General features: G+C 39.3%; 1 protein-coding gene and 1 non-coding gene across 2 annotated transcripts; one reads left to right on the forward strand and one right to left on the reverse strand.

Moving 5' to 3' along the window:
• Positions 1-9744: 9744 nt before the first annotated feature.
• Positions 9745-10128, forward strand: LOC148213190 (uncharacterized). Its single transcript, XM_088123539.1, has one exon. The coding sequence runs from the start codon at positions 9745-9747 to the stop codon at positions 10126-10128; it is 384 nt and encodes a 127-aa protein (XP_087979665.1).
• A 27303-nt stretch (positions 10129-37431) lies between these two features.
• Positions 37432-37538, reverse strand: LOC148213191 (small nucleolar RNA R71). The gene has a single exon (XR_015793000.1). It is a non-coding gene; the product is annotated as a small nucleolar RNA R71 (small nucleolar RNA).
• Between the last annotated feature and the right edge of the window lie 34551 nt (positions 37539-72089).

A 72089-nucleotide genomic window follows, 5' to 3' on the forward strand; every position in this document is an offset into this window, starting at 1 on the left:
GGCAGTCCTTTCACTGTCAGCTTGTCGTTTACTACTGCGTCCTGAATTTGAGTTTGATGTTGTAGCATCGTCAAAGCTGTAGCAAAATGCACCAAAATCAGTTCAATTGCAATTGACAATACTAAAATGCAGAAAGCTAGTGTTTATGATTTTTTTAGCACAAACTCAGTGAATAAGGGTGCAAGTGATGCTATCTTTAGCTAATTTATACCATCATTATACCCAAATAACTCTCTATTTGGAGAGTTATCACAAACTCATAACAACACGAATAAAAGACATGTTACAACAGGAGCAAAAATTTCATCAAAGTCAGCACATTTCTTCTGACTGAACCATTTGACGATTAGTCTCACTTTGTAACGTGGTCGTGAGGTGTGTTATTCTTGTTTCACTTGATAAACCCAATTATTTTTCAGTGCGATTTTTCCTTTAGGTAACTTAACCAGGTCAAAAGTGTTGTTTCATGCAATGATTTCATTTCATCTTTCATTGCATCAATCCACTCTCTTTTGTGCTCATCTTCCATGGCCTCCTCATAACTCTCAGGCTCTCCCCCATCAGTCAGTAACACATATTTATCAACTCGATACCGTGTGAAGAATGCTAATTTCTGGTAGATTTCTAAGTGAAACTTCTGTAGGAACCTCTGTAGGAACTTCTGTTTCCGACAACTGTTCACATCATCTTCTACCTCAACTTGTTCTGGACTCTCTACTGTACCATCAAACTGATCATTCTGAACCTCATTCTCAATTTGCATAGAAGGTTGGGTCAAAGGAACTGAATCCAAGTCAACTAAATCATCACTGTGCTGAAACTCTATTTTATCTGTCTTCTTAATCTTCTATGGTCTGGTCGTCAACAAATACAACATCCCGACTTCTTATGAGCTTCTTCTGTATTAGATCATACAGTTTATGATGTGATCATATTTGGCCTCAAGTCCTTGGAATCAAGTCAATCCAAGAAGAGAGCTCGACCGCACACAAAAATGCCCACAACGCGTGCACCTACGCCACCAACGACAGGCTAACCTCACAAGACGCTGCCCCGCGCACGCCCGCAAACGTCCAGCACGCGCACGTCTACGCCCGTGCCCTCACCCGCCGACAACGCCCACGCGCGCCCTAGTCTTGCCAGTGCCCGCACGCTCTAGCCGTGCTAACCTCACAAGAGGCCAGCGGCCTCGCCAGCATGCGCGTCCGCCTGATGCCAGCGGCCAGCGCCCCAACGCGCACGCCAACCACCAGCGAGCCCACCTGCCATCCGCGCGCCCATGCCGCCACCAGCGACCGTGCCCGCGCGCCGCACGCTAAACAGCGCCCCCAGCTGCCGCCCACGCCATACCACCTACCAGCGCCAGCGCCCTACCACGCATTGCCAGCACCGCACATCACCCGCGCCCCTACCGCCCAACATCAGCGCCTGCCTCAACGCCCAACGCCTATGCCGCACGCTTAGCGCGCCCCAGCGCCTAGCCCATGTCCGCACGCCCCAGCGTGCCCGCCAACGCCCAGCACCTCTCCTGTCCGCCCAACCCCGACGCGCGCCAAAATGACTTGCCGCCCAGTCCTCCCAAATAAGGAATATATTTCCTTATATTTTGGTTTATTCTTGGGAGATTTGATTTAGGATTTAATTTTGATTTAATTGTTTTATTTATCATTTTTAAATGCACTTTAGGCAAGTTAGGAAATTTATCAATTTTATTTTTCTTTTTAATTTTGTTATTTTCCTTAAAAGGCCAAGGGTCTTGGCCTATAAATAGGCATGTTCCCATCATTTGTAAGATACACTTGAATCATTGAAGTTGAATAGAATTGGAAGTGTTTCTCACTCCTTGCCTCGTGAAAATCCTTCTCAAATTTCGAATCCCTTTGTGTGGTTGAACTTAGGCCTTCGTGTTTGAACCCCTCGGAGCATGCTTGTTTGATTGGTCATCAAACTCGTGGAGTGTTTCCGGCCTCGAGCATAGGGAGTCATCTGTTTGCTCAAGGTAACGACTGCAAAGGTAATCCCTCTAACCTTGGCCTTTCGGGTTGAACCAACTATACGATTGGATTCAAGTGACTTGTGGCTCGAGTAACTCAATACGCTTGGGTTGTCGCGTATCATTTCAAATCTCCCAAGAATAAACCAAAATATAAGGAAATATATTCCTTATTTGGGAGGAGTCGGCGACAAGTCATGTTCGAGCGCGTGAAGGCTGGGCGGACAGGTGAGGTGATTGGCGTTGGCGGGCACGCTGGGGCGTGCGGACATGGGCTGGGCGCTGGGGCGCGCTAAGCGTGCGGCATAGGCGCTGGGCGATGGGGCAGGCGCTGATGTTGGGCGGCGGGTGCGTGGATGATGTGCGGTGTTGGCAATGCGTGGTAGGGCGCTGGCGCTGGTATGTGGTATGGCGTGGGCGGCAACATGGGGGCGCTGTTGAACGTGAGGCGCGAGAGCACGGTCGCTGGTGGCGACATGGGCGCGCGGATGGCAGGTGGCCTCGTGGGTGGTTGGTTGTGCGCGCTGGGGCGCTGGCCGCTGGCATCAAGCGGACGCGCATGCTGGCGGGGCCGCTGGCCTCTTCTGATGTTAGCACGGCTAGAGCGCGCGGGCGCTGGCAAGATTAGGGCGCACGTTGGTATTGTCGGTAGGTGGGGGCGCGGGCGTAGACGTGCGCGTGCTGAACGATGGCGGGCGCGCGCGGGGCAGCGTCTTGTGAGGTTAGCCCGTCGTTGGTGGCGTAGGCGCGCGCGTTGTGGGCATTTTGTGTGCGGTCGAGCTCTCTTCTTCACTTGACTTTCTAAGGACTTGAGGCCAAATATGATCACATCAGTTTATAACCGAACTCATCTTGGCCATAGCCAAAGAACACACATGGTCTTGTCTTTGCATCAAGCTTCAATCTCTCATCTTTAGGAACATGTACGAAAGCTTTACACCCAAAGACACGCAGGTGATTATTGGATATCTCTTATCTGACCAAACTCTATATGGGACTTCAAAATTCGAAGGAACATATTGCGTGAGATTCAAAACATGCACAACTGTGCTTAATGCTTCACCCCAAAACGATCTTGGCAATTTTGACTGCGAAAGCAAACATATCACCCGCTCAACTAGTGTTTTGTTCATTCTCTCAGCTAGCCCATTCAACTGAGAAGTCTTCGGAGGTGTCTTTTTGTAACGTCATGACGTTTAGAGTTGTGCGACTAGTCAACTTTCAAGGACGAAAGTTTTTTTTAAGGTGGGTAGTCTTTAACGCCCCGCATTCTCTAGCTAGCTTATTTTAAGATTTAAATTGAGTCATTGGATTTTCCCCCTCGTTGGATAATTTAAATGAATTGATTTTTATAATTTTGAAGTTCTAATTTTGGGTAAATTAGAATTTAAGTTTAATTTCGTTGGATTAAGATAAATTAAGTTTTCAAATTTTAGAAAGAGGAAGCACTTCCTCTTCGTTTCGACGACATTCAGGGGTGACCCACACCCAAACGAAGCCTGATACGTGATACCCAACCGTGTGCGATGTCGTTTTGTGGTACCCACTCTATTCAGTATTGGTTCGGCGTTGACCAACCTCTAATCGGACCCAAATCAGCGTTACCCATCACTTTTCTGCATCGGACCAGCAAACCTAGGGGCTTTTGAACTTGATTATGGGAGCCCAAACATCCTCGGCGTCGACCCACTCCTAACCCAAGAGGTTTTAGGGTGAGTTAGTAGGTAACAGACCACCTAAACTTAGTTTCGATGCAAATTAAGTGTTTCTAACATGAACTCTAATGAAGTTTGGTTGCTTTTGGATTTAGGAACCCTTCGACGAGCTTAGTAGTGCTTTGGGACTTTGTTTGTAAGTAGTTTCTTATTTGAGGGGATTTGTTTGTTGTGTGTTGCTATGAACTGATTGTTTGCTTGTGTGCTATGAGTGTTGTTGCATGATTGCATGCAGTTACCACTACTTTATACATATTGCTATTGTTATATTGTAAGTTGGTTGTGTTATGACTATTATGAATATTTGTGTGTTGGAGTGTTGGATGTGTTGGGCGGTTGATAATTAGATTATTGTATTGTTGTGTTCACGAAAACATACTGAGTTTTTGTGAGAATGGCTATATTGTGAAAGCATGATAACATATTGTTTTCGTTGTTAGCATGTTGTTTATGTTGTGGAATCATGTTGGACTATTATGAGCTGAACATTGATTCATATGTTGCATGTTGAATTCGTTGTGAGTTGAATGTTGCATGGGTCATGGCCTAGTAAGCTTGTAGTACGACCCTGGTGAGAGTGTCATGTTGTGAAGTGAATGGGTAAGTATCAGGGCCATAGGGCTTATACGTCACTAGTTGGGTATCGAGGCGCCGGGTGCAAAGGTTGTTGGCTTTTTTGCCCTTAATCTCGGTTAATTAATTTAATTAATTAATGTTTTGATGATAACAAATACACTTAGTATTAATTGTTTTTGGTGTGTATGAATTATTGTTATAAAGCATAAATTTACTGTAAACTTCAATCATATTATATGATTTATTGTGATACATATTTTGTTATTTGACAATTTTAGTGTTTTAAAGTGTCTATAGCACAGAGCTTGATAGGGTGATTCCAATGGATTTTGAATTACCCAAATCAGAGCTCAAACGAAGAAATTATGGTCGAAAGAAGTTGAAAGGAAAAATACATGTGACGATGACGTGTCAGCTAAATCCTATGTAGACCAATAGAAGAGGACATGAGGCGAACTAAAATTTTTAGTTTATGAAAGAAATGAGAAAGAAAGGAAAGAAAAAGAAAGGAGAAAGAAAATGAAAAGAGAAAAGAAAAAGAGAAGAAAAGAAATTTTTTTTTAAAAAAAAATTATTATATATGTATATAAGTTACAACCGTAACTTGAAAAAAAAAAAGTTGTGTCAGGCGGCAGAGATGGCAGTGGCAGTGGAGGGTTTGAAAAAAATATATATTTCACCTAGCCGTTGGATATATATATATAATTTATTATTATTATTATTATTATTATTATTATTTTATTCAATTAAATCTCAACCTTTCATCTTTAACCATTTGAAATCTAATGGTCCAAATTGATTTTGGTTTCAAATCAATTTCAATCATTTTTCCTTCCTATTTAATCAACTCTTCTTCTCTTAGCCAATTGAGGGCTTTTATTTGTGTTTGGGGATGAAAAATCCTATTGCCACGTGGACGACGGAGATTCGCCGCTGGTAGAAGATTCGAAGGAACAAACTTGTGGAGCTTCATCTCGAAACCTTCCGAGATGGAAGACTTGTCATTTCTAATTAAGGATCAACCTATAATTTTTAGGAAAGTGTTCGAGCTCGACCTGCTGGAGCCCGACACGTCCGATCTCAACTCCGACTAAGGTAATCGCCTGTCACAACCCCTGTCGGAACCTAAACCTTAAATAGAGGGCCTCATTTCACCATCAGGTATTGATTTTCTCCTCGAACTTAATATTGAGTCCGAATTGCTTACTGACTTGAGCGTCGGAGATTTTGCTCTCTTGTGCAGGACTTCCCTTGGCGATTCAGGTCGGAGCAAGGACCGAGTTCGAGCTAGATTGACGTTGTGCAAATTCTTGCATAAACATTTGGTGCCGTCTGTGGGGAGGACATTGCAAGTCGTCCTATCAACTAAAACAATCCGATCCGAGATGGTTCATCCAGAAGATTCCGCAAACACTGCAGAACGGAGGGCTCTTAATGTGAACAATGGCGCACAACGTGAGGTTGACGCCAAACTGGTGGAGGATCAAGCTCGAGTTGGGCAAGAGGTAGACCCACCTCGGAGGTCTTCCCAGCACGCAAACACGATCTTGCCTCCTGCTCATCCGAGGTTCGCTAAGACCAACCGCGGTCGAGGTGGGATCTCGAAAAAGACATCTCGGAGGCCAGTGCCAGCAACGGACCCCAAAGTTCTCGCTACCCTTCAGCGGGAGTTGGATGATATGTGCAATCGAGTGTGCACCATGGAGTAGACTTACAATGAAATGACGTGAACGAACCGAACTGGGTCCCAGTCTAAGGCCCCAAGCAGAGCAGACGACCTGCCAGATGAGAGAGATGATCAGGATCCACCCTTCCACCTGGACGACTATGAACCCGTTGCTGACAATGGGGGAGTTGACTATAACTTGCGAGACCATGATCTCATAAAGCACCTTGTCGATAAAAAGAGGAATGCGTCACGGGGCCCAGGGATCTCTCCAACCTATTCTCACACCTATTCTCACAAATACTCAAACTCCAACCTCAAGGCCTAGTCGAAGTACAAGCCATTGATGCCAGAGGTCGTGATTACGAGGAAAGAGTTCGACCTGATGAAGCATAGATTTAACGAACAGGTTGATGCACTTAAGGCGAAGGGCGAGAAGAAGGAAAGTCCGTTCGATGATGGCGAGATGGGTGAATCACCATTCACCTCGAACATCCTGGGGCGCCGATCCCTCAGAAGTTCAAAACACCCGCCATGAAGTCCTATGACGGGTCTAAAGACCCAAAGGACTACGTTGAGGTCTTCGAAGGCCTCATGGACTTCCAGGCGGCGACTGACGCCATCAAATGTCGGGCATTTCAGATCAGCTTCACAGGAAGCTATAGAAGGCTGCCGGCCAGGTCGATCTTGACCTACAGTCAGCTGAGGAAATAGTTCATCAGCCACCCATCTCGCCACCATCCGAAATAGGATGGCGAAACTTTGAGAGAGTACATGACCCGCTTCCAAGAGAAGCAGCTTAAGGTCATGCATTGCTTCGATGACTCGGCCATGTGCTACTTTCTCACTGGCTTGGCCGACGAGACATTGACGGTTAAGTTGGACGAAGAAGCACCATCAACCTTCACAGAGGTTTTACTGAAGGGCAAGAATTGCTCAGAACGAAGTTAGGTCGGACAGATACGAGAGCCGACCAGAAGAAGTCAGACGGCCAAGACAAATGGAAGACTGATTCCAAGTCTAAGGACAAGGGGTCATCTTCTTAGCCCTCTCAGATTCGATCTGACTATAGGATGTCCAACTCGGACTCCAGTCGAAGAGGGCCTTATGAAAGGTTGCCACAACTACTATCCCAGAGAGACGCAACAAGGACAGGTACTGCTGGTTCCACCGCGACCACGGCCATGATACCTCGAGTTGCTGGGAGTTGAAGCGCCAGATTGAAGATTTGATTCAAGACGGCTACTTCAAAAAATATGTTGGCAAGCCAAGCTCGACCTTGGCAGAGAAGAAGGAAGAGAGGAAGCGTTCAAGGACGCCACCTCGGAGGGATGACCGACCTACGGTCATCAACACTATTTTAGGTGGCCCAAGTGGGGGCCAATCCGGAAACAAAAAGAAGAAGCTGGCTAGAGAAGCTCGGCGCGAGGTCTGCACCGTTCAAGAACAGAAACTGACCTGCCCTATTACCTTTTCAAACTCTGACCTGGAGGGGGTACACCTACTTCATAATGATGCCTTGGTGATTTTGCCGCTGATAGATCACGTTCAGGTAAGGAGGGTGTTGGTGGATGTAGGTGCTTCGGCCAACATCCTATCACTCACCATTTACTCAACGTTCGGATGGACCAAGGCACAACTAAAGAGAAGTCTGATGCCCTTAGTTGGATTTGTGGGAGAATCTGTTACTCCTGAAGCTGCATTGACCTTCCTATTACCATCAGCCAGGGTGACACCCAAGTCACACAAATGGTCGAGTTTGGGTGATTGATGGTCGATCAGCTTACAATGCCATCTTCGACCGACCCCATCATTCATTCACTTCGGGCCATCCCATCAACCATGCATCAAATGATGAAATATTCAACTATTAATGGGGTCGGCATTATCTGGGAGAACAGAAGACATCCCCAGAGTGCTATACCTCTGCACTCAAAGGGTCAGCAGTCTGTGCTGTGGAAGAACGGCCAAATATTCTAACCCAGCCACTCAAACTTCCGAGGACGAACTGACCCGAGTTAGTAAGCGAGAGATAGCAGCGCCCACAGAGGAGCTGAAGCTTGTCCCTTTGCTCAGCCCAGAGAAGCAAGTGAGCATTGACACCGAGCTAGGGGCCGCAGATAGGTAAGAGCTCATCTCCTTCATTAGATCGAACTCAGACATGTTCGCATGGTCTCACGAAGACATGCCACGCATTGATCCGAAGATAATGGCCTATCGCCTCAACGTCGACCCATCATTCCGACCTGTTAAACAGAAGAGAAGACCTGTAAATAAAAAGATGAGTGATGTAATTGTTGAGGAACTAAACAAATTATTAAAAGTTGAATACATAAAAGAGATTTTGTATCCCGAGTGGTTTTCTAACGTTGTCCTAGTTAAAAAATCCAACGGAAAGTGGAGAATGTGTGCAGATTTCACCAATCTTAATAAGGCCTTCCCAAAAGACTGTTTCCCACTACTGAGGATTGACCAGCTCGTAGACGCCACGGCCAGGCACGAGCTGCTCACCTTTATGGACGCCTACTCCGGATACAATCAAATAAAGATGCATGAGCCAGACCAAGTCCACACCTATTTCATAACCGATCAAGGCCTATACTGCTATAAGGTCATGCCCTTCGGTCTAAAGAACGCTGGGGCAACTTATTAAAGGATGGTGAATAAGATATGTTTGCCAACCAGATCGGACGCAATAAGGAAGTCTATGTGGACGACATGCTTGTCACGAGCAAGCAGTCCAGGTCGCAACTGGCCGACCTGACCGAAACTTTCGGAGTCCTCTGAAAGTACCAGATGAAGTTAAATCCTGCTAAATGCGCCTTTGGAGTCTCATCTGGCAAATACCTGGGGTTCATGGTGAATAATCGTGGCATAGAGGCTAACTCAGAGAAGATAAGGGCCGTGCTCGAGATGCAAGCCCCAATGATCCTTAAGCAGCTACAGTGCCTTAATAGGAGAATCGCTGCCCTCAACAGGTTTGTCTCCAGGTCCACGGATAAATCCATCTCATTCTTCGAAACCCTAAGAAAGAAGAGACCTTTTGAGTGGACAGCCGAATGTGAAACAGCCTTTGAAGAACTCAAAAGCTACCTCTGCTCGGCACCATTGCTCGCAAAGCCTATGCTGGGAGACAAACTACATTTATATTTGGCCGTGTCCGACAACGCAGTCAGTTCGGTCCTAATGAAACAAGACGGAGTCAGGCCAAGTCCTCTTTACTACACAAGTAAGGCCCTGACAGAGGCTGAGACCAGGTATCCCTAAATGGAGAAACTGTCCCTTTCCTTGGTCATCTCGGCACGAAGACTGAGGTCATACTTCCAAGCCCACACTGTGACTGTGCTCACAAACTTGCCTTTGAAGCAAGTCTTTCATAAGCCATAAACGTCTAGCCGATTGATGAAATGGGTCGTGAAGCTGAGCGAGTATGATATTCAATTCGAACCCCGAACGGCTGTGAAGGGGCAGGTCGTCGCAGACTTCATAGTCGAACTCACTCCCCCACCGGCTCAAACCTCCGCGTCCGACCAGTCGTGGGCGATGTACTTGGACGGGTCTTCGAATGAAAAAGGATGTGGCGCAGGTGTGCTTCTCCTCGCCCCGGATGGCATGCGTTTTGAGTACACCCTTCGCTTCAACTTCCGTACCTCAAACAAGGAGGCCGAGTATGAAGCCTTGTTGGCCAGACTATGAATGGCAAGAGGACTTGGAGCCAGCCACCTTCAAATTTTCAGTGATTTACAGCGATAGTGAATCAGATCAAAGAAAAGTATCAGACCAAAGACCCTAGGATGGAGAAATACCTAGGAAAGGCCAGGTCGCACCTCGCCCATTTTCAAGCTTATGAAATCAGCCAGATTTCGAGGTCACAAAACTCCAATGCCGATGCCTTGGCCAAATTAGCATCTACCTACGAGACCGACCTGGCGAGATCGGTCCCGATGGAAATCTTGGACAACCTTTCCATTTTGGAGCCGGATATGATGAAAGTTGACTCCCAGTCTCCATCATGGATGGATCCAATCAGGAATTTCCTAGAAGGCAATATCCCAATAGACTCGAAGGAAGCCAAAAAGATGACAAGGACAGCAGCTCGGTACTTGCTCCGAGATGGAACAATGTACCGGCACGGGTTCTCCTTACCCCTCCTTAACTGCATTTCCAAAAAAAGATAGGAATTATGTTCTCACGGAAGTACATGAAGGGGTCTGTGGCAATCACTCGAGGGCCAGGTCTTTATCGGCCAAGGTCATTCGTCAGGGTTACTACTGGCCTACGATTGATCAAGATACAAAAGAATTCATGAAAGCGTGTGACAACTGCCAGCGCTTTGCGAACTTGATCCATCAACCTCCCGAGCTGCTGACTCCGATCTCAGCACCATGGCCCTTTGCACAATGGGGAGTTTGCATAATTAAACAGAGTAATTATGGACAATTGTTTTGTTTCAATACAAATTTTGGTTCTGGATCTTAACTCTCTGTTTAACTCCCTTTTCGTATGGTTTTTTAGAATAATAATAAAATTTCATACAATTAATTGGCTATGGATAAACAGCTAAAAAAGTACTAAAAACTGGAAACAAAAAAAAGGTCCCAGTTACTCTAGCAGCTTGTAGCTGCACAGAAAACTCTAAATCACAAAAAATAAATTTGAATATATCTCAAAAAAATAAAAAAAATCCCTAAATTCTAAACTCTATAATAGTGGATAAAGAAGCAGAGGAGAAGATAACTCTAATGTATTTTTGCTCTTTGAATTTTTCTCTTTATAAATTCCAACGTTTATTAATCCTAATATATTTAATTAAGGTAAGAAAAAAATAATGTGTATATTGATCGTAGCTTAATGTGGAAATTTTGGTGGCTGGAAAATGAAGTTTAGATTACAAAATAAAAAGAAAGTGAGAAGAAAGGAAGAAGATGAGAGACAGCTCATTTTATTTTATTTTGGGAAACAGAAGAAAATGAATAACAATCCGTCAATTTGAAGAGGCCTACCATTGGTGGGTCTGTTTTGAGTATGGTGTCACTTCTCGTGGTAATTTTTGCATGGTTTCGAAAATATTTATCAATTACTGCTGAATTAAGCTCGTTTTGATCTATTTTATTATTTATAATTATTTACTCATGATGTGTTTATTTAATTCCGATATCTCTCATTTCTTTCCTTTCTCCCACTTGTATTATTTTCTTTAATTTGTCTTCTTTCTAACCCTCTAATCATCCCACTCTTTATCTATTCTCATTTTTGCTTGTGTCTTATTTTTCTTCTCCTTCTCCATTTTGTATTGTCTTCTCAGCAATAGATGTTCAACTTCCGATATCTATCTAAAACAAACCAAACTCATGAACGATCAATCTCGATTTATTCCGAGCGAAGAAAAAAAGTAGACTCCAAAAACCGAATGGTTGGTGTTGGATGTTGGTTTTAACCGACCGATGAACACCCCAAGTGCTTCGATTTAAAGTTATAAGTAGTGTTAATTTTAGAGTAGAGAAAAAAATATATAATATGTGCTTCAAATAACATAATAATTCAATAAGAAACAAACCTACTAACTTATTTATTCTAATAAAATATAATTAGTCCTAAATTTTCATTCAAATAGGAAATAAATAGAACCTAATAACTTATTTATTCTAATAAAATATAATTAATCATACATCATAATTCAAGTAGGAAATAAATATAAGTCAAATAATATAATATAAACTCTATATAAAATTCAAATAACATTATTATCTAATAGATCTTATATATGCTTTGCTAAAGTGAACATAACTCGTTGGTAATTAACATAAATTTAAAATAACATCTTATATATGCGTTGTTTTAGAAATGGTTTAAATTCCTAAAATTTCAAAATGTCTATTTTAGTCTCTAAACTCAAAAAACCAATAAACATTTTTGGTGGTTATATTTATTTTGTTTTATTTGACTAAGATTGATATTAGGTAAATAGATGTTAAGAGAAATATAATAAGAAAGTGTAAAATAACTATATTTTAAAACGTAAAGAGAATAAAATAGATATTTAAAAAATGTTTAAACAAAAATAGTTTTTTTTTTTTGAAAGGGACAAAAATAGTTGTTATTTAAAACTTTATGACTAAAAATGTAAAAATGTAATAGTGATAGTGAACGCACCAAGATGAAATTTAAACAATAAAAAATATATAAATTTACATATATAGTTACTCAGAATTTCAAGATATTAAATCTTCCTACCATTTAGTTAACTCTAAAAAATACTAAAAAAATGTATATATTTAATAAGTTCGGAACATGCATAGATCTTATAGATCTTAGAATTGGAATCACTTTATATTATAATTTTGTTTTTTTATTTGATCTAAATTATAATTTTAATTCTCATTATATCAAATTTATTTTTGTTTCAACTTTCAACTTTCCAAATATCTATTTCTTCTTTTAATTTTTTAGTTTATTTTACTTAAAAAAGTAATACGTTTGGTCTTTAACATTTTCTTTTTCTTTAGATAACATGATTTCAAATATGTATATTGGCCAACATAATTATGCATCGAAATTACATGAATTTGTTAGAATTGGTGGAGCTAAATCGACGAAAGAATGAGCTCGGGACAGTCGGGATGAGTAGGGATCGTGTTGGGACACTGAAGGAATGAAAAAAGAGTTGAAATGGGGCGTTGCAGGATTTTTGCCGCAGGCACCTAGCGCCGCAGTGTTGCAACGCAAAATCATAAAAAAAAGGCGCGGGTGCGCGTGTATGACAATGTTCGTGTCGTAGCGTTGAGATGATATAGTTGTTTGCTCGTGTGCTTATGTGTGATATTTGCATGATTGCTTGTTGTTGTTATCATTTAGTAAACGTCATTATTGATAAAACTGTTGATATATCTTAGGAAAATTATGTGGTTGTGTGAATAAATTGTAACCAAGTAATCTTGGATGGCTATATTTGAATTGTTGTTACAGAGGGATTTTTGTTTTGCGTTTTAGGTTGAGCCGTGGGTTTAAATCCAAATCAAAGGGGCAGTTGTAGGTATTCTTCAGCAGCGGAATTGGAAGATTTTTGTTGCATATAAGAGGTGACGACTCAGGTATTGGTAGCACATAAAGGGGCAAATCAAGATCGACGTTTTGGGTAATTGTATCTTGATTATTCTGTGAGGTTTTCATTCATGTACGTAAGTATTAGGGTTAAAATACTTAGAAGTTAGGTGATTATTGTTGGGACCTCTAGTGTGGGGAGATATATTTGAGACTGCTTGTATCCAATCTCATATTACAGTGGAATCCACATCTGAGCGGAAGACTGGACGTAACCCGTAAACTGTTGGGGTGAACCAGTATAAATTATTTTGTCGTTTTCTGCTTTTACCTTAATCTCATATTTGTATATTGTATGATTGGCTTATTTTGCTGGATAACTATGGAACGATAAATTATTTGGAGCGCCTAATTTCCCAATAAGTGGTATCAGAGCGAAGATTGCAGTATCATGAGATCCAATCACAAGTAACATCACTACTTCGATGGACTATTGAGATTTGATGGGGAGAATTTTGAGTTTTTGAAGATGCAATTGACAAATCTTTTTACATACAAGAAGATTCATAAAACCCTAAAAGAACGACCGGCCACTGGGTATTAGATAAAGAGTGGATAGAGATGGATGAATAAGCAATAGGAATCATCAGGCTGTGTTTATCGATGAACATGGTGAGCCTCAGGGATGAAAAACCTCATGCCAAAAGCAAGGTTTGTATCTCATTACGAGATACTTTAACATTCGCATGGAGGAGGGTACCTTAGTGAACTCCTACATAAATGAGGTCACTGATCTGATGAACAAGCTGGAGTCAATGTATAACGCCCCAGAATTTTCAACATTCAAACAGGGACCGTTACTAAAAGCCACTTAAAAAGTATCACTCGTACTAGAGAATTAAACCACTAGAAATACCAACTTGGACAAATTCTCACAACGCTTCCGCTGCGCTACTCTGATTAATAACACTTACAAAAGCTTGCACTAAACAAAACCAACAATGCTAAAGTTCTAACAAACTCAAATTCTTCTCAGTTAATAATTTAGTAACAATCTAACCTTATAGAAAATTTTCACCGAAATCTTCACTAATCATAAACTATCCACTACACAAAACTAACTTCCTCGATTAGCAGTGAAGCAAAGGCTAACTCAAGTTCAGCTTGAACAAATGTATTATCCTAATAAATATCTTCAATAGATCACATCATCAAAGTTCAAGTAGCTAAACAAAATTAATGTTCTCAAGAGAATAGTGCACTGCCAGCCCTAAAACATCCTTTAAAAAAAGAACTTAACAACCCAATTTAATAATCTGATAACAGACTCAGTTACAAATAAACAACCATAACTATCATATCCAAATTGAAACTTAACAACGCAACGTTAAATGGTGTCTCTAGTCAAGTCTCCTCCTTACCATCACCATCCCAAGAGTTAGCTCGATACCTGCAAAACTAGAGGGGGAAAAAGAGGGATGAGTACAACCACAGTACTCAGTAAGCAGTCCATACTTGAAGGTCACACACAAACAACATGCTTATCACAAAGAGTTTCAACGACATGTTTATCAGTTCATCATACTTTACATAATAAGAAAATAAACATACCTCTAAACATGCAACCTACATGCATATTCATCATCGCATCTCAACTCACTAGTACTCTCTTCTGTTTCTCCATGACTTTCTCCTTTGAGTCGTACCTACCCCTCGCCTCGCATAGCCAAGGCATCGAGATTCTCTAAACTCACTAGTTCTCTTTCCTCCACCTCCAAGATTTACTCCTTCGAGTTGTACCGACCCCTGACCACGCATAGTCAAGGCATCAACACTTCTGTACAGCGCTTAGCGTTCGACCCTTGACCATGCATGGCCAAGTCCTCGAACTGTGCATCGATTCTTGACATTTATCCTAAAGGCTTTGACGTCTACTAGGCATGTTGGTCCTTGACCGCCACCACATCAAGACCCAACACTACTCATCAATAGAATCACCGTGCTGACCCCCGACCTTTGTACCCGGAGCCTCAACACTCATCTCTACCAAAGTTGGGGTATCGATCCCCGACCTTTGTACCTGGAGCCTCGATACCCAACTAGTGGCGTGCCAGCCCTCTGGCCCTGTTACTCATCCACTCACTTCATTATATCTCGAAGCTCTCACAAGAGTCCTACTTGCTACTACGCCATGTCTCATGCATCAATAATCTCATAACAGTCTAACATGTGATACACCAAAGTGATCATACATAAATACAAATCAATTTAAAAATAGTCCAGCGTGATCTAACTGCTCGAGCAGGCATGGGTTATAGAAGAGGCATAACCAACAACTAAACCAAAATTTAATCAATAGATACCTAGCATACATCAAACACACCCGATTTCTCACAAATATTAAATATGCTTTCGAAACAACAGGTTATAGTACGAGTATACAATTTTCATCATGAAAACCAATTAGAACATAACAACGATCCAAATATAGCCATCCAAGATTACTTGGTTACAATTTATTCACACAACCACATAATTTTCGTAACATATATTAACAGTTTTATCAACAATGACGTTTATTAAATGATAACAACGACAAGCAATCATGCAAATATCACACATAGGCACACGAGTAAACAACCATATCATATCAGCACACAACAATCAATCCCTCAAGTAAGAAACTACTTACGACCAAGGTCCTAACGCGCTACTAAGCTCGTGGAACGGTTCCTAAATCCAAAAACAACCAAACTTGGGTTAAAGTTCATCTAAAAACGCTTAATTTGAATCAAAACAAAGTTTAGGTGAGTCGTTACCAACTAACTCATATTAAAACCCATTGATTTAGGAGTGGGTCGACGCTAGGGAGGTTGAGGCTTCAAAATCCAAGTTTGAAAGGCTTTGGACTTGCTGGTCTGATGTCGGGAGGGGGTTGGTAACACAATTTGACCTTCGCTTGAAGTTGGGTAAGTGTCGAGTAGATACCGAAGGGATGGGTCAACGTTGAACGAGGTGGGTATCACAAATCGGGGCGTAGGTCACAGAAAGTGGCCATTCACGTGCTGGCCGTGGATTGTCGGGTTGTCTAGGGGTCGTGGGTTGTTGCAGAACGAAGCCGGAGGAGCTGCAAATTCATGCCGATGCAGATCTGGGCTCGAGGTTGTTTGCTGCCACATTGCTAAAGGAGTGTTGTAGCTGCTAATGGTCGGGAGTTGCCGCTGCTACACGCCTAACACCACTGCGGAAGACGCCGGTCGTGGAGGTTGCCATTGGAAACGTTTGAGTGGTCTACACGAACGAGGTAGGTGAAATGACCGAACGAGGTAGGTGAAATGTCATTTACAAAGAATGGTCCTTTTTCGTGTTTTTGGTCTCTGAAGTCGCACATTTATACGTCTACCCTTTTATTTTTTCTTTACTTGGTAACGTTTGAGTGCATCTTTGTGGTTCTTATTCTTCCTTAGAAAACGACATGTTTGGGGCATGTACTGTCTGTATTTTTCCATGATTCTCGGGCGAAGTTAGGGTTATTAACGACCGAAAATGACAATATAATATGAGTTTCGGTCTAGAATCATATTGTATACGGGCGTGAATTCTTGCTCGAACAACAATAACTTCCGCTCGAGAATGTCAAAATTTCGAATTTTGAATTTTGAATGCTTCTCTTTCCACATGCAGGATGCCTCGCCTATTTGTTAGCTACGGTGGTACTTGGAATGAGTCACAATTTCTATGGAGGTGGAATTATGGGAGGTTTGGATGTGGATGACTGTATAACTTATGAGTAGCTCCTTAGTGCTATGTTCAGCCTTACCCGAATAGATCCGGACCGGTTCAAAATCTTGATAAACTGTGTATATAAGTTCAATCTACAGTACCAGGTTTCGAAGTATTACATCTTTGATGACCATAGCCTTAAATTTTTTTTAAGAGACCTTCCACATCCCTCTGAAGTCCCATTGTATGTATCTATCGTATCGAAGGAAATACATGGCAGTGGAAGCAGTTCAATGAATCGTAACATTCCAGAAGCAGAAACATTCCAATCATTTCCCCACTAGTTAGGGCAGACCGTTCCGTATTATGCGCCATTGCTTCCTTTTGATTCCACACTCCCAGGCCCACCATGTTTTGTCCCATCAATGACGCTGCTGACGGACAATGTAATCCCATGTAACTTGGGTGACAATGAAATAAACTATTGCGGTCAATGGGACGATAACGATGAGAACGACGTGGAGTACGAGTACGAGGCCGAGGATGATGACAACCATGATACTGAATTCGAGGATGATGTTGATTTTGACAACAAGGAGGAAGTAGACCCAGTGGATGTAGCCGGTCCATCATCGGACCCTTGGACCGAATTGCACGTGGTTAATACGAATGCACCGTGCGCAACTGGTCAAGCTTCTTGCTCAAGGGAAACTGTTAGAACATGTGATGAAGTTTGTTTGTCAACGGAGGACATTGAGGTAGGGAGTACTTTTCTATCGAAAGAAGATTGCCAGTTTAAACTCTCGGTGTACGCAATGAAGATGAATTTTGAATATCGCGTGAAGAAGTCCACAAAAAGTTTGTACACTGTCGAATGCACCGAGGATGGGTGCAAATGGAGCCTACGTTCAAGGAAAATTAAAGGTTCAGATACTTTTCTTATCTCTACATTCTATGAGGTTCACAGTTGCACTCGTGAGGTAATGAAACATGACCACCGACAAGCTCGAAGTCGTGTGGTGGGTCAGATTATAAAGTCGACCTTTGAGGATGTAAGTCGTCGTTATAGACCAAAGGATATTGTTAATCACATACGAAAAAATTACGGTGTCAACATCCGATATGAAAAGGTGTGGCGTGCGAGAGAGAGGGCTTTGGAACTACTAATGGATCGCCGAAGAAGTCGTACACTATTTTGCGTAAATACGGTGAGACGTTGAAATCGGTGAACTCGGGCACGATATTTTCATTGAAGTTAGAGGACGATAAATATTTCCAATATGCATTCATGGCCCTAAGTTGCTTTATCCGGGGGTTTAGAAGTTGCATTCGCGCCGTATTTGTCATCGACGATGCACATCTGAAGGGAAAATATAAAGGTGTGATATTGATAGTCTCCTCTGTTGATGGTAATAATCAGATATATCCACTTGCATTTGGAATCGTAGATAGGGAAACGGACGAGCCATGGACTTGGTTCTTGGAGTGAGTGAAGAGTTGTATTGGAGATGTTGAATGATTGGTGTTCGTGTCTGACTGGCACCGAACAATTAATAACTTTGTAACTTCTGTCTTCCCCACTGCTGAACACGTCAGTTGCATGCATCATGTGCAAATGATCTTGAATGATAAGTTCAAGATTCAGACTGAAGGCGTGGAATGGCTATACCTCCTAGCATCTAAGGCATTCAAGAAGTCTACCTTCAGGTATTATTGGAATCAGCTTGCGGGATTCCCAGAACTAAGAAAGTACTTGGAGGAACTCGGGTTCGATAAATGGTCACGCGCATATCAACCTGGATTGAGGTACAATCAGATGACAACTAACGTTGCAGAGTTCATGAATGCAGTTCTAGTTCACGCACGATATTTTCCTGTCACTACACTATTAGAACATTGTAAGGCACTTCTGCAACGATGGTTTTACGAGCGGCGGACGTACGCATCGACCAGAGCATCCATTCTTACTGATTATGCTGAGGGGATTGTTAAAAGTACAGTGGAGTAGGCCCGACGACATACGATTAGACCGATTGATAATTACGAGTACGAGGTACACGACGGTAACAACAAAGTGCGTGTCAACCTAAACAGTAAGAGTTGTACGTGTAAGCAGTCGCTGACTACTTCCAGATCTCGTGCTCCCACGCTGTCGCTGCCGCCATGCATCGTAATGTTAGTATATAGATGCTGTGTTCGCCCAAGTATAAATTAGAAACGCTTCTTAACGCGTACGCCGAGCCAATCTACCTATTGGGTGATGAGGAGGACTGGCCTTTACCCGACGACTTTGTTGAGTACACCATCGAGCCTCCGAAGTTCATTGCAAAAGTTGGTAGACGGCATATAGTACGAATACCATCAGCAGGCAAGCCTCAACAGATACATTAATGCAGCAGGTGTGGAATGCAAGGTCATAATAGGAAAACTTGCCGCCAACCATTACGAACAACTGAGTCTTAGTTCGATGTATGATTTACTTATATCCATGTATTTTCTTTTTTTTGTACTGGAAACTGATCATCATATATTTGGGCAAAATGTTGATAAGATCTTGCCTTACTTATACGATTTCGAGAAGCCATGAATGCAGTTCTCGGGCGTGATGATGATAGTCTCGCCCGTGAAATAGTGCAGAGAATAGCGCACTAGTGGATGGAAACTTTTTCGGGCGGAATGGCCGTATTCTCGCCCAAGAAATATTTCAGTGACTTCATTTGCACTGACTGAAATATTTCTCATCCGTGAATAGCCCGATTTCGCCCGTGAAATGTTTAAGTGATTTTCATACTTTGTTTTATTGTGTGGAATATGAATGGTCAATGTTGTATTGATTCGTTTTATGTATCAAATTGTCTTTTTAACATATTTGTCTTATTATAAATAAGAGTTATTAAAAAAAAAATGACATAAGTAAATGTGAAAAGTAACATAATAGTCAAAAAGAAAAATATTAAGATTGTAGCATTTAAATATCATCTTCCACATTTGATTCTCTAGGAGGAGCCTCGATTCTTCCGAGAACTTTAATTATTTGTTTAATTTTTAAAGTTGGTAGGCATTATTTATTATATACAATATATTAACAATTCAGTATATTATCCGTTTCGGAAGGGGAAAAAAAAACTAATCCAGGTATGAAAAAAAAAAAAGAAAACCCCTCAATCACTTCTCTCGTAAGGTTCATTCCTTTGAATATGTTGAGTTTTATTTTTTTCCCCTAAAATATTTATAAATATATATATATATATATATATTTATAGTTCTTAACTTTTGTAGTTTTGATTAATTCACATTATTAATGACTAATTTGGATGTTACATAAGAGAAATATTCACTTTATAAAAGTGATATTTTGAGTTGGGTGCAAGACGTATTTAGTTCGATATTGTTTTAGATGGCTGGGTTGTACTCTTGGAAAATTTAATTAAATCCGAAATCATGATTACTGTAACATAAGGAATAGACAATTAAAGAACAATAATAACAAATGATGTTAGCAGGGAAGAAAACCAAAATCTATAAAGAGACTATAATTACCTGAAACCTAGCCGTCTGCAAGAAGTCGAGGTTTACGGTCTCTCTGTTTGATGGGAACAAGAGGCTCAAGTGGCTATTAGGAACCATAACCATATATTTATAGGTTAATTTTAGAGTTTTCCATAATTTTCTAAGATTAATAGGTTGATTTCTACCCAACAGGTCACACCATAGAATTTAGAAGTCATTGGTTGATAATCAAGACGTACCAATTAATAATCCAAATATAATTACTATTTACTCTGTTAAATTATTAAATTAATTTCAGCACGTAAAACTTATTTGTATGTTCCAAGAATCTTTAAAATATTATAACTTAATTTTAAAATATTTTTTTATGGTGGATCAGGAAAATCGTCGTGGCCAGAACTCGTGGGAATCGAAGCAGCCATTGCAAAGCTTATCATAGTGAAAGACAACCCAAATGTAAAATTAGTGAACATAATATTAGCTGGAAGCTGTCCAGTGACTCAAGACTTAGAGAGGATCGAGTTCGGATTTTTGTGAATACAAATGATGTTGCAATTGAGATACCAAGATTGGTTAACAACAAGGTTTTAAATGTCGATGTCGATGAAATGTCGACGTGTTAATTTTATGGAAATATCCATGAAAATATCGATGAAAATATCGATAAAATGTCGATGTCGATGAATATTCTGTAAAATTAGAAAAATTAAAAAATAGTAAAAAATATTTAAATTAAAAAATAAACATTTTCCTATTTCTAAATTAGTTAAAAATAATTAATCTTAATATTATGTGTTTATTAGTGACATCTTGTTGATATTTTTCATATTTTGTCGATTTTCTTGTACTATGATGAAAATGTCGATTTACTCCTCGTGTCGATGTCGAATCTATGGAAACATGAATATGTCGATGAAAATATTGATATGTCGATGGATATTTAGAACCATATTTAACAATAACTTTTAAGAATAAGGTATATTAACAACCATTATGTGTGTAAAAGCTTGGAAGTATCATATATATGCATATTCAAGCTTTTGTAATTAATGAAATCGATCAAGTTGTCCTCTTTACTACTGGCTAGTTTCTTTGATTTGGAAATGCTCCAAAATTTATCTATTTTTGGTATTCAGTTTGTTGATATAGAATTTTTAAATCGTTTTTTTAGTACAATAAATGTAGTGGATGAGGGATTGAGGGCTCGTTCGATAACATTTCCGTTTTTTATTTCTGTTTCTTCATTTTTAATAAAGAAAAATAGAACTTTATGGGCCAACATTCATAGATTAAAGGATTATCATTATTGTAATAAATGGGAGAATGTTAAAAAAAACAAAGAAACAATAAACATAATGGGTTGCAAAATGGTTAAGTTTCTTAATAAAATTTAGAAATGAGAAATAAGAAACGGAAACGCTACCAAACGAGTCCTGAACATCCAGCTCTAAGAGAGGAACGTACTTAATTGAGCTATGCTTATGTTGACAAAACTTTTCAATTGACCAGTCAATTGAAATTGAATTAAAACTTATTTAATAATTATCATTTAGAACCAAAAAATGTAACAATGCATATTTATTGATTATTCATTGATTATTCGTAAAAAATTGTTCCATAAGGCGACCACTTTTTTTTTTTTTTTTTTACGGTATAAGGCGACCAGTTTTATTACTCTTAGTAGGAAACATTACTCTTCTCAAAAAGGGGAAAAAACATTACCGAACTATTTCACTCTTTTATTATAAATTAAGATGATAAAAATCAAATTAAAAATGAATCCTTAGAAGAAATTTCACGAGTTTGAATCCAACTCGGTTAATGAACTAAGAAAAAACGTGGATCATTCCACCAAGTCCAATAAATATATATATATATATTTTTAAAAAAAGTCCTATAAATATAATCCAATAAGTGAAATTGTTGGAGGAATTATTATGAAAGGAAGTTGGGCCCTTAGCCGCACAATTAAAGGCGGGGTCTATAATGGGATCAATTGATGCACAAAAGGGTAGGTGGGTCCCTACGTCCAATATCTTCACTATAACCATGGTGGTGGTCAAAGAAGGCATTTGGAGAGCAGAAGTTGACTTTGACGAACTCCCTTTACTTTTCGAAGACTGGTTCACACTACCACCAAAAACTATAAATAGAAGAGAGGTATGTTATTCTCTCTAAGGTAATTGCTTCGAAACTTGCTTATTTCCTTCCTTCTTCTCTTAAGCTCATCAACTGACTTAAGCATCGGAGTGTGGTCGGCTGACACCACACCGGTGTTTATTCTCTCATATTCTTTCTTGTTGTAGATCATAGCTCCAATAATTCAACGGTCGATTCCTCGAGTAATTTGGTTCGTTTTATCTGACTCTTGACCCGATCTGAGTGGCCAAAAATGGAGCCAACATAAATAAAAATGTTTTAAAATAAACATAGAAGAGAATAAAATCCAACGAACCCCTAATTAAAAATTTGATAGGAAGAAACAAGACAATTGACAATAACTCGTACAACTTAAAATACTAATGAAAATAAAATTACCCAAGTGATGTCCTTCTACCTCCTAAATGTTCGCTACATAGGTCTTTTGGGAGCTTATAGACCTACATCATTGGGCTCCCATGATCAATAATAATTGATTAATGATTCTGTTTAATTAATCAATTTTACCATTCATTCAAGGTAACTCCACTATAAAATTATGATTGCACTCTCGTATAATGCAAATGAGTTAGTTACATGAATATAATTATAATCGGTCATTAATTTTTCATAAAGTGATTATTTACTCTCTCACAAGTAGGAGAAAATTAGTGGGAAGTATAAACTAAATGATCAATTGTAGTACCAAACGAGTTGGTCTCCTCAAAGAAATAACTTATAAAATGGTTAGTACCTTCGAAATTGTATGGACTTGCCATCATTCATTTCTAAAAAGCGGAAAAAAGGTATATATATTGAAATTGTTGGAGTTAATAAGGGTATAATGGTCTTTTGGTTGTTAAAAAAAAAAGAGAACCAAACAAAAAAAAGAAAGTTGGATTTTTGTGATGGGACAGTATGGGGTGGGGACGTGTGTTGGCTAAAGGAGAGAAAAAAAAAAGAAAAAGAATTTGGGAAGGAAGAAAGAAAACAAGAGGGAAATTGAGAAGAGAAGAGAAGAAAAGAAAAATGAGATTTTGCCTATGGGTTGTGCGTTTTCGAAACATAGGGTGTAGAGAAAGGTATTGAAGGAGAATATTCAAGCTTTAATCAGTGCTTAAATTCGAGATTGGAACTTTGGTAAGTTTTCTAGAGATTAAAGAAGGAAAACCATGAAAATATGGAAGCTTCTTGAGATGAAATTTTGTCGGTTTTTCAAGTAAGAACTGTGTTGTTGTGGTGGGTTCTTTTCTGAGTTTTCAATGGCTGAGATCGAGAGTTGGTTTGATCAATTAGTTATCTAGAAAGAGTTTCAGTTTATACTTCCCGATTTTGCAATAGAAAATCTGAAAATTATTTGGTAAGTAAAATGTGTTAGGCTGTGTAGAGAGAGAATAAAATTTTAAGTGAAACAGAGACTTGATCAAGAAGAACTTTGGTTGAGAAAAAGAAAAAGAAATAAGTAGGAGAAGGGAGAGTTTTAATGGTGGATGGAAGAAGAAAGGAGGAGAGGGAGAAGGGTTCGTGGTTTCATGAAGAAGATGAGATGAGTTGTTGATGGTAGGAGAGAGAAAGGAAATGTTCAATCGTGGATTTAAAAGTAAATAGGAAAAGAAAACTAAATTTGGCAAGAAAAAAAAAGAGCTTGCGTGTGGTGTAGTGAGAGAAAGAGAAATTGATTGGTAGATTGTGGGACCCACATTTTAAGGTGATAAGAAAAAGGAGATGCGATGGTTTTGAAGAAGAGAGAGAATGAATTAGTAAATTTCATTTATGGAGTAATTTGGAAGATAATATGATTTATATTGGGAATAAGAGTATGTTGAAATTATATTCGATTAAAGCATGAATTAACTTGACAATGGATCGATATTTGAGGTCATATATGAATTGGAGCTGCGAACGACCTGGTTTGAAGGATTTGTGAGTGGTTACTTTACTAAATGTTTTGGATATTATGATTGGGATTTATGAGTGGTTACTTTATTAAATGTTTTTTATTATCTAGTATTACAAAATTTTTGAGAAATTATATATTATATATGATTTAGCAATTTCTGCTGAGAATGAAATAAAATGTGTTTGTTTGAGAATCTGGAAATGTTTATGAGAATTTGAAAATGATTTATGATTTAGAGGAATGTTTAAGAAAAGTTATGAAATGTTATTTAGAAAGAGAGAAAACGATTTTAGAAATGATTTGAGAAAGTTAGAAAAGTTCTTAGAAAACAGAAGAAAAGAATTGTATAACAGTTTATGAGAACAGTTTTCAAACCACTATGTTATTATATCTAGGTGATTACCCATATGCTATGTGAATGTGTTTTTATAGTATACCCAGAAATAGAAGGTCTTTGGGACCATTTTACCCCGCGCATTGAGAGAATTATTCTGCTATGTGTATCGAGATTACTCTATGCTAGTAGACGAGAATTATTCTGCACTATGTGTTTTGAGATTACTTTACACCAGTAAATCAGAATAGAATATGTATACATGTGTGGTGTTCAGTTTTATCTATCTGTTTTATGTTTGCAAGAAGACTGTTTTATATGTTTTAGAATGTGTTTTAGAGCAGGTTGAGAAGTTGGCGTAACTTGGTCGCAGGTGAATGCGGGGGCGATTAGGACCAAATCCGAATTCCAAATCCTAGTTCGAATCTTGGAGTTGGGAGCGTTGTCTTTTTGGTTTGCCTAGAAAGAATTTTTTGTTGCAAGTTATATTTTGAGAAAGTTTACTGAGTTTGTAGTTGCTCAAGTTATATGAAGTTTTACTTAAAAGCTTTATTATTTTAGCTTTAAGAAGTTTGTTTTAAGAGTTGAATTTTCGGTTGTTTATGAAAGAAGTTTTTAGAGAATATTTTCTTATTAACCTACCACTCACTGAGCTGAAACTCACTGTTTATGTTTTGTTTTTACCCCCAGGTTGTACCTGAGTATCTGACTTTCTGAGTTTCAAGGAGATAATAGTTAAGTTTCTGCCACTCAGAGTAGTTTAAGAGTTGCATGACATTCTGTATTCACGTTAGTTTGTTTGTAAGAAGTTTTATGTGCAACAGGTTAATAGTATGGATGTAAGAATGATTGTTATGTTGAGATATTTTTTTTTTATTGTGCATCCATTCAGGGCTTGTTACTCAAAGATCAGGTCAAAGTTAAGAGAGAAGTTGACCGTGGACTCCATATCTAGTCGGGGTCTGTGGTCGGCACGACTCGTTCTAGGACTAGTATGTGTTTTGGGACGAGTCGTGTCAGAAATACCACACCAAAAATAAAATATGTGTGTGCTGCTTTGCTTAAAATGCATAAAGATTAAAACAAAAACCAGATAGAGCTACTTTGATTTACTCCTAGAAGCATCCACAGAAGACAACAAAATGATAAGGGATTACGATTGGTTAAAAGGTCGGGGAGGAGATTTTGGCATACTGTTTTCCTTCAGACTGCTACCTAAACGTTCCCTTAAAGCACTGATTACCCAGACCTCCACAGTTCTCTCCCGAGGTACTCAACACTTGCTCTAACCCAACTCCCGCTATGATTAAAGCAAACTAATAAAATAGTCTATAGGCGCTATAGAGTGAACCCCATCCCTGAGTATTCAATGCCCCGTTTCAGAAAGAAAAAAGAAACTATAGCTAACAGAAATCAATCCACTCAACAAGGACTCCCCCGAGCCTCAAGTAAGCTAGCACGCTAAATGAGTTGGCCACACAAGTTTAATGAGAAAAAAAAAGGTAAACACATTTATGTTAAATCAATACTTTAAAGTTCTAAAATGTAGCAAGTTGGAAATATTACAGAAACCTTCCAACCCCTCCCCGAGGGTGGGGTTTAGTTCATAATGGAGAAAAGAAAAGAGAAGAAAAATGAAAGAGAGGAGTTCATCGTCGAAGAGAATGAAACAAAGTAGAAAGCTTCCTTAGATGTACAGTGCGACTCCTGAGCAATCCATCACCCTTCTTCACCTTCCTCGATAAAAATCCTCGCGTCAACACACGAACATTCCCTGAAATCGATGCTTCCAAAAATGAATGAATCAATCTGTCCTTGCTTTTTTTCTCCCTTTTGTCAGCTCAGGTCTTATTTTCCTTAAATACCAGGCCTTAAAACTTAAGGCACCCGTGGGACGCTGTACGGACGCGGTAAAAGAGATGTTAACTTAAATGAGTTACTGCTCCAGCTTCTACTCTGGAGCATTTAGGTGACTGTAAACTTTAAAGGTTTGCGCTTCGTTTCTTAGCGTTCCAGTAGCACTTCTTTAACAAAGCAGCATCCTACTTGTTATAGGCACCCTGCTACTCTCTTTGTATAAATCCTTAGTAATTTAGCATTAAATAATAAAATTAAGGGAATATAAGAATTATATAAGCAATTGAGGTTCACTATCAGAATTTTCATATTCTTTTTGGCTTATTGAAATAGATTATCATGTTTTCGCACATAAATGCCCCTAATTAGTCCACAAAATACTCTCTATTTGAGAGTTATCAGTGATCCATGGTTCCATCTGAAAGTGAAATTATTGTTTTGCCCCTAGTTCCATCTATTGTTGTTTAACGAGTACTTTAGAGAATAGCTTTCCATGATCTAATCAGGGAAGGATCCTTCTCCAGGTATCAAGATATTGGATACATTTTTGTCAAAGTATTGAACCACACTTTAACAGAATCACTTATATTACTTAGTTAATAAGGAAAATTGCACACTTTTCACTTTCCAATATTGAGCAGCGGAGAATTTCATCTTGTGTAGGAATATTAACAGCTCCCTAATTATATATGTTCCTAAAAATAGACTTGTTGGGCGAACGTTGTGAGCAAACATGATTCTTTTGTATGTCAACTACATATTGTTCAGGATTACATTAGTAACTTCGGATTTTTTAAAATGAGCAATATACATAACACATTAAAATAATTAATTATTTTAACCTCCAACCTATGAAGAAGTAGATGTGATTTATCATTAAGCTATGCTCATATTGGTTTCCGCCTCATATTATCTTGATTTAAAAATATATATATATCGAGCCTCCAAGTCTGGTTCGCCTAAGAGGAGCCTCTTCTAAGAAATTATATTATCTATTTAGTTATAAGTCTTGTTAGGCATCATTTATTATATGCAATTTTCTAGCACGAGTGAACCTTCGTGACGTTAGATCCAAGGTGGAGATAACTTGCATTGGTGGGATGTTGTGCCCAACATTCGTTGATGCTTAAGTCAGTACTTAAATCGAGTTATTGTCGGGCTAGGCTAGAGTAATTTTGTGTACCTAAATGAGAGTTGAGTTCAACTATTTATAGGGGACTCGAGGGATAATCTAGCCACATAGTCATTTTGTACTAAGGTCCATGTCCCTTATTGTGAACCAAGAGACACGTTGGCAGGATACCCATATGTCGTACATTGAACTTGAGGATACGTTGACGGGGTACCCATACATACTCTCATTGTCGAGGTGGGTTTCAACTTGCATGGAAAAGGTGAGCTGACTTCTCTTTGCCTAAATATGAGGTGAGCTTTACCTCTTTGGTCGAGGTGTGAGCTCCACCCTGTTAAGGAGAACAGTACCCTAAGTACCCCGAGTAACTCCACAATGGTATGATATTATCCGCTTTGAGCATAACTCTCACGGCTTTACTTTTGGTTTCACCAAAAAGGCCTCATACCAATGGAGATAATTGTCCTCTCTTATATTCCTTGAATCACTTCTTTCCCTAGCCAATGTGTGGGACTTTGTTTGTACTCCTTTACAAACCCAACAATCGTCCCCTCAAGTAGTCACTCATCCATCTACTCTTGGAGACCACAACGAGAGCTTGCTCTTATCCAAGTGGGAGGTTGTTGGGTTTTATGCGCTTAGCTCATGTGTTTGTAATTAATAAACAATTTATTTATCCAATAAAGAGTTATTTTTTAGTTCTTTGGATTACTCGTATTCCAATGAACTAAGATCCAAGATTATTTAATGTTTCTTGAACTTTATATAACTTATATATGGTATATATTTAATACATAGTATATATATTTGATATACAGTATATAATAAATATAGAGTATATATTCGATATACAAGTGGATAATGTCTCAGTAATAACCTAAAAAGTCTATTGTACATGGACAAGGTTTGGTACTTTTTCCTGGTAACACTATGGATACAGCTCGCTTTGTAATAGTTACAAACGACTCTATCCAGGTCGTTCATGTGGAGACATGCGAGTGGGGGAATCCTATAAAATTAGTTTGTAAAAGACCGAATCACGAAATAATTAATCGTTAGTTATAACACCTCATAAACTAACTAGATTAATACTTCATAGGATGACTAGGTAACTCGATCTTAATCATGAGCGAGTTATGAACTCCTGCCTATAAGGGATCGTTCTTTGATTTGTATGGGTAAGGGTGACCAAAGTTGCCGACTCAATAATCCTTACCATTTTGGGAACGAGATCGAGTAGAGAGCTGGGAACATAACTACGCAATATGAAATTCACTCATTCCCTACTTTAGGACTTGAACAAGGGGCCTTACCCTCTCACTGGCCAGAGAGGGACTTCTGTTCATTAGTTAGACCATAAACAGGTTGTTCACTAGAGAAGCAGTGGTACTTAAGGTGAAAGAGGTAACTTAGAGGTAAAACGGTAATTTGACCCAGCTGAATTTACGAACACTCGTGAAGGACTTCTGACTCCAGGACTTGAACAAGGGGCCTCACCCTGTCATTAGCCCGAGAGGGACTTATGTTTATTGGTCAGACCATAAACAGGTTGTTCACTAGAAGAGTAGTGGTACTTAAATTGAAAGAGGTAACTCAGGGGGTAACACAGGAATTTGACCCAGCTGAAGTTACGAACACTCCGTAAATGATTGACTTGTTGGTAATTGTCAAATTCCATGGACACAAAATATTCTAGAGTGAGAACAGTGTAGTTGTGGGTCTTTAGTGAAGTCACCCACAGTTAACAAATGTTGATTAATATGGTTAATGAGTTAATCAATTAATCTCGTATCGTTTGAGCTTCTGATATGTAGGTCCATTAGGTCTCCTTGCTAGCTCAGAACAGGTAAAATGAGAATCAAGATTTTGACATAATTTGAAATATTCAAAATATGGAGTGTATATAATGTATATTGATACATTATATAATCTTAATTTTGGATAAAGATTCGAAATTAATACTATATATAAGAAAAATATTTGAGTAAGATTAAAATATTAAATTAATATGAATTTGATTCATATTAAAACTATAGGTTATACAAGAGAAATGCGTTTGAATATAATTCAAATATATGATTTTAATTAAATATGTGATATTTAATTGAAAAAATAAAATAATTAATTGTTAATTATTTATTTGATTAATATTTGGCACTCGAGGATTTCACCGACACAACTAGGCTAATACCATGACTCTGATACCACTTGTTAAGGACGAGGTACCCCAAGTACCCTGAGTATCTCCACAATGATATGATATTGTCCGCTTTGGGCATAGCCCTCACAGCTTTGCTTTTGGTTTCACTCAAAAGGTCTCACACTATTAGAGATAAATGTCCTCTCTTATATACCATGAATCACTCATTTCCTTAGTCAATGTGAGACTTTATTTCTACTCCTTTACAAACCCAACACAACCATCTTGGCATATGTGGGAGGTGAGGAGCTTTACCTCTTTAACCAAGGTGAGTTCTAACCTCACTTGGCCATGGTGAGCTCTACTTCCTCGGCTGAAGTGGAAAGATGTGCTCTACCTCTTTGTCTACTGTGTACCTACTTTTTCTTGTTTGGGGTCAATATCAGCAATGCAATTTATCCAATGATAGACCTAATCCAAATGAGAGTGTGAGTTGTAGATTCGTAAAATCATGGGTGATTGCTGAAAAATTATCAGAAGGAAAGTTAGAGTTATTGCTGCTGTTTACCGAGGCTATATAACCTCTCTTAGCCTATGTGAAAGGTGAGTTCTACTTCTTTGGTCGAGGTGGCCTCCAACCTCTTTTGGGCTTTTGGTGGCCTAGGGTAGACTACACGTCATTGAAATGTGGCCTCATACCTAACAACTACATTGTAGGTATTTATTTACCTATAACAACGACCCCCACTTAGTTAAGTTCTTGACCATGGGGATGAGGTCATCTCAGAAATTCTAAGTGATGACCATCCTCTAGGCATGACTCAAAGTGCTCCAAGTTTTAGAGGGTCGAGATATGCTCTCTCATGAGAGCTCATGCTTTAAGCTTGATATATCCACAAATATTTGTGGTGAAGTGAGCTAAACCTCTTTGGTGAGATGAGCTCGAACCTATCTTTAGCCAAAATGAGGTGAGCCCCACCTCTTCTGCCAAGGTGGGAGGTGAGCTCAAACCTCTCTTCCACCTAAACGGGAGGTGAACTCTATCTCTTTTGTCAATGTGGGATCTAACCTCTTTAGAGCTTAAGTGGGAGGTGAACTCTGCCTTTTAAGTCAAGGTGAGCTCAAACCTCTATTTGGCTTAAATGTGAGGTTAATTGTTAGTTTTACGAACTTCGTTCATACCATGTTTTTTTAAGAGAACAAACTTTATTCACTGATGATTTTAGTGTTTGAAAGTGTTTATAGTGCAGTGCTCAGAAAGGCGGATCCAATGCCCTTCGAATCACTAAAATTTGGGTTTAAGCAAATAAATTACAGTCAAAACAATTTTGGGAGAAAAATCGTATATTAGCAAGTTACATGGATAGATTAACCAAACAGAAGTTGACACATGACATACTCTAACAAATTTTTACTGACGTGGCATCCAACAATCAAATGAGTGAGATAACGACACGTGGCACATTAAAATATTTAGAAATTAATAATTTCCACAAATTCTTTCCATCGCCACAATCACTCTCAAGCTCCATAAATTCTCTAATCTTCACAATCCTATTCTCTTTTATTCTTTTCCTTATATTTACTTTTAATCTCCACTAGTCATTCCTTTTCACCTTAATGGTCAAATTTATTCCATGCAATTCTATTTGAAACAACCAAATGCATCTTCCTCCACATACCAACTATCAAAGCAAAAGCTATATTTCTCTTCTTCAATTATTTTGTTCTCAAACTTTTCATTCTCTTCTCACTTGTCAACTTTAGTGAGGTATTCATTTGTATTGCTTATTTTTACATAATTTGAGTTCTTGTATTAATGTGTGGGTGCACCTTGGGAATGTGAGAGTAGTTTGGTTATGAACTATTTAAACAAATGAACTATTAAAATAGATTGTAGTGGTTTGATCTTGAACTATTGAAAAGGACTGATAGGAGGTTTACTCTTGAACCTATAAAAGACTGATTGATTGGCTTAGTTCTCACCTGGAAGAGAGTCGGTGCAGCAAAATACCCAAAAATGGTTTTGGGTAGTGGAGTAGAAATTTTCGAACCATTATACAAATTTCTAGTGTCATCTCTTCTCTTGCTCTCTTTAATATTTGCATTTAAATTTCGTTTTATTTTTTGTTATTCTTGATTTTTCATTTTTAATTCAACAATTTGGCAAGGAACTCTATTCATCCCCCTCTAGTGTTGTCATATAGATCCTACAAGCCCTGCCTCTGTGATTAAGATAAGCTCTAATGCTCTTTGCCAAGGAGGGAGGTGAGCTTTGCCTCTTGGGCCAAGGTGTGCTTCAACCTTTTGCTGGCAATGTGGCGCTAAAACGGAAGTGGAACAAAGTAAGAATGAAGAAGATTAAAGAAGAGCGGGCTACAGGGCCATCTGGCCGAGAGGAATAGCGTCGTGGCTGATAAGCCTTGATTAAAGGCTAAAAAGAATAGGTTTTCATGATTAGTTGAGGGTTATTTAGGATGAAAAGTGTATGATCATGCATCTATTTTAGCAAAAATGTGCATATTTTGTGATTCAGGACGTAGACATTTAGTTCTAGGCAAATGAAGGCTAATTTGTGTAATTATGTTTATTTTATAAGGAAAATTGAAGATTTATGATTAAGATGCGCCAGCCACATTATTTTGAATGATCCAGCTTCACAATGCTTCAACCACATTCGCTGTCTAGATTATCAAAATGGGAATAACCACTTTTGACCAAGTAATTGGTCCAAAATTTGGTTTCACTTCCTCAAATCTCTACAACAACAAGTCGTTACAAACTTCCCATGGAATTCTCAATACTTTGTTACCTCCCAAGCCTATAAATTGAGCTTACATGGATCACTTCAACGCACTTCATTTCCATACTTTTGTTCTTCCTTTCTACTTTGTGATCAACTTTAGTTTTTTAGCTTCTTTTCTAGCATTTAAGTTTTGTTCTTCAATTATTCTTTCTGCAATTATTCTTGTTTATTTTATTGCAATTCAATTTGTTCCAATTTTGTTCTTTTTTTTTCAATTTTAATGAAAATGCATTCTTTTGTTATCTTCTCTTGTTATTTCAATTCTTTTACTTTCATGAGTAGCTAAATTATTTCTTCAACCCTCTTACGAATGATTTAGTTCATCTATTTTAAATTACATCTATCAATGAGCACGACGTATTACGCTCTCTTTACTTATCTTGATTGATACAATTTATCCAGTTGATTTTCTTGTTGGCCATTTGTTAAATCACGTTAGTTTGATTTTAATTCTGAAAAGGTTAGAGTCAAATAGATCTCATCAAGGTAAAACGGGAAGTTACTTAGAAATAAGAACTAAAACAAGACCCTAGACATAAATTCTTTTACCCGTTAAACGTAAGTTGAAATTTGATTTATTTAGAATTCTAGAGTTTCATAGACATATGTAAACGCTAGCCTAAGCTTCTAAACAAACCAAAAGTGGTATGAAATAGAAGTTGAACCAGTTTGCAAAAATTGAGCATAATTACGGACGCATTTAGTATGTGTAATTCATATTTTTAGAACTAAATCTTAGTAGGGGGTTAGCCTTTCTAATCTTTGTGTTTTTAAATCGTGTTCCCAACAATTTCACCACTTTTTATCCCAAACCCGGTTCCTCATTTAAGCAATTTACAAAATCAATTTTAAAAGAAAACTAGTCCCTGTGGAGACGAACTTCGAATATTTCCGTAGTATTACTTGTAACAGTGTGCACTTGCACTTACCCTCTAGCTATTAAGCAGAGGTGCAACAGTGGCGCTGTAACATAGCACCGTAGTGCTGTTGCAAACCCAAATGTGTGCAGGTGTGAGGCAAGCAAGTCTGTATCGTCATAGTGTTGTAGCAATAATATAAAAGGATGTTTTTCAACTTTTAAGGTTTATATGGCAAACCAAAAGAGCCAGCGAAAATGTTTTAGCAGATTAGAGGAAGAGGAACAAGTTTTTGTGTTGTAGTGCGCGTCGGCAATCTGTGCTCGTGTCCACTGTGAGTTTTTCATTCTTGTATCCTTAAGTACCAATTGTTGTAGTGTTTAGAAGCTAGGTGACTATTGTTGAGACATTTAAAGAAAGCTTTGTAGAGCGTTTGTGAGACCCATTTTAATATTCACTACACGAAAAGTGGGCTAAATTTACGGTATAATTAGGAACAAATCATTATATTGTTGCTAAATAACATTTTTAGCAACAATAAAGTAAAATCAAGTAAAACAAACTTATCAAATTTCAACTCTTAACAATGCAATAACATTTCATAAAAACGGGCCTTAAATGGTATCAAAGCCATAAATGGTCGACACTTATGAGGATACTTATAGTGCTCTTTGGCATCAATAAATCTCTAGCCAAGGTAAATGAATACAAACAAATATGATAAGATTTGTGGCCAACAGGACAAGACCCTGACTGGCTTTCTTATCTCTTTGGAATCTACTTTATGACTTTTACCTACTTTATGAAAAATAAAGATAAGACTGGCCCAAAAGCGTGGCCAACAATGAATATTATCTTTGAAAAAGTAAGAAAAGATATAAAGCTAAAGCAATAAAGCTAAAAAGCAACGGAAATAATTACAAAATGACAAACAACTTTTCAAAAGCAAATTAAAGATAAATCTGTAATATCTTTGAGCATCTTCCGTCGACTCGCCGTTAAGGTCGTTTGATAACGTCACCTAACTTCTTCTTGTCTATTCACACGGTAGCGCTATTCAAGGCACCTGCTCTATCCCTAGTCGATTATTAGGGCTGAAGATTACTGTAGACTTACAACACGGCATCCTTGCCTCCCAATTGCCGCCATACAACCCTCTACCGAAGCATCATTCGGAGTATCGAGCAACATCTTCCCTGAGTCCTTACTAAAGTAAGCGACGCGCTACACCTTGTGTTACCACTACAAACCTCTGCAATCTTGTTCAGAAACCATTCTATCTGAAGCTATGTCCTCGCCTTATCGAAGATTCTCCGAATCTGCAGGATATTACAAATAGTGGAAAAATAGCTACCAAGTGGTCACTGAAAAATAACTTTTTTTTTTATATATATTTTGACCCTTTATGAAACCACCTAGAAATAAGGTTGAGTGTCCAAAAATGGGTCATTGACATCTATCCCAACGTAAGGATCAACCTCGTCGCCGACTAACGATGATGATGAAGAAATCGTTATGTGCTCGCATTAGCTGACGTTGTCATCAAAGAGACACTTTGCAACACGATGAATGAGGGAGTTGAACTCTTCTGTTGAATTTGTCCCTACTAGGGCCGTCATGATATCATTTTGGAGAAGGGCATATTCTTCATGATCCTTCCTCTTCATGTCTTGAAGGTGGATGATTACGCTTGTTTACATGCGTAAAAGAAGGTTTTAGATGCTGTTTTTACTATGTTTTAACTTTGTTTCGGACTTTTTCACGGTCGTTTGAGTTCCAATTCATGCAAAATTCATATATGATGGTTTGTGGTTGGCTTATATTGTATTTATGAGATTTTAGGACCATTTGGGAGTGAAAATTAATCAAAAGAAGCAAAAAGACGAAAAAACATCATGGGAGGCGCCAGGCGCCTGCGTGGCTGCAGAAAAACTGGTTTTCTTCCAACTTTGCCCTTAATGAAACGCGTCTTCCCATGCGTTTTGGTTGTTCCAACCGATGCATACGTGTAGAAGAAGTGTTCCACTATTAGTTTGAACACGATTTGGTCAGTCATAAGTGTTGGAAATGGGTGATTCACCATCGTTTTAGGACCTACCTAACCAATTCTGCACAGCTATAAATTCCAGCAGCTTCTCCACCAAATTCATCAAGCCTTGCTTTCTTCTCTTGATCACTTTTAGTGTTTCTTTGTTCCTTTCTAAGTACTTTTTAGTTGCTTTCATTAGTTGCTTTTGGTTTTTAAATCTCGAGCACTTTACATTCCTTTATTGAGCTTTGTTTTGTTTTCGTTTGTATTTAGTTATTTTCTACTTATTCAAATTTATAAAAATCCAGCACTTTGCTTATCTTCCCTTGCCTTTACTTTATTTTTAGTTAAGAGAGTTGTGTTTTTGGAGGAAAGAGCACGTGACACTCCCCCTTGCTTGAAAGAGAAGGGCGAAGCTCTCAATCCCGAGAAAAGCTTTCCGTTAGTTAACTTTTGTTTTTCACACATGCATTTCAATTTCAACCATTTTACTTGCTGTATTTTCTTCAATATGTCTTTCTAAATTCCCGTCTCTAGCCCGGTTATGGATAGTTAGCCTTTTATTTCTAATAAGAGTTGCTAAGACGTAGTGTTTTTGCTTTCCATTCATTGCTCAACATGTTTTCCCAAAAAGTTAGGATTTAGAGAAGGCCACTGTAAGTCTTAACAAGTCAATACTGAAAAGGTTGGTTATTTGCATTGTTGAGTGGTTAAACCGAGGAAAGGAGCGCCTTAGACATAAGGGTTTCGCTTAAGTAGCCTAGACATAGGACCTTAACCCGAGGTTGCGACTATTTCCATCCTAAAACTAAGATATCTCTCGTAATAGACATATTAGGGAATGTCTTAGGACTTTGAACTTGCTTAGACATAAGTCAAGTGAAAAGCGTAGTCGTTGGTTCGTAAAGTAAAATGCATATCGTCCTTAGCATGTCCTTGATTCTTTGTTGGCTAACTTGAAGTAATTCGGGCTAGGTTTTACCATTATAAGACCAAATCCCAAATCCAAAACCATTATTGTGACCACTTCCCATTTTACAAGAATCACTCATTTCAACGTTCACTATTCATTAAAACTTTAGAGTTTGGAAATTATTTAGAAGTCCTTGAAGATCGATACTTGGATACTCCATCCATTTTATATTACTCTGACAGGTGTGCGCTTGCATCTATAGAATTGTTACCACGCTTAGTGCGTGCGTTCGGCATAATCACCAGTCAAGTTTTTGGCGCCGTTGCCGGGGACTTTAGTTTTAAAATTATTTCAAATTCTTTTAGTTTTTCTTTTTGTGAATTGTTGTTGGGTGTAATTTCCATCCACTGTTTTTGTTCTATATTTTTGGTTGTTTATCTCACAAGGGTAAGTTAAATTGCATGAGCACAAGATCTTTTCTACTACCCCTTGACCCTGAGATTGAGCTGACCCTTCGAAAAACTCGAAAGGAGCAAAGACTTCGAAAACAACTAGAAAAGCAAAAAGAGAGAGAAGGTGAAATCAGTCCTGAAAGTGAGGTAGAGAGTACGAGCACATCAATGGCAGATATTCCACCTCGTGATCCGGTTGATCCACCTGCTGTTAACGGTAATAGGAGGGATCATGCAAGAAATGATGAATTCAACCATATCCAGATGAAGGACAACAGAGACGTGGCAATGCAAGAATATGCCGCCATGGCTTTTCAGAACTTTGATTCAGGGATAGTCAACCCTATTCCAGCCCACGCAAACTTTGAGCTTAAACCAATGATGTTCCAGATGTTGCAGACAATTGGACATTTTGGAGGGCAGGAACATGAGGATCCACATGATCATCTGAAATCATCCATTCAAATTGCAAATGCATTTCGATTACCTGGTATAACAGACGATGCTCTTAAACTAACACTTTTTCCATTTTCTTTGAAGGACCAAGCTAGAGCATGGCTCAATGCATTTCCACCGGGATCCATCACCACATGGGGGTCGTTAGTGGAAAAGTTCTTAACAAAATTCTTCCCACCTACTCGCCACGCTGATATCAGAGAGGAGATCATCTCCTTTAGACAGTATGATCGTGAACCTGTTCACGAGGCGTGGGAGAGATTTAAAGAACTAATCAGGAAATGTCCGAACCATGGCTTGCCGGCATGCATCCAGATAGAACACTTCTTTAGAGGTTTAGATCATCCTACTAAGATGATGCTAAACAATGCTGCCAACGGAGCCTTTACAAAGAAGACATTCAACGAGATAGTCGACATCCTAAATGACTTAGCTTCACACAACGAACTATGGTGTTCGCAAAGATCTAGGGCAGCACCAAAGAAGCAAGATCCAGCTGGAGTTTTGGCTCTGGACATTGCGACCTCGATGCAAAAAGAGATGGTTACAAGGAACCAGAGGCTGAAAGAGATGGCGTTGGGAATAAAAAATCCATTAGCCACGCCGACACAACCTGTGCAGTCAGATTATTGCACTCCTGCCCCTGTTTGCCAAGTCAACGATCTCATTTGTTTATTTTGCAGTGAAAACCATATTAAAGATAATTGTCCACATAACCCTGCTTCCGTTTTTTATGTAGGACATGAGAACAATAGGAACTTTAACCCATATTCGAACACCTACAACCCAGGTTGGAGGCACCACCCTAATTTCTCATGGGGAGGTCAAGGAGGTTCGAGCGGTTTTAATCAAGGGCAGAGCCAGCAGAACAAGCAGCCCTATGTTCCACCTACACAGCAATACATCCCGCCACCGCAACAGCAGTACAATCAGAGAACACAGACTCCACCAGTTCAAAATAACAACCCAAATCTTGAGAATATGATGAAGGAGTACATGGCCCGAACCGACGCAGTGATACAATCCCAAGCGGCATCAATGAGGAATTTTGAGACCCAATTGGGACAGCTCGCCAATGAATTGAAGAATAGACCACAAGGTTCTTTTCCAGGCCATACTGAATTACCAAAACGAGAAGGGAAAGAACAGTGCAAAGCAGTCACCCTTAGGAATGGACTGGCATATGATGGACCAACAATGCCAACAACAAATGTACAGATTCCGTCCACTGAACCAACTGTAAAGATACCAGAGAATCCAACAACACCAGAAAAAGAAAATATTAGAAAAGGTAATGAGGATATCCCGAGTGTTCCTCCACAGGTACAACCTTCTTTTACCCCTATTCCCCCGTTTCCACAAAGATTAGTTAAGAAAAATAATGATTCCTAGTTTAGAAAATTTTTAGATATTTTAAAACAATTGCATATAAATATACCATTAGTAGATGCTCTAGAACAGATGCCAAATTTGCTAAGTTTTTGAAAGATATAGTTTCTAGGAAGAAAAAGATAGGAGAGCATGAACTGGTAGCATGACAAATGTAGTAGTGAAGCTGTAGGCAGCCTACTACCCATGAAATGTAACGATCCTGGCAGTTTTACCATTCCATGCTCTATAGGAGGAAAAAACTTAGGTAGGGCATTATGTGATCTAGGCGCTAGCATTAATCTTATGCCATTATCAGTTTTCAAATCTTTAGGCATAGGAGAAGCTAGACCTACTACGGTTACCCTCCAACTAGCAGATAGATCTATCATAAGACCTGAGGGAAAGATAGAAGATGTTTTAGTCCAGGTGGACAAATTCATTTTCCCTGCGGACTTTATTATTCTAGATTGCGAGGCGGACTTAGATGTTCCCATTATTTTGGGAAGACCATTTCTAGCCACTGGGGATACAGTTTTTAATGTGAGGAAGGGAGAAATTACAATGAGGGTAAATAATGAAGAAGTTAAATTTAACGTTCTAGACGCCATGAAATTACCAGGAGACTTTGAAGAGTGCTCTGCTATAACTAACTTGAATCCTGTTATGTTTGATGAATTTTACGACTTGTTAGTTACAGAGATTGAAGAAGAGCTTGATAAGATAGCAGAAGGACCGGAAGATGTAACTAATCCTGTTGACAAAATACAAAAAGAAGAATACAAGTCGTTACTTCCGTCCATAGTGGAACCACCCACTTTCGAGCAGAAGTCATTGCCGTCGCATTTGAAATATGCGTATCTAGGGGATAACGACACTTTACCAGTTATTATAACTTCCAATTTATCACCTACTAATGAATATTCTTTATTGCAGATTTTGGAGAAGCACAAAAAGGCCATTGGATGGACGATAGCAGATATCCGAGGGATAAGCCCGGCCTTTTGCATGCACAAAATCTTATTGGAAGAAGATGCTAAGAACTTTATCGAGAGTCAAAGGCAATTTTCTTATGAGTATGCTAAGCTGTTTAAGGAAAAAACTAAACAGTGGCACGATAAGCGTCTTCGACCGAACAATCTTCAAGAAGATGATCTGGTTCTGTTATTCAATTCTAGGTTGAAACTTTTTCCTGGGAAACTTAAGTCTAGATGATCTGGTCCCTTTCAAATTTTTAAAGTCTACCCATATGGGGCAGTGGATCTAGTTGACTCTAAGGGAAGTATTTTTAAAGTAAATAGGCAAAGACTTAAGCTGTATATTGGAGAACCAGTGGATAGAGAAAAAACCTCTATTCAACTTTCAGGTCAATAAATGTTTGCGAAAAATGTTTTTCCTTCTTATCTGTTTTGAAAGAACAAAAGTAAAGGAAGGAAATTTTTGTATCTTACATTCTTTTTGTTTAATTATAAAAAGTTTTGCTTATTAAGAATGTTTTTGGAAAACATTGAAAAACAAAAAAGAAAGAAAGAAAAAAAAAACGTTGAAAAAATTTTACGCAGGCGCCTAGCGCCTGCCCTTTGGGAAAAAAAATCAAGCAGGCGCCTGGCGCCTGCTCTATTTTTCAGAAGTTCGAAAATATTTTCCTTCACGGTTTGGGTTTTAATTTTCGATAATATGAGCTTTATTTTGGGTCAAACATTAATCCTCTATGATTTAACTTTAAAACTTCTCTTCAAATTCAAATTTTGTTTCCCTAATCCTATTTGGTATTCAAATTTGTTTTCTTTTCCTTTTAGGTTTAGGAAACCTAGTTTGAACTTAAAACTCAATCCCTTTCCATTTAGGATTTAGTTTGGGGAAAGCTTTAAATAGACCCATTGCAGCCTTGCACCTCCACCAAAACCCACACATTTCTCTTCCTCCCCTTTGTTTTTCGAAAAAAAAACCACTCCCTCCCCACCATTGTTCTCGATTTCAGCCACTACCAAAAAGAAGAAGAAGTTTCCAGCATTTGCTTACTTCTATGGCTTCTTCTTCTCCACATACTTCACTTCCTACCTCTTCTACTCAAGCTCCAAATGCCACAAGCATTCCCTTTCCACCATTGGAGAACTTCCAACACCACATGGTTCCAGATTCTAGGCTAGCTGCTGTTAGGGGAGGAAACCCGCTTCAAACATTTAAATGTCCTCCATCCCAAGCTCATACACAACATCCTATAATGAGCCCACATGGTTATGTTAATTTTCAGCAACTAACCACCCTTAATATACCTCAAAACAGTGAGTTTAGGGCTGAAAATCCTCAACAAATTCCTCCAATGATAAATCCGGGTATGTACCAACCGTTTATGTTTAACCCGGTTCCTTCCTATCATTTTCCCTTGTCCCAAATGCAAATTCCAGCTAGTGTTCATTCTTATGGAATGCCAAACCCATCTACTCTATTTCCTAGCTTTCCACCTTATTATGGAATGGGTCATTGGGTACCTCCAACCAATTATGGGATGATTTCACCTAGGGTTCCCCCACCACCTTCACTTCCATTCCTAGAAAGAGGACCTGAAGCACCACAATTGAACCCTAACATATTGAGTACCTTCAACATGGGACACCTAAAACCCTTAGAGCCTCCTAGGATGCGAATCCCAACCAATATGCCAATGGATGCAGGAGATGAGCATGGAGGAGAGCAAGAGAAGAGCCATAGCCAGAGGCTAGAGCCCGGGGTTTCGATAAGGCAAAAGAGGAAGGGCAAGGAGGTGATGACGGACCCATAAATTGAGGAAGATGAGAGTAGTAGGCGTCTGACGCCTAAGGATTCATCTATGGAGAACAGAGATGAGGAGCAGTTTTATTCATCTCCATTGATTATTACACCGGGAGATGGTAATGATGATTTTCTACTAGTTTCCCGAGGCAATTGTTCAAATATGCCGGAAACGGAGGATACCGAGAACGAAGTGGTGAGAACAGATACTCAGGAACCTTCCCCATTGGATACACCTACAGAAGGAGAATTTTGTAGTCACCAAGGGTTGCCTACTGGGGCAACTGAATCTACTCTGTTGGCAACGGATGAGTATGTCACACCGATGGCCACTCTACCAGGGGTAAGGGATGCTCACACTATTCCTTCTAATGCAGTTAACCCGCTTGGGTGTGATACAGGTAGATCCAAGGTTGGGGAGAATACTACTCAAGAACCTACTAGCGAAGAAGATCCTGAGGACATGCAGACGATAAGGGAAATGTTCCAATACAAGAGGCGGGAGAAAAAGAGTTCAAAACGTCGTGCAGTTCAGGCTAAGAAGCCGACAGTGCCCATAAATGAACCTAAAACGAGAGCTACGAAAGCTAAAGCAGCTGAAGCTAAGAAGAAGGTAGTGGCACCTGGGCCAGTTGATACAATGGAACTGGACTTATCTGAGGGAGAGGAGGTCGAGACGAAATGGAACGCGGCGAATTTAGCCACTCGCACTTCATTAATGAAATCCCGTAAGATTATGACAGAATTGGGATTCGATCTCACTCTACGAGATGTGCCTGATGATTGGAGGGAGACTGCTAGAGATAAAGAATGTAGACCACTCATTCAGCCCATACAATGTGAGGCTTTGGAGTTAGTCAGAGAGTTATACGCTGCTGTCCATCCCTAGTCACATATAGCCATAGTGCGTGGGAAGGAAATAAGGTTTGATGCCACTCAGATCAACTACACCTTCAACATTAAGAATATCAGAGATGCTGTGGGCAATAAGATTTTAGTGACTCCGACTCTGGAACAGCTTGATGAGGCTCTAGAATGTGTTGGGAAGCCCTCTGCCACTTGGGATTTGACTACTAATGGCAAGGTACGACTAAAACCCGAGGATGTTTCCCTAGCTACTACAGGATGGTTATACATAGTCAAAAACAGAATTCTGCCAACAGAGCATGATGAGCATGTCACTCAGGATAGGGCCCTGTTGGTTTATGCCATGCTAAAAGGCATAAATGTGAATTATGGAGAATTGATTAATACCAGTATCCATGAGTGTGCCCACCGGACACGTGGTAAGCTTTATCACCCACGCTTGGTCACTTCTTTATGCTTACGACAAGGTGTACAGCTCCTTGAGGATCAAATTAAGAGAGATGCCCCAATTGTGGAAGAGAAGAATATTCGGAGAATTATCGCCCATGCGCTACAAAGAAGGGAAGGTACTGGGACGTCTCCTACATCGGAGATTCGTCGTCTTCGAGAGGAGAACCAACAGCTGCGAGATCAGGTTCGAGAAGTCGTGCAACATATCTACAACTTGAGGGCTTCATTGGATTTTGCGGTTTTACCTTCATGGCCTCCAGCGCTAGCTGCTATCCTTGGTCATCCATCTTCCACTACCGACACTGATCCTCGTCCACAACCTCCAACTTCATAAAGGGGAGGTTCTTTCTTTGCTATTTTTTTTTGTGTATTACTCTTTTGGTTAATGACGTAGTTTGCATATTATAGCCTTACATTGATTATGTTTTGAGCTCAGTTGAAACTTGTATAAATTAGTAACGTTTATCTTCTGATCACTTAAAGTATGCCGTCACTTAACCTTAGTTTAGCTTTTCACATGCCTACTTTGAAGCATCTGTGCTGTTCATGTGATTTCATGTCAATGATGATTCTAAGAGCTTGTTGAGTTTTCTTTTCTATGCCTGACTAAGCTTTGAGCTATTTCCTTCGTTTATGTGATAAACCCATTTTCTTTTATGTCTTTTTGATTTTTACAGACTTTAAACTTTTTCTTTGCCCCTATATAGGAAATCCTTGTCCTTTTTACTATTAAGCCTTTTTCATCAGATGCAAAAGTCTTTTCCCAGTGATGACACTGTCTCTCTTAAGTTTGGGGGGGGGGACAGTCGTTGTGTTAGTCATTGTTTCAGAAAAATAAAGTGTTATTTATATTTGAAAAATCATGCTATTTTCTTTTGAAAAAGAGTCAGTTGGAAAGAAAGAAAGTGTTGAAAAGCACTTAGCTTAAAAAAATAGAAAGAACAAGAAAAAAAAGAAAAAAAAGAGAAGACAAAAGTTGCAAAAGAGTAAAAAAGAGTCTTGTTGAGAGCAAATAAGAGTGGGGAAAAGACTTGTGTTAGAAAGAAAAGAGTGGTAAAAACAATGAGAGTTAAAGAAAATGTATTTATGATTTTCGAGTCCTACTGTAGACACCCATTTAGTTTTAGGTTGGGTGTTGACTTTGAAAATAGCAGTAATGATGGTCATAAGTGACTTCGTGTTTCTCATTGTCGTCGTCTTATGACCTAGCTCTTAGTTTCAAAGTCTTTCTACGAGTAGCTGTGGTTGAAACCGATGTTAGTGTGTGGAAACCTCAGGGGCTAGTAGCCGGTCTTTCAGATGTAAAAGTCTCAATGTAAAAAGGGAGTGTGCAGATTCCTTAAGGGTATTTGAAAACGTTTTCTGTTTTTGAAAGGAAAAAGGATTTTGAAAGAGAAAGTTTTTATCATTTCAAACTTGGTTTATAATAACTAAGTTTACAAAGGCAATAGAATGGTAGGCTTTGACATCTTTTCCTTGAGACAATTTATGATTGAACATCTCAGTTGCTTTTGCTTTACCTTGTCCATGTGTTAGGAAGCTGATTAAAGTTGCTAAGTTTTGCTTGAGGACAAGCAAAACGTTAAGTTTGGGGGTGTGATTACGCTTGTTTACATGCGTAAAAAGAAGGTTTTAGATGTTGTCTTTACTATGTTTTAACTTTGTTTCAGACTTTTTCTCGGTCGTTTGAGTTCCAATTCATGCAAAATTCATATATGATGGTTTGTGGTTGGATTATATTGTATTTATGACATTTTAGAACTATTTGGGAGTGAAAATTAATCAAAAGAAGCAAAAAGACGAAAAAACATCATGGGAGGCGCCAGGCGCCTGCGTGGCTGCAGAAAAACTGGTTTTCTTCCAACTTTGCCCTTAATGAAACGCGTCTTCCCATGCGTTTTGGTGGTTCCAACCGATGCATACGTGTAGAAGAAGTGTTCCACTATCAGTTTGTGCACGATTTGGTCAGTCAAAAGAGTTGGAAATGGGTGATTCACCATCATTTTAGGACCTACCTAACCAATTCTGCACAGCTATAAATTCCAGCAGCTTCTCCACCAAATTCATGAAGCCTTGCTTCCTTCTCTTGATCACTTTTATTGTTTCTTTGTTGCTTTCTAAGTACTTTTTAGTTGCTTTCATTAGTTGCTTTTGGTTTTTAAATCCCGAGCACTTTACATTCCTTTATTGAGCTTTGTTTTGTTTTCGTTTGTACTTAGTTATTTTCTACTTATTCAAATTTATAAAAATCCAGCACTTTGCTTATCTTCCCTTGCCTTTACTTTATTTTTAGTTAAGAGAGTTGTGGTTTTGAAGGAAAGAGCACGTGACACTCCCCCTTGCTTGAAAGAGAAGGGCGAAGCTCTCAATCCCGAGAAAAACTCTCCGTTAGTTAACTTTTGTTTTTCACACATGCATTTCAATTTCAACCATTTTACTTGCTGTATTTTCTTCAATATATCTTTCTAAATTCCCGTCTCTAGCCCGGTTATGGATAGTTAGCCTTTTATTTCTAATAAGGGTTGCTAAGACGTAGTGTTTTTGCTTTCCATTCATTGCTCAACATGTTTTCCCAAAAAGTTAGAATTTAGAGAAGGCCACTGTAGGTCTTAACAAGTCAATACTGAAAAGGTTGGTTATTTGCATTGTTGAGTGGTTAAACCGAGGAAAGGAGCGCCTTAGACATAAGGGTTCCGCTTAAGTAGCCTAGACATAGGACCTTAACCCGAGGTTGTGACTATTTCCATCCTAAAACTAAGATATCTCTCGTAATAGACATATTAGGGAATGTCTTAGGACTTTGAACTTGCTTAGCATAAGTCAAGTGAAAAGCGTAGTCGTTGGTTCGTCAAGTAAAATGCATATCGTCCTTAGCATATCCTTGATTCTTTGTTGGCTAACTTGAAGTAATTCGGGCTAGGTTTTTACCATTATAAGACCAAATCCCAAATCCAAAACCATTATTGTGACCACTTCTCATTTTACAAGAATCACTCATTTCAACGTTCACTATTCATTAAAACTTTAGAGTTTGGAAATTATTTAGAAGTCCTTGAGGATCGATACTTGGATACTCCATCCATTTTGTATTACTCTGACAGGTGTGCGCTTGCATCTATAGAATTGTTACCACGCTTAGTGCGTGCGTTCAGCATAATCACCAGCTAGTGGACGTTTGCCTCAAACCAAGCCTTCAGGTTTTCTTTTTGAAGGTGGCTGTATTGAAATTTTTCCCACCACTTTGACTTGTATTGCCTTTGTTACAACCTTGAAGTTTCCAGACCTTACCGTGTTGAATTTCCAACAAAGGATCCATGGTATCTGGAAATATAAAGCAAGTCGAAACGTAATAGATATGGGAGTTCCATAAATATTCGCCTCGAAGAAATGAAAAGATTTTTGGACTGGTAAGGGAAAAATTTCCTTACAATGTCCGAAGGTATTCCACCATGATTGAAACCAAACTGGAAAAATGCATTTTGTTAGCATTTTTACAAAATACAATAAACCAAGAATGATTGTAAGCTTGATACCACATAATGTTGTACCAAGCACGAATATAATCCCAACGTGAGAATGATTGTGGCACGAACTTCAACAGAGTATTCTGTTGAAACTACGAGACAACATTGAATTAAAAAGTTAACACATTTTAAATAATTATTATTTAAAAGTTATTAACTTCAACACAAACTAACCAAAATAGTTAAATTCATTCATTGTATAAAATAAAGTTCTTTAATTAATTATGCTAATTTGACTTTTACATTGCACTAGTAGAAAGAGTTTGATAAAATTATAGATTTAGAGAAATGAACTTATTAGATTGTATGACGTGTGTTGAGTTTCGAATTTAAAATAAAATTGTCTACATTATTTATCCATATGCGATTAAAAATGTAATAATATTTATTTAGTAACCAATATTTTGAGCATGAATAGTTTGGGACCTTTTGAACTTTTATACCACTATTTGATTTTAGGGCAACAAGCGTTAATTGTAAGGACATTGAGTTATTTCTACATGAAAATGAGAAGTTATTGTGCTACCCATAAATGTCTCCAACATGATAAGCCAGAATGTACCAACATTTAATAAAACAAGGATTTCAAATATGATTTTTCTATTTCTCACTTAATTTCTCATTTTGGTGTGATTTTTTTACTAAGACTCTCTCATTAGCACTCAGTTTAGCCCAATATCTTGCAAAAATAACTCTTGTTTGGAGAGTTGTTAGTTGCCAACGAGGTAAAGGGTCAGTTATAGAGGGCGAGGTTCGGTTGGTTTGCTCCCAATGGTTGCACAAATTTTAGGAATGTTCTTCGAGGTGCCAAGAGCAAGAGGATCTCGCGGCACAGGAGGATCTTCGAGCAGTCGAAGGTGGTCCCGACGATTCAGGGGATATCCTTAAGAATACGTGAAAGTCATAGCTACGGTAGGAATGACTTTGTATTAGTCTATTTCCATAGATCACCAAATATTTATGGTGATTTATGATCTGGCTCGAGTCGTAATAAGATCGGATACGACCGAGCATGGTGATAGAAGCAAACAATCTAGCACTCAAGTCAATAACAGACCGTTGTATGGTCTCAAGCCGAGGTTGGATAGCGTATCTAATGTCAGAATAAAGCTTTTATTTATATGGAATTAGGTGATAGTGACGTCCGACTGTTCAGTTGTGCTGTTTGAGAATCAATTGCACACAGTCCATCTGTCAAGTCCCTAAGATTAGTACATGACATGATCTTCGACCAAGTGGAGTTAATATTTGGCTACATTGTGTCTCCAACGTTCCAGGGAACGATCTTTACCTACCGATCTTCAAACACATGCTTGATATCTAATTTAAGCACTTTTTTTTTGTTTAATTTATAGTTTTGAGTTTTATTTTTTCTTTTGTTTGTTATGTCAAATGAAACACATCTACAACATTTCCTACCAAATTCTCAAAATGAATAATTTATGGCTCGCTTGATAACCATTTTAGTTTTTGGTTTTTGATTTTTGATTTTCTATTTTTAAAAAATAAAAACCATATATGTTTGATAACCACTTTTTGTTTTTTGTTTTTAAAAAACAAAAAACCAAAACATGTTTGGTAACCATTTTTGGTTTTTAGTTTTTAAAAGGTTAGAAAATTTAAAATACAAATTAGAGAAAGAAAGTTTTATGTAGTGGGGAGATGACAATGGTGTGGTGAGTGGGGATGCTCTCCCCCATTCTCGTGTTAATAAAAAAGTCTCCGTCTCCACCTCGTTCTTAGGTCCGACAGATGTTCTCGAGAAAAATTATCGGTTTTATAATTGTTTCTAATTATTTTTAGAATTTAAGTATAAAAAAGTGTAATAAATATATATTAATTATTTAAAAATAGAATCGGGGACGGGGTCGGGACATGCATTTCCTATTTTTGGGACACGCACTGCGGAAATTTTTGTTTTCTCCCTAATGTAGAGACATGAAAATATAAGTTTAGAGAAATGTAAATAAACTTTTGGAAGATAAATTTTAGAGAGATAAATAAAATAATTTTGAAAAAAAATAGTGAAAGAAAAGTTAAAGACAAAAAGAGAAAATTTTTTAGAGAAAAAAAATAAACTCGAGAGGAAAAGATACGTTACAGACAAAAAAAAAATGATAAAGAAAGAGAAAAATTATAGTGGAAACAAATTTAGAGATAAAAACAAGATTCAAAATATAAATTTTAGAGAAAATAAATAAATACAAAGATAAATAAAACTTACAGTGAAAGAAAATTGAACGAGAAAATAAAATAAAATTTTCAAAAGAAAATATAGATTCCAAAGAGAAAGAAATGTTATAAAAGATGAAATTTTAGAGAGGAAAAAGTTAGGAAAAATATTAATTTTTTTAGAGAGAGAAACATCAGCTAGGCTGTGAGTCTAGATATGGGTCGTTGATGTCATATCCATCGAAGGGATCGAAGTCTTCTTCGTCGTTTTCGACATCATTGTTGACAGTGGCGGAACAGTCAACGTCCGTCTGGGCGTCGTCTGGATCAGAGATCTGAACCGCGACTGTGTTGAGTACTGAGTTGAAGTCGGCTTGGGATCCGGCTCCAACTAGCAAGCTCATGACAGCGTTCTTGGCCAGAAGGAAGCTCTCGTCTTCTTGCCTTGTCACGTCTTGAAGATGAACGTTGGTTTTCAACCAATCCTTCATCTTGTCAGATTCTAGGTAGGAGTAATCGAATTTTTCCCACCATTTGATGCGTAAAGCTTTTCTCAACGCTTTGAAGTTTCCACTAGGTCCTATCTAGAAATTCCAGCAAAAGATCCATTGGATTTGAAAATACAAAGCGAATCTAAACGTCTTAGAGAAAGGAGACGAATAGATACTTTGTTGGAACAAGTGGTATGATCTCTGAACTTCTACCGGAAAAATTTCCTCGGAGAGTCCAAAGTATGTCCACCATGTTTGAAACCAAATTGGAAAGTGAGATTTGTAAGCTTGCTTACTGAATGTCACAAACCAGGAATGGTTGTAGCCTTGCAACCAGAAGACAATATACCACGCTTTCATGTAGTCGCGGTAATTGTAAGTTTGAGGCTAAAAGGTTGCTGTCAGTCTCTTTCCTACAAACATACCCTGTTTCCAATAGGAAGGGGTAAGGATGCGGAAGATCCTGAGTTTTGAGTAAATGGTCCTTGAGGGATCATTTCTATCTGGAATATGAGTGATTTCTGCAGATTTTGAATCTACCAGAATAAACTCATAATAAGTTTGGGTCTTTTGAAGATCCTCTGGCAAGAAGTTAAAGCCATGAGGAAATATTTGTTTGCAGACTTCTTGGACCAAAGGTCCGTCGAACTCTGGTTTAATGGTTGAGTCCACCAGCGTAGTTTTGGTGAAATAACCAGTGATTGGAGGCCTTGGCTGGAAAACCTTTGGCCTGACTATTTGAGAAAACGAGGAAGGATTCCTCGGAATCGTTGGTCTGGGAGCGGCAGCTGCCGTAGCAAGGCGCCTGTTTCTCGTTGTATTGCCGCGGGGGCGTAACAAAGTGCTTGAAAGAGTTAGAAGGCTCAAAAGGCCTGTTTGAATAGTCAAGGCTCTCTGGGAAGAACCTTGCTGGCGCCTGGATACCGTTTCAAATTGGATATCCATGGCATAATTCTCTACACTCATCGGAGCTGGTACAGATGTTTGAGTAATGGGCCTTTTGCCCTTTGAGATAGCAGCCCTTGAAGATGATGCTACTGTGTCTGGAGAAATGGATGATTCATTTCTCGTCGACGGAGGTCGCTGATTGCTTTGCGGCGGAGGCCGCTGAGAGTTTGACCATCTCCGGCCGGGAGGAGGTTCCATTGAAAGGGAGAGAGATCAGGGCTGATTCGGGGTTCTTCAAGAGATGTTCTCTTGAGAGGTAATCAGCAAGGGAGTTCTCACTTCCTTTTATAAGCTCGATTTTGAAATCAAAGCAAGATAGTATGGCCTGCCACCTTGCAAAGATTTGCTTTGAGACCAGATTCTTTACATCTTTTTCAAAGATGTATTTGCTTGCTTTTGAATCCGTCCTTACGGTGAAATCCTTGTTGATAAGATTACCTTGGAACTTTTGAACGCAAAGTACTATTGCTAATACTTCTTTCTTCACTGTGGAATAGTTTTTCTGGGCACTATTCCAAATTCCTGAATGATAACAGATTATGAAGATTTTTTCGTTAACTTCCTGTCATAGAGTGGCCGACAGATTGTACGTAGATCTTTAATAAAGTCTCCAATGTAATTCACACAACCCAAAAATCGCTGTAGTTGTGTTTTGTCTTGTATACGTCTGGGAATTTATCCACAAATTCCAGAAACCGTTGGATTGGTTTGATAATCCCTTGATTAATGTCATAACCGAGGAATCTAACCTTTGTCTGGAACAACTTAATCTTTGGCTGTGAGACCACAAGACCATTTGTTCTGATAATGTTGAGAAATAACTGAAGATGCTTGAAATGCTGATCTACAGTATTTGAGAATACCAGAATGTCATCAATGTAGACTATTGTGAATTCTTGGTATTTGTTGAAGATATCGTTCATTATCTTCTGAAATTCGTGACTGGTTGTTGCTGAACGCACACACTAAGCGTGGTAATAATTATATAGATGCAAGCGCACACCTGTCAGAGTAATATAAAATGGATGGAGTATCCAAGTATCGATCCTCAAGGACGTCTAAATAATTTCCAAACTCTAAAGTTTTAAAGAATAGTGAATGTTGAAATGAGTGATTCTTGTAAAATGGGAAGTGGTCACAAATAATGGTTTTGGATTCGGGATTTGGACTTATAATGATAAAAGCTAGCCCGAATTACTTCAAGTTAGCCAACAAAGAATCAAGGACATGCTAAGGGCCATATGCATTTTACTTTAGAAACCAACGACTACGCTTCTCACATGACTTATGTCTAAGCAAGTTCAAAGTCCTAAGACATTCCCTAATATGTCTATTATGAGATATATCTTAGTTTTAGGATGGAAATAGTCGCAACCTCGGGTTAAGGTCCTATGTCTAGGCTACTTAAGCGGAACCCTTATGTCTAAGGCGCTCCTCTCCTCGGTTTAACCACTCAACAATGAAAATAAGCAACCTTTTCAGTATTGACTTGTTAAGACTTACAGTGGCCTTCTCTAAATCCTAACTTTTTGGGAAAACATGTTGAGCAATGAATGGAAAGCAAAAACACTACATCTTAGCAACCCTTATTAGAAATAAAAGGCTAACTATCCATAACCGGGCTAGAGACGGGAATTTAGAATGACATATTGAAGAAAATACAGCAAGTAAAATGGTTGAATGTGGAATGCATGTGTGAAAAATAAAAGTTAACTAACGGAGAGTTTTTCTCGGGATTGAGAGCTTCGCCCTTTTCTTTCAAGCAAGGGGGAGTGTCACGTGCTCTTTCCTCCAAAAACACAACTCTCTTAACTAAAAATAAAGTAAAGGCAAAGGGAAGATAAGCAAAGTGCTGAATTTTAATAAATTTGAATAAGTAGAAAATAACTAAGTACAAATGGAAACAAAACAAAGCTCAATAAAGGAATGTAAAGTACTCGGGATTTAAAAACCAAAAGCAACTAATGAAAGCAACTCAAAAGTACTTAGAAAGCAACAGAGAAACACTAAAAATGATCAAGAGAAGGAAGCAAGGCTTGATGAATTTGGTGGAGAAGCTGCTGGAATTTATAGCTGTGCAGAATTAGTTAGGTAGGTCCTAAAACGATGGTGAATCACCCATTTCCAACATCTTTGACTGACTAAATCGTGCTCAAACTGATAGTGGAACACTTCTTCTACACGTATGCATCGGTTGGAACAACCAAAACGTATTGGAAGACGCGTTTCATTAAGGGCAAAGTTGGAAGGAAACCAGTTTTTCTGCAGGCTTCCCAGGCGCCTGGCGCCTCCTATGATGTTTTTTCGTCTTTTTGCTTCTTTTGATTAATTTCCACTCCCAAATGGTCCTAAAATATCATAAATACAATATAAGCCAACCACAAACCATAATATATGAATTTTGCATGAATTGGAACTCAAACGACCGAGAAAAGTCCGAAACAAAGCTGAAACATAGTAAAAACAGCATCTAAAACCTTCTTTTTACGCATGTAAACAAGCGTAATCACACCCCCAAACTTAACTTTTTGCTTGTCCTCAAGCAAAACTTAGCAACTTTAATAAGCTTTCTAACACATGGACAAGGAAAAGCAAAAGCAACCGAGATGTTCAATCATAAATTGTCTCAAGGAAAAGATGTCAAAGCCTACCATTCTATTGCCTTTGTAAACTTAGTTATTATAAACCAAGTTTGAAATGATAAAAACTTTCTTTTTCAAAATCCTTTTTCCTTTCCAAAACAGAAAACGTTTTCAAATACCCCTAAGGAATCTGCACACTCCCTTCTTACACTAAGACTTTTACATCTAAAAGACCGGCTACTAGCCCCTGAGCTTTTCACACACTAACATCGGTTTCAACCACAACTACTCGTAGAAAGACTTTGAAACTAACATCTAGGTCATAAGACGACGACAATGAGAAACACGAAGTCACTTATCACCATCCTTACTGCTATTTTCAAAGTCAACACCCAACCTAAAACTAAATGGGTGTCTACAGTAGGACTCGGAAATCATAACTACATTTTCTTTTACTCTCATTGTTTTTACCACTCTTTTCTTTCTAACACAAGTCTTTTCCCCACTCTTATTTTCTCTGACAAAGACTTTTTTTTACTCTTTTGCAACTTTTGTCTTCTCTTTTTTTTTCTTTTTCTTTTTTTTTCTCTTTTTCTTTTTTGGTTTTTAAGCTAAGTGCTTTTCAACACTTTCTTTCTTTCCAACTGACTCTTTTTCAAAAGAAAATAGCATAATTTTTCAAATATAAATAACACCTTATCTTTATGAAATAACGACTAACACAACGATTGTCCCCCCCAAACTTAAGAGAGACAGTGTCCTCACTGGGAAAAGACTTTTGCATCGGATGAAAAAGGCTTAACAGTAAAAAGGACAAGGACTTCCTATATAGGGGCAAAGAAAAAGCTTAAAGTTTGTAAAGATCAAAAAGACATAAAAGAAAATGAGTTTATCACATAAACAAAGGAAATAGCTCAAAGCTTAGTCAGGCATAGAACAGAAAACTCAACAATCTCTTATAATCATCATCGACATGAAATCACATGCACAGCACAGATGCTTCAAAATAGGCATGTGAAAAGCTAAACTAAGGTTAAGTGAAGGCATACTTTAAGTGATCAGAAGATAAACGATACTAATTTAATCATGCTTCAACTGAGCCCAAAACATATTCAATACAAAAAAAATGCGTAGTAATGCTAGAATATGCAAACTACATCATTAACCAAAATAATAAAACACAAAAAATAGCAAGGAAGGAACCTCCCCTTCATGAAGTCGGAGGTTGTGGACTAGGATCAGTGTCAATACTGAAAGATGGATGACCAAGGATAGCAGCTAGCGCCGGAGGCCATGAAGGTAAAACCGCAAAATCCAATGAAGCCCTCAAGTTGTACATATGTTGCACGACTTCTCGAACCTGATCTCACAGCTGTTGGTTCTCCTCTTGAAGACGACGGATCTCCGATGTAGGAGACATCCCAGTACCTTCCCTTCTTTGTAACGCATGGGCGATAATACGCCGAATATTCTTCTCTTCCACAATTGGGGCATCTCTCTTAACTTGATCCTCAGGGAGCTGTACACCTTGTCGCAAGCATAAAGAAGTGAGCAATCGTGGGTGATAAAGCTTACCACGTGTTCGGTGGGCACACTCATGGATACTGGTATTGATAAATTCTCCATAATTCACATCTATGCCCTTTAGCATGGCAATATACCAAAAGTGCCCTATCCTGAGTGACATGCTCATCATGCTCCGTTGGCAGAATTCTGTTTTTGACTATGTATAACCATCCTGCAGCAGCTAGGGAAACATCCTCGGGTTTTAGTCGTACCTTGCCATGAGTAGTCAAATCCCAAGTGGCAGAGGGCTTCCCAACACATTCTAGAGCCTCATCAAGCTGTTCTAGAGTCGGAGTCACTAACATCTTATTGTCCACAGCATCTCTGATATTCTTAATGTTGAAGATGTAGTTGATCTGAGTGGCATCAAACCGTATTTCCTTCCCGCGCACTATGGCTATATGTGACTGGGGATGGACAGCAGCATAGAACTCTCTGACTAACTCCAAAGCCTCACATTTTATAGGCTGAATGAGTGGTCTCCACTCTTTGTCTCTAGCGGTCTCCCTCCAATCATCAGGCACATCTCCTAGAGTGAGATCGAATCCCAATTCTGTCATAATCTTACGGGATTTCATTAATGAAGTTCAAGTGGCTAAATTTGCCGCGTTCCATTTCGTCTCAACCTCCTCTCCCTCAGACAAGTCCAATTCAATTGTATCAACTGGCCCAGGTGCCACTACCTTCTTCTTAGCTTCAGCTGCTTTAGCTTTCGCAGCTCTCGTTTTAGGTTCATTCATGGGCTTCTTAGCCTGAACTGCACGACGTTTTGAACTCTTTTTCTCCCGCCTCTTGTATTGGAACATTTCCTTTATCGTCTGCGTGTCCTAAGGATCTTCTTCGCTGGTAGGTTCTTGAGTACTATTCTCCCCAACCTTGGATCTACCTGTATCACACCCAAGCGAGTTAACTGTATTAGATGGAATAGTGTGAGCATCCCTTACCCCTGGTAGAGTGGCCATCGCTGTAACATACTCATTTGTTGCCAACGGAGTAGATCCAGTTGCCCCAGTAGGCAACTCTTGGTGACTACAAAACGCTCCTTCTGTAGGTGTATCCAATGGGGAAGGTTCTTGAGTATCTGTTCTCACCACTTCGTTCTTGGTATCCTCTGTTTCCGGCATATTTGAACAATGGCCTCGTGAAACCAGTAGAAAATCATCATTACCATCTTCCGGTGTAATAATCAATGGAGATGAATAAAACTGCTCCTCGTCCCTGTTCTCCATAGATGAATCCTTAGGCGTCAGACGCCTACTACTCCCATCTTCCTCAATTTCTGGGTCTATCATCACCTCCTTGCCCTTCCTCTTTTGCCCTATCAACACCCCGGGCTCTAGCCTATGGCTATGGCTCTTCTCTTGCTCTCCTCCATGCTCATCTCCTGCATCCATTGGCAAATTGGTTGGGATTGGCATCCTATGAGGCTCTAAGGGTTTTAGTTGTCCCATGTTAAAGGTACTCAATATGTTAGGGTTCAATTGGGGTGCTTGAGGTCCTCTTTCTAGGAATGGAAGTTAAGGTGGTGGGGAAACTCTAGGTGAAATCATCCCATAATTATGTGGAGGTACCCAATGACCCATTCCATAATAAGGTGGAAGGCTAGGAAATAGAGTAGATGGGTTTGGCATTCCATAAGGATGAACACTAGCTGGAATTTGCATTTGAGACAAGGGAAAATGATAGGAAGGAACCGGGTTAAACATAAACGCTTGGTACATACCCGGATTGATTATTGGAGGAAGTTCTTGAGGATTTTCAGCTCTAAACTCACTGTTTTGAGGTATATTAAAGGTGGGTAGTTGCTGAACATTAACATAACCATGTGGGCTCATTATAGGATGTTGTGTAGGAGCTTGGGATGGAGGACATTCAAATGTTTGAAGCGGGTTTCCTCCCCTAACAGCAGCTAGCCTAGAATCTGAAACCATGTGGTGTTGGAAGTTCTTCAATGGTGGAAAGGGAATGCTTGTGGCATTTGGAGCTTGAGTAGAAGAGGTAGGAAGTGAAGTATGTTGAGAAGAAGAAGCCATAGATGTAAACAAATGCTGGAAATTTCTTCTTCTTTTTTGGTGGTGGCTGAAAATCGAAAACAAAGGTGATGAAGGGAGTGGGTTTTGCAGAAAAAAAAAACAAGGGGAAGAAGAAAGTTGTGTGGGTTTTGGTGGAATTGTAAAGCTTAGGCAATGGGTCTATTTAAGCTTTCCCCAAACTAAATCCTAAATGGAAAGGGATTGACATTTAAGTTCAACTAAGTTTCCTAACCCTAAAAGGAAAAGAAAACAAATTTGAATACAAAATAGGATTAGGGAAATAAAATTTTGAGTTTGAAGAGAAGGTTTTAAAGTTAAATCATAGAGGATTAATGTTTGACCCAAAATAAAGCCTATATTATCGAAAATTAAAACCCAAATCACGAAGGAAAAAGAAATTTGAACTGCTGGAAAAACAGGGCAGGCGCCAGGCGCCTGCATGATTTTTATTTTTCGCAAAGGGCAGGCGCCAGGCGCCTGCGTAATTCTTTTCAACGTTTTTTTTTCTTTCTTTCTTTTTTGTTTTTCAACATTTTCAAAAACATTCTCTTAATAAGAAAAACTTTTTATAATTAAACAAAAAGAAAATACAAGATACAAAGACTTCCTTCCTTTACTTTTGTTCTTTCAAAAACGGATAAGAAGGAAAAAAAACATTTTTCGCAAAATTTTATTGACCTGAAAGTTGAATAGAGGTTTTTCCTCTATCCACTGGTTCTCCAAAATACGGCTTAAGTCTCTGCCCATTTACTTTAAAAACATTTCCCTTAGAGTCAACTAGATCCACTGCCCCATATGGGTAGACTTTAAAAATTTGAAAGGGACCAGACCATCTAGACTTAAGTTTCCCTAGAAAAAGTTTCAACCTAGAATTGAATAACAGAACCAGATCACCTTCTTGAAGATTGTTCGGTCGAAGACGCCTATCATGCCACTGTTTTAGTTTTTTCCTTAAACAGCTTAGCATTCTCATAAGAAAATTGCCTGTGTTCTTCTAATTCCAACAATTGTAACTTCCTCGCTTCACCTGCAGCCGACAAATCAAAATTTAATTTCTTAGTAGCCCAAAATGCTTTATATTCTAGCTCAAGAGGCAAATGACATGCTTTTCCAAAGACTAGCCTATAGGAGGACATGCCGAGGGGAGTCTTAAATGCTGTCCTATATGCCCAAGGTGAATCATCAAGCTTAAAAGACCAATCCCTACGGTTAAGATTTACAGTTTTTTCTAAAATGTTTTTTTATCTCCCTATTAGATATTTGGGCTAACCCATTCGACTGAGGATGATATGCTGTTGCAACCCTATGACGCACATTGTATTTAGCCAGCAACTTTTGCATAGACCTATTCACAAAATGAGCCCCCCCATCACTTATCAGACAACGCGGGGTTCCATAACGCGTAAAAATGTGCTTTTCCAGAAAACGAATGATAACTTTAGAATCATTAATAGCAGTTGCAATGGCTTCTATCCATTTCGAAACATAATCTACTGCTAACAATATATAAAGCTTACCATTAGAAGATGGAAATGGACCCATAAAATCTATACCCCACACATCAAATGTTTCAATCTCAGGATCGGGGTTTGAGGCATTTCGTGGCGTTTAGATATATTACCTGTCCGTTGGCATTTATCACAAACCTGGGCAAACTTATGTGCATCTTTGAACAGAGTGGGCCAAGAGAACCCACTTTGCAAAACTTTGGCTGCGGTTTTGTGTCTTGCAAAATGTCCTCCATATGGAGACATATGACAAGCGTCTAATATCGCCTCGTGCTCTTCTTCTGCGACACACCTGCGTAAGATATTGTCAGGTCCTAACTTATATAAAAAGGCTCATCCCAACGATAAAATCGAACTTCATTTAGAAATTTCTTTACCAGTTCCTTGTTGAACTCATAAGGAACTATTCGACTTACCAAATAATTTGCTATATCGGCATACCACGGAACTGAATCAACTCGCAAGAGTTGCTCGTCAATAAACTGTTCACGTATAACAGTTCCATCATCACAGAGCGGGGATTCCAATCTAGACAGGTGATCAGCAACTTGGTTTTCAGTACCCTTCCTGTCCCTAACTTCAATATCAAACTCTTGAAGTAACAAAATCCACCGTATCAAACGTGGTTTGGCATCTTTTTTAGCAAATAAATATTTTAAAATAGAATGGTCAGTAAAAACAATGACTTTTGTGCCTATCAAGTAAGACCTAAACTTATCAAAGGTGAACACAACTGCTAACAGTTGCTTTTCAGTAGTAGTGTAATTGAGTTGTGCACCGGTCAGAGTCTTACTAGCATAATACACAGGATGCAAGATCTTGTTTTTACGTTGTCCTAACATAGCTCCTATTGCATAATCACTGGCATCACACATGAGCTCAAAAGGTAAATCCCAATTAGGTTCGATAATTATAGGAGCTGAACTTAGAGCAACTTTCAACATTTCAAATGATTTTAAACAGTCATCATAAAAAACAAATGGTCTATCATGTTCTAACAATTGACACAAGGGTTTAGAAATTTTAGCAAAGTCTTTTATAAAGCGGCGGTAAAATTCCCCAGGCCCTAAAAAACTTCTAATCCCTTTGACATTTGTAGGAGGAGGTAGCTTTGAAATGATGTCTATCTTAGCGTGGTCTACCTCTATACCTTGCTTGGAAATTTTGTGACCCAAAACAATACCCTCTTGTACCATGAAATTAGAGTTCTCCCAATTTAGGACTAGGTTTGTTTGTTCACATCTCTCCAATACTCTCTCCAAATTAACTAAACATGCGTCAAAAGAATTTCCAAAAACAGAAAAGTCATCCATAAAAACTTCTAGAATATTTTCTACCATGTCAGAGAAGATGGCCATCATACACCTCTGAAAAGTCGCGGGTCCATTGCATAGTCCAAAGGGCATTCGCCTAAAAGCGAACGTACCATACGGACACGTAAATGTTGTCTCTCTTGGTCTTCTGGAGCAATAGTAATTTGATTATAACCCGAATATCCATCTAAAAAACATAGAAATCCTTACCTGCCAGACGGTCGAGCATCTGGTCAATAAACGGGAGAGGAAATGGTCTTTCTTTGTTACCTTGTTGAGTTTGCGATAGTCAATGCAAACTCTCCACCCGCTCACAGTTCGGGTTGAAATGAGCTCATTCACCTCGTTGGCCACCACGGTTATACCCCCTTTCTTTGGTACACACTGTACTGGGCTTACCCAACTGCTGTCAGATATTGGGTACATAACACCGGCGTCAAGCCATTTAAGAATTTCTTTCCTTACAACCTCTTTCATCTTCGGGTTCAACCGCCTTTGACTCTCAATAGAGTTCTTAGCATCTTCTTCCAATAAAATTTTGTGCATGCAAAAGGCCGGGCTTATCCCTCAGATATCTGCTATCGTCCATCCAATGGCCTTTTGTGCTTCTCCAAAATCTGCAATAAAGAATATTCATTAACAGGTGATAATTTGAGGCTATAATAACTGGTAAAGTGTCGTTATCCCCTAGATACGCATATTTCAAATGCGACGGCAATGGCTTCTGCTCCAAAGTGGGTGGTTCCACTATGGACGGAAGTAACGACTTGCATTCTTCTTTTTGTATTTTTTCAACAGGATTGATCACATCTTCCAGTCCTTCTGCTATCTTATCAAGCTCTTCTTCAATCTCTATAACTAACAAGTCATAAAACTCATCAAACATAACAGGATTCGAGCTAGTTATAGCAGAGCACTCTTCAAAGTCTCCTGGTAATTTCATGGCGTCTAGAACGTTAAATTTAACTTCTTCATTATTTACCCTCATTGTAATTTCTCCCTTCCTCACATTAAAAACTGTATCCCCAGTGGCTAGAAATGGTCTTCACAAAATAATGGGAACGTCTAAGTCGGCCTCGCAATCTAGAATGATAAAGTCCGTAAGGAAAATGAATTTGTCCACCTGGACTAAAACATCTTCTATCTTTCCCTCAAGTCTTATGATAGATCTATCTGCTAGTTGGAGGGTAACCGTAGTAGGTCTAGCTTCTCCTATGCCTAAAGATTTGAAAACTGATAATGGCATAAGATTAATGCTAGCGCCTAGATAACATAATGCCCTACCTAAGTTTTTTCCTCCTATGGAACATGGAATGGTAAAACTGCCAGGATCATTACACTTCATGGGTAGCGGGCTGCCTACAGCTTCACTACTACATTTTGTCATGGCTACCAGTTCATGCTCTCCTATTTTTTTCTTCCTAGAAACTATATCTTTCAAAAACTTAGCATAATTTGGCATTTGTTCTAGAGCATCTACTAATGGTATATTTATATGCAATTGTTTTAAAATATCTAAAAATTTTCTAAACTGGGAATCATTATTTTTCTTAACTAATCTTTGTGGAAACGGGGGAGTAGGGGTAAAAGAAGGTTGTACCTGTGGAGGAACACTCGGGGTGTCCTCATTACCTTTTCTAGTATTTTCTTTTTCTGGTGTTGTTGAATTTTCTGGTATCTTTACAGTTGGTTCAGTGGACGGAATCTGTACATCTGTTGTTGGCATTGTTGGTCCATCATATGCCAGTCCACTCCTAAGGGTGACAGCTTTGCACTGTTCTTTCCCTTCTCGTTTTGGTAATTCAGTATGGCCTGGAAAAGAACCTTGTGGTCTATTCTTGAATTCGTTGGCGAGCTATCCCAATTGGGTCTCGAAATTCCTCATTGATGCCGCTTGGGATTGTATCACTGCGTCGGTTTGGGCCATGTACTCCTTCATCATATTCTCAAGATTTGAGCTGTTATTTTGAACTGGTGGAGTCTGTGTTCTCTGATTGTACTGTTGTTGCGGTGGCGGGATGTATTGCTGTGTAGGTGGAACATAGGGCTGTTTGTTCTGCTGGCTCTGCCCTTGATTAAAACCACTCGAACCTCCTTGACCTCCCCATGAGAAATTAGGGTGGTGCCTCCAACCTGAGTTGTAGGTGTTCGAATATGGGTTAAAGTTCCTATTGTTCCCATGTCCTACATAAAAAACGGAAGCAGGGTTATGTGGACAATTATCATAAATATGGTTTTCACTGCAAAATGAACAAATGATTCAACATAAATAACCTTGGATGTTTAGTTTATTGGATTTTGGAAAATGCAAAGCTATGATTCAACAACAAATTTATTGAATAGAACTTTATTAAATAGACATATGTTTTTACAAAATACAAACTACGAGTTTAGGGCAACACACCCAACAAACTTTCAACTTTCCAAATATCTATTTTTTCTTTTAATTTTTTATTTATTTTACTTAAAAAGTAATATATTTGGTCTTTAACTTTTTCGTTTTCTTTACATATCATGATTTCAAATATGTATATTGATCAACATAATTATGGATCGAAATTTGAATTTGCTAGGATTGGTGGAGCCAAATCGACGTAGGAACGAGCCACGGACGAGTCGGGTCGAGCAAGGATCGCGTTGGGACATTGAAGGAATGAAAAAAAGAAAGTTGAAATGGGGCTCTACAGGATTTTTGCCGCAGGCACCTAGCGTCGCAGCGTTGCAACGCAAAATCAGAAAAAAAAGGCACTGGCGCACGTGTATGACGCTGTTCGTGTCGTAGCATTGAGATGCTACACCCAGCATCTCAATGCTACGATAGAATCTGAATTCTAGAACGTGGTATAAGAGGGATTTTTGTTTTGCATTTTAGGTTGAGCCGTGGGTTTAATTCCAAATCAAAGGGGCAGTTGTAGGTATTCTTCAGCAACAGAATTGGGAGATTTATGTAGCATATCATAGGCGACGACTCGAGTAGTGGTAGCACATAAAGGGGCAAATCAAGATCGATGTTTTGGGTAATTGTATCTTGATTATTCTGTGAGGTTTTTATTCCTGTACCTAAGTATTGGGGTTAAAATACTTAGAAGTTAGGGGACTATTGTTGGGACCGCTAGAGAGTGAATATCTGGGAAGATATATTTGAGAGTGCTTGTATCCTATCTAATATTACAGTGGAACCCACATCTGAGCGACGTAGCCCATAAACTGTTGGGGTGAAGCAGTATAAATTATTGTGTCCTCTTCTGCTTTTCCCTTAATCTCTTATTTTTGTATTATATGATTGCCTTGTTTGCTGGATAACTATGGAAGGGGAAATTATTTGGAGGGCCTAATTTCCCAATAAGTGGTATCAGAGCGAAGGTTACAGTATCATGAGATCCAGTCATAAGTCACATCACTACTTCGAGGAAGTTTTGAGATTTGACAGGGAAAATTTTGAGTTTTTGAAGATGTAAGTGAAAAATCTTTTTACATACAAGAAGATTCATAAAACCCTCAAAGAATGAGCGGCCACTGGGTATTAGATAAAGAGTGGATAGAGATGGATGAACAAGCAATAGCAATATCAGGCTGTGTTTATCGATGAACCTGGCGAGCCTCGTGGCGAGTCAGTAAACAGCAATAGGACTAATGAAGGCTTTAATTGACAGGTGTGAAAAAACCTTATGCCAAAAGCAAGGTGTATCTCATTACGAGATATTTCATCATTTGCATGAAGGAGGGTACCTCAGTGAACCTACATAAGTAAGATCACTGATCTGATGAACAAGCTGAAGTCAATGTAGACCACTTTCTCAAATGAGGTGAAGGTTGTACAACTATTGTCCTCTTTGCCTCACAATTGGGAGACTATGAAGACGGTAGTGTCAAATTTGGGTGATAAGAGTCTTAAATTTTCAGATATCTGTGACACTACAATTACTGAGGAGGTTTGCAGAAAAGAGAGTGATAAATTTCGCATCCACTTCCAGAGGGGAGAACAGTTTGGAATCAACATTAGTAGCTCAGAGAAAGGGCAAAGGGAAGATGAGTTACAAGGGAAAGCAGCAGTATAGCCAAAGGAGTGGGGGCAGTAGTGGAGATGTGGAGTGTTTTTATTGCCACAAGAACAGACACATTAGTAGGTTTTGCAAGAAGCTTGAAGAGGATCAATAGATGGGTGATTATGCTAATGTTACATAAATTGTAGAAGATTTTATGGCTAGTGTTTAGAGCGACTCAGTAGATCGACCATCAGAATGGGTTGTGGACACGGCAGCATCAGCACACGTATGTTCATTCACATCTTTTACTAGTTAGCATGACGAGGTAAGAATGGAGAATGAGAGTATCTCCAAGGTCAGAAGAATTGAAGATGTTTGTTTGAAGATCAATGGAGAAAAGAGTTGGTGTTGCAAGCTGTCAAGTATGTTCCAAGTTTTAGAAAGAACTTGTTATCTACTGGAAAACTAGACGATGATGGTTTCAGGAGTGAGTTCGCAGAGGGTAGCTGGAAACTTTTGAGAGTATCCGAGGTAGTGGTAGTGGGCCACCAAGAAGCTTCAATTTCGGTGTCTAGATTTGAGGTTGTCAAGAGATTTGCGAGACAGATGATACACAGGGCTATAGATGGTTCAGGGCAAGACTTGAAAAAACCAACAACAATGACAAATAGAACAGAAGATATAATTATGCCATCAGTTCAAGTATAATAGCTAGGAAGTAGAGAGAGGGGAAAGCGTAACAACTCAATCAGGTGTTAAACATGTTGTTAGTTTCAAGCTCCATTTGTCAAATGGTTTGGCGAGCTGATGAAATCACGTAGGCGAACAAGTACATCAAGGGAGAATACTACAGTGAGTACTAAAGTCAAGGGAAAAGTCTCTAGAGTGGCAACGGACTTGGGTGGGAGTGCCAAGTCATTAGAGGGGAAATCTTTCTTCAAGAGTCGTTGGGTGAGAGTAAAGAAGGGAGCATCAGGGACTACTTAGATTGAGTGGGAGCACATGGCAATGTCTCTAGCGTCCGGGGGATAAGGCCACGTAGTATTCTCAGTCTCGTGGCAATCACAGACGAAGCTTGGGTAGGTCGAACAGATGAGAGTCAGTTACTGTTGGTGCAGTGAGAGGCGAGATCATCGCTTTGTCTCCAAGTGGGATATTGTTGGGGTTGGTGGAGCAAAATCGACGTCGGAACGAGTTAGGGACGAGTCGGTCGAGCCGGGATCACGTTGGGACATCGAATGAATGAAAAAGGGCACTACAGGATTTTTGCCGCAGGCATGGTGCCACGGTGCTGCAACACAAAATAAAATTTTAAAAAAGGCATGGCACGCGTGTATGACATTGTTGGTGTTGTAGCGTTGAGAAGATATGTCCGACGTCTCAACGCTACGACATGTTATTAAAGGGATTTTTATTTTGCATTTTAGGTTGACCTGTGGGTTTTATAACAAATCAAATGGGCAGCTGTAGATATTTTCAGCAACCGAATTGAGAAATTTTTATTTACTTACCTAAGTATTGGGATTAGAATATTTAGAAGTCAAGAGACTTTTATTGGGACCGGTAGAGAGTGAATATCTGCCCTCTCATATTATATTAGAACCCGCATCTGAGCTGAAGCTGGACGTAGCCCATAAATGATTGGGGTGAACCAATATTAATTATTGTGTCATTTTATGCTTTACCATTAATCTTTTATTTGTGTATTGTATGATTGGCTTGTTTGTTGGATATGTATGGAAGGGAAAATTATTTGGAGCGACTAATTTCCCAACAAAATTTGACTGAAGGAAATATTTGGTAGGTGTAGGTCACAGTAAAACAAGGGATATATATATATAAATTAAGAACTAAAATATAAATATAAACTTTTTTTTTAAGGACTAAAATATAAATTAATTTTTTATTTTATTTTTTTAAGACAAACAACTCAAAACAGGGACAAGTGCTACTTACCTCGTGTTCAAATTTTAAAAGTAGATATTAAAATAGTTATTTTTTAAAAAATGCAAACAACTTTGGGATTATTTGGTTTTCTGTTTTTTAAAAATATTTTTGAAATTCATAGTAAATTTCGAAAACAGAGGTAATCTTTAAAAAACGTCTTTGAAAATCTCATTTTTTCTGGTAGTACTCAGACCTTTTTTCTTTCACACATTTTTCTTTAAATAAATTTATTTCTCACTCTAAAATCTTTTCCTCCTTAAATTCTCTCTTAAAAAAATGTATGTTTCTCTCTCTGAACATGTATGTTTCTCTCTCTAAAATGTTGAGGCCTAGAATATGTACTATTATTTCTCTATCTCCATCATTCATCTCTATATATTTTTGCTTTTTTTAACATAAAACTCACATTTCTCTTTTTAAAATTTGACCTTTTATATATATTTTTTCTCTTTCTAATCTATTTTTATAATGTAAATATATTTAAAATTTTTCTCTATCTAAATTTGTTCAGTTTCAACTTTTATTTCTCTTTTTATTTATTTAGTTTTCTTTAACAAATATATCTCCAATTTTGTTTTCTATAACTTTCGTTTGCTCTTACCTTTCTTTAACTACAACTTTCTTTTTTGCTGTCAACTTTACTCAATTTCTCAAAAAAAAAAAAAAAAATTCTTTTTAACCTTTCTCTCAATAAAACATTTCTCTAGTTTTTATTTTTCTAAATTATTTTATTTCTCTTTAAATTTACTCTTTCATAAAATTCCCTTCAAAAAGTTTGTTTACATCTCTCTAAACTTTTTTCATGTACACTGGGTATGACAAAAATCCTTGGAGCGGGTACCCACTCAAAAATTAGGAATGTATTTCTCACCATGTCCCGACCATTCCCGTTTCTTTTTTTAAAATAATAAATATATATTTTATATACTATTTTACTAAATTATGAAAAAAATATTAAATACATTTTAAAACTAATTAGTTAGACTAGTAAGTAATCAATTCTCGGTAAACAGATATAATTTATATATCTTTATTACTGTCTTTATTTTTTAAATTCTAGAAATAAATAAAATGAATTACTAAATCGGTAATTTTCTCTGCAAAGATCTTCACCCCAAAACGAGGATGCATCGGTTTCGACTTTGATTCCAGAAGTCGGAGAATGGAGTGTGTTACAGGATTGGATCCGGGCCAAGGAAATGGGCCTCTCCGGAACAGAGAGGCCCAAACCTAGCGACAGACCGAGCAAGTCGGGGCTCGGACCCGACCTCGGCTCGGTGCCGACTCGGGCTCGACCCGATTGGCCGAGCCCACTTTCACTCCTCTCCCGTTGGGTGAGGTGCCTCATTCCATGAATCCCTGTGATCCAGTAACGATGGATAGATGGACTCAAAAAGAAGGTTCCAGAAGACAAAAATCCTATAAATAGAACCACTGGCTGAACCCTAGAGGTAAGCAAGAAAACCCTAATTACTTCATTCGATAATTCACCCATAGATGAATTTAGCATAGGAGCCAGTGTGACCGAAGTCAACCGATCTAGCATTGCTCGATTTTGCAGGTACTGGTCCTGTGTTCATCAAGTTGGGTGCATATTTGGCGAGAACTGTGGAAGCCAAATTTCCAGCATCAACAATTGGCGCTGTCTGTGGGGACGATACAAGCCACACGACTGAGCAACATGAATCCAAAGAAAGTCCACGACGTTCTGATGAGAACTACCCTTCGAAAAGGAAGCTGGACATGGATGCTCCTCTGTTAGGAGGATTTGAAGGTGAGGCGAGCCGGTAAATTGTCGAACAAGCTCCCAGAGAAGGAGATCGACAAGTTTCAGAACGTAGAGAGGGGCAGATCAAGATCCCTATGGTTGAGGTTCCTGGACAGAACGAGGACAAGTTCGCAGCCTTGGAAAAAAAGGTGGAAGGAATGTATCAACGCATGTCCCGATTACTACATCAATTGAAGCAACGAGAAGTGAACCTAGCGCCCCTCGTCAGGGATCCTTAGAAGGGTAAAACCCTGGAGTTGAGCGAGATAGGAGATTCGACTACCAATGCCCAGAGCAAACTGAAAATTGGAGGGAATGACAAACGATGGACCCAGATCTTCGACCCACCGGACCAACCGCAAGACATGAGGCAACCGAAGTCCTCGATACCTAAGGGAGGTAATGAATGCTAAGAGGACCGAGGGGACCTCGGACTTATCGACATCGACAATGAAAGGACTCAGGATCCACCAGAGCTGTTGGTGAAGCTGTTGAGCCAAAAAGAGAAGGGATTCAACCTCGAAGAATTAATAGACCACGGAATCGACCTCGAAGAATTAATAGACCAGGCTGACTCCCCGTTCACGGAGGAAATAATGGGAGAGAAGGTTCCTCCAAAGTTTAAGCTCCCAGTCATAAAGTAGTATGACGGCTTGATCGACCCAGTGGATCATCTCGACGCCTATCGCGAATGGATGGACATCTATGGGGTAACAGAGGCGATCAGGTGACGGGTATTCTCCTTCACCTTGGATGGTTCAGCCAGGATCTGGTTTCGACGGTTGAATAATGGGTCGATTTCAAGCTTTAAGGAGTTGGCCAGGGCATTCGTGACTCAATTCTTGGGGGGACGGAGTAGGAGCCGACCAGTGGCCCACCTCCTGACCATAAAGCAGAGGGTGGCAGAAAGCCTCAAAGACTACGTAGCACGGTTTAACGAAGAGAAGCTATAGGTTGAAGGTTGAACCAATGCGGTGTCCCTACTGGCTTTCATGTCCGGCGTGAGAGATGAAAACCTGGCGTTCTCATTCAGAAAGAAAACCTCCAGCACCTTCTTAGAAGCGCTGAGCCGAGCTCAGAAATATATACGTGTAGGGGAATTCTTTCACTCAAAGCGAGAACTTGATGGAAAGCGTGTCGAGCAGATGGCCAAAATAGAAAGGTCTAAGAAAAGCAACCAGGATCGAGATGAGATAAAACAGAGGCTAAGTGAGATCGGGCTGGCCAAAGGGATCAATCTTGAAAGTTCGAGAAATACACCCTAACTACGGTCCCACTCGAGTAAGTCTTGATGGAGATCAAAGACCAAATACTGCTTAGATGGCCAGAGAGAATGAAAGCACCGTCAAACAAAAGGAGCAAGGGGCGATATTGCCTCTTTCACTGAGATCACGGTCATACGACACAGGACTGCTTCGACTTTAGGGAGTATGTAGAAGATCCTATGGCAAGCCCGAGCAACAAATGCGACAGCAAATCCCCTACCAGGGAGATACAGACAATATTGGGAGGTCTGACAGAGAAAGAGTCTGGCAGGAAGAGAAAGGCGAGTGTTCGAGAGGCTAGGGTAAGCCTGGGGTAGCACGAAGTTTATCATACATTATTTTCAGGTCAGGTCTCCAAGATCGAGTTCTCGGAGGATGAGGTAACTCATATCTTCCACCACACAACGACACGCTGGTTATTACTCTTAAAATAGCCAACACAAAGGTACATCGGATCCTGGTAGATAGGGGCAGCTCGGCTGGCATCATATCACTAACAGCCTACAAATCTATGGGTTTGGGTGATAGAATGCTAGATAGTAGCCTGGCCCCGCTGGTAGGGTTCAGAGGAGAACGGGTCATTCCAGAAGGGAAGATAAAGCTACCTGTGACGTTTGGAAGCGGGACAAAAAGCGTCACTAAGATGGTGGAGTTCTTAGTTGTTGACTACTCTTACTCTTATAACGCAATATTGGGGAGATCGACTGAACATGCTAAAGGCGATACCCTCAACCTACCACCAATCCATGAAGTTCCCAATGCCAGAAGGTGCAGGTGAAGTTAAAGGGGAGCGACAGGTATCGTGCGAATGTTACTACACTTCATTAAGAGGCAACAACAGTAAAGCCTCTACCCCAAAATGATCACTGCTACTTGGAGTTGATTGACCAATGAGTACAGTTTTAGGAATGCATCTTTTTGGAATTTTTTTGTCTTTTGCTCTTTTCTCTCTCTTTTATCTTTTCAAACAGACCTAAATTATGTTCTACAAATTATCTGATTCCGTATTTTTGGTTCAATAAAGTTTTTATTGTCTACATTCTTGAACAGTAAATCTAGTTCTGTATACTCCTCAAATAGGGGGCACAGATGGTTGACAAAGGCTGTAGAATGATTAAAGACCTCTATCAAGGCCAAACCAGAAGCGGGCCACTGAGCCTGGCAAGGTTAAAACGCAAGGCGGAGCAAAAAGCCAAGGCCAAAAGAAAAATGACGAAGCCAAAAGGTATAAAACCGTTGGTCACAACCAATGTGTTAGAAACCTATGGGAATTGGGGGTAGGCGAATCAGCTCCGCCAAAGTTAGAGCCTTAGGCTAATAAGACTAATGGTGGAAGCAAACCAATAGTAATGCCAAAAGAGATTTAATTGAAAATTCCAGCAAAGGTAGCTACTAGCATAGCGACAACAATAATAACAACAATAACAACTACGAACGACTCTTCAAACAATAACAATAGCAGCAAAAACGATGAACAACTTTTCACAACATGGAAAGAAAGGGAAAGCAATGCGGTAGATCGACTCCCTGTTTCCCTTACTAGTCGTCATCATCATCGTCCATATCATCAGGGACATAACACTCAGCTCTAAAGCGCTCCTGGAAGAAGGAGTAGTCGATGTTGGGATGTTCGTTAGAGACCTGACGAATGGACCATGAGACACCACTCCATGGCAGCGTTTTGCTAGTTAACATACTCCTGGGTCTTTTTGAGCTCTTCAGCCAAAAATTGAAAGTTGGAAAGCTCAGCCTTTGCCTCGTCCAGCTTCCTCTACAGGTCGGCCAACTTAGTCCGAGACCTCATCCTCTCTGCCTCCATGTCATGTTGGGCGTTCTCTAGCAAGCCGTTAGCCTGGTTCAAAGAGGAAAGAGCCCGATCCAACTCATCCTGAGAAGCGTAGGTGTGATGGAGATTTAATATCGTCAGCAACCCTACCCGAAAACACAACCAGACAACCAGACGGTTAAAAATCTGCCAGGATCAAAGGCAAACGTTAGAACACATGCTACTTCAAACACACACGGATAACTACAGTAGCTGACTTGGTGGAGATCGCCGAGGCAGGTGTTGATGCTGTGTTGGGGATTCGAGTATCCAAAGCTCGACCTGCCAGATGATTCACCAAGTCTTTGCCAAAGGTCGAACGCTCTCTCTAGATAGGCTGCCTCGTCGGTGTCGGTTGTGTACGAGCCAGAAAAGGGGAAAACCAATGCATGAGAAGAGGACCCCGAGTGGCCACGAGATGAGGATGGGGTACACCCGTTGGAGACAAGCAGAACAACGAGGTGCCGTAAGGGGCATCGACGAACGGGCTTGGTATTGAGGTGGAGGGTCATCCTTTATCAAATTAGTTATTTCGACATCGGAAGCTCGACTCGATCTAGCTCTAGTGTTTCAAGCATTGCGTCGACGTTCCTTCTCAAACTGTGAGGCAACGCGCCTTGACATTTCTACAAGAGAAACACGGAAATGAAAAACCAACTCAGATGCAAATCCCAAGTAGAGCCAAACAATTACCTGAAGGTCGATGAGGAAGTGCCAAGCCAAAGTCGACCAAGTTCTGCTCCTTCACCAGGTCAGGACCCCACCGCTCGGTGTCTAGATGCTGGATGACGATGTTGTAGAAGTCCAACGCTTCAATAGTGAGCTCACAATTATGAGGAGCTATCAACAAAAGAAAAGGGACATCAGAAAACGGCCTAGAATTGAGTCATGGAGTCCCGATAGAGCTCGGGAATCTGCTCACCTAGTTCCCTACACACTATCGGGACAGGGAAATGCAATCCATTGTCATCATGAGCCAGCCAGTCACCACCGACAAAAAACCATTCATCTTTCTAGTTCTTTACAAAAGAAGGACCTTTAATTAAGACTTGATTTCGGGAGCTAACATAGAAATGTAAATTGTCATCGGGGCTGTGATTGAGATAGTAAAGCGTCAAGGGCTGGTTGCCCCCAAGGTAAGACCACAAGATGAAACAACTGATTAGTGTGGACCACCCGTTGGGAACAATTTGGGAAGGAGCCACTTGGTTGAAAGCTATGAAGTTTTGAAGAAATAAGGGGAGAGCTAGACAGACACCGAATTTGAACATGGTCGCGTAAAATACGACCTCCCCAGGAGAAGACCCGTCAATGTTTCACCGAGACCTAGGTGCTGGAGACTAACAGAGTCCAGGACACGATACTTTAAACGAAGGCGGCGTAATTCCCTCGCGGTGAGAGTGGAGTTGTCCAACTAGGAAGGGCGGAAGGATCCAGACTCAGAAGAAAGGTTGGAAGACGACTCATCTGAGGTAGTCCATTCAAAATTTAGATCATTACTAGACGCCATAAAAAATAGGAGAAAAGGGAGGTTACCTCAAGCGACGAAAGTATACAACATTTCAAGGGAGGCCGTGGGTTTATATAGCCCCAAAGATAAGGGAGTTGGACTCGGACTGATGGTCTTTGACCAATAGGTCGAGGCCTGCTCAACCGCAAAAGAACCCGAGCCTGTCTTGGTCATCGGCTTGATTGTGAGGTGATAGGACACGACCTGACACGACAGCTCATTCACGTGTCCAAGCCGTGAACGGCTCGGCATCTAAGGAATGAGGGCATCTCGGTCACGGGTCTGACCGAGATTGACAACTCAACCACTGATGAGACCCACCACCCACGTAACAGGTCACGACCGACGTGGTAGCCCATTCAAAGGGTCCAAGCTATGAACAGCTCGATAGCCACCGAGATGTGACAACTTGACCACTGATGGGACCCACCACCCACATGTATACCAACACTTGTAGATGTACTCTCGAAATGATGAGATCAGACGACCGGAGAAGCATCGTCTCAATAGTGGGTAACTGTTACGGGATTGGATCCGGCCAAGGAAATGGGGCTCTCTCCGGACCATAGAGGCCCAAACCTAGCGACAGACCAAGCAAGTTGGGGCTTGGACCCGACCTCAGCTTGGTGCCGACCCGAGCTTGGCCAATCTCCTCTCCCGTTGGGTGACGTACCTCAGTCCACGAATCCTTGTGATCTAGTAACGACGGATAGATGAGCTCAACGAGAAGGTTCCAGAAGGCAAAACTCCTATAAATGGAACCACTGGCTGAACCTTAGAGGTAAGCAAGAAAACCTTAATTACTTCATTCGATAATTCTCCCATCGCTGACTTTAGCATTGGAGCCAGTGTGACTTCAGTCACACTGATCTAGGGTTGTTCGATTTTGCAGGTATCTGATCCCGTGTTCATCGAGTTGGGTGTGTATTTTGCGAGAACTGTTGAAGCCAAATTT

This window comes from Momordica charantia, assembly GCF_013281855.1.
Source record: "Momordica charantia cultivar OHB3-1 chromosome 1 unlocalized genomic scaffold, Mcharantia_2.0 BLBB01000001.1, whole genome shotgun sequence".
Classification (NCBI taxonomy): domain Eukaryota; kingdom Viridiplantae; phylum Streptophyta; class Magnoliopsida; order Cucurbitales; family Cucurbitaceae; genus Momordica; species Momordica charantia.

Coding starts and splice junctions, on each gene's coding strand:
- LOC148213190 (XM_088123539.1), top strand. CDS start 9,745: ATGGAGAAATACCTAGGAAAGGCCAGGTCGCACCTCGCCCATTTTCAA.